At 47.1% G+C, this 72,089-nt stretch overlaps 1 protein-coding gene across 1 annotated transcript; it reads left to right on the top strand.

Annotated features, from left to right (window-relative positions):
* The first annotated feature begins 17,144 nt into the window (after positions 1-17,144).
* Positions 17,145-46,644, top strand: LOC309563270 (RRP12-like protein). Its single transcript, XM_082267675.1, has 12 exons — positions 17,145-17,313; positions 19,416-19,636; positions 22,283-22,366; positions 29,153-29,229; positions 29,309-29,414; positions 33,338-33,454; positions 33,560-33,698; positions 33,779-33,783; positions 33,948-34,048; positions 41,625-41,817; positions 43,154-43,313; positions 46,205-46,644. The coding sequence occupies exons 1-12, from the start codon at positions 17,175-17,177 to the stop codon at positions 46,339-46,341; spliced, it is 1,479 nt and encodes a 492-aa protein (XP_082123801.1). The 5' UTR covers positions 17,145-17,174; the 3' UTR covers positions 46,342-46,644.
* The last annotated feature ends 25,445 nt before the right edge of the window (positions 46,645-72,089 follow it).

Genomic DNA, 72,089 nt, shown 5'->3' with positions numbered 1-72,089 from the left:
CTATTACAAGGAATGTAAACATCCCTTGTAATAGAAATAGGCATGACAGGTCCTCTTTATTGTGAGATCTGGGGTCAAAAAGACCTCACACCTCACAACTACACTAAAAAAGAAAAGAAAAAAAAAAATTGTTGAAAGAGGAAAAAAAAAAAAGCAAAAAAAAAAGCGGCCCTGTAAACCGGTTGCTAGGCAACGTCTTTTGACGTAGCTCCGGTCCTCCAAGACCATAGAGTTGAGTGAGGGCCATCTTGCCCTCACTCGACTTCCTGTCTCTGAGGATCCGGGACCGGATAGTTTTCCCCGCTGCCGGCGGGTCCGGTAAGCTGGGAAAACGTCTGGGACGCGGCAGGAGGGGGGGGGGGGCACCTCTTCCCCTGCACCGTAAGGGTAATTCCGCGGCGAATCCGCCACTGGGACCACCCTTATCTGAAAGCCGACCGCCCGCTGTTTCAAAAAATACCGTGGTTATGGGGGCTATCTGCTGCCATAACCCCAGTATTTAGCTTTTAATGGCCGACGCATATAGTCGTTAGGCGGTCAGTAAGTGATTGCATGCATATGGCAAACAGGTGACGATGACTGATGGGGTGACAGGTGACGATGACTGATGGGGTGACAGGTGACAATGACTGATGGGGTGACAGGTGACAATGACTTATGGGGTGACAGGTGACGATGACTGATGGGGTGACAGGTGACGATGACTGATGGGGTGACAGGTGATGATGACTGATGAGGTGACAGGTGACGATGATTGATGAGGTGACAAGTGACGATGATTGATGGGGTGACAGATGACAATCACTGACGGGGTGACAGGTGACGATGATTGATGGGGTGACAGATGACGATGACTGATGGGGTGACAGGTGACAATGACTGATGAGGGTGACAGGTGACGGTGATTGATGGGGTGACAGGTGACAGGCGATGGTCACTGATGGGTGACAGGTGACGGGCAATGGTGCACGGCGGTACTGATGGCAGTCTCTGATGACCGGTGAACTTTAGGCTACGTTCACATGTGAGCGTAGCGATCGCGGGCAGAATCACTGCGATTCCGCCCGTGATCCAGAAATCATTGCAAATTGCGGGGCGCCTGTGCGTTGCCCGTGATTTGCAATAGCACCCCAAACGCTGTGCGATGTTGCTGCGATTTCCGCCTGCCGAATCGCGGTAACATCACGCAAACAACGCATGACGCCCCAAAGAAGCTCTTGTACCTTTTTTGGGCGTCATGCGTTGTTTGCGCGATGTTACCGCGATTCGGCAGGCGGAAATGGCGGCAACATTGAACAGTGTTTGGGGTGCTATTGCAAATCACGGGCAACGCACAGGCGTCCCGCAATTTGCAATGATTTCTGGATTGCGGGCAGAATCGCGGTGATTCTGCCCGCGATCGCTGCGCTCACATGTGAACGTTATGGGTGTCAATTTCTGGGCACTGATGAGGTGACTGTTGGGTGACAGGTGACATTGGGGGGGGCTGAGGACTGTGTGGGGGGACCTTTATTAGTGTGATTTTTACTTTTTACAGGGGTACAGAGCAGTAACTCACTGTTTCTAGCTCTTCTCCCCTCACACTGGAAGCTGTATGAGGGGAGAAGAGCTAGTAACACTGAGTTACTGCTCTTTGTTTACATTTTCTGATCGGCTGTGAATGGATTCACAGCCGATCACTTAGTAAACTGTCACTGTCAGTGACTGTTTACTACCGCCGGTGACAGCTGTGTTCCTACGGAACACAGTGCCACCGACATGACCGCGCTGCGCGCTCCCGATCGCGCATGCGCGGTCATCTCCCGGCCGCCTCCATTGTGATCGGCTGTGTCATTGGAACACAGCCGATCACGTGGGAAACAGCCACGCCCAGTGGCTGTTTCCCCCCTGCCGGTGACGGGGGGTGTCCCGGGGACACCCCGACACCGGCAGTGCACGGCGGCGCGCCCGCGATCGCGCGCCTGCCGTGCATTTCCTGGGTCACGTCATATGACGTCCGCCCAGGATAATAGCCGCACCGTCCCGCCGTCATATGACGGCGGGCGGGCGGTAAGTGGTTAATTGATCAAGCAGAAGCTGATTGGCTACCATACACAGCTGAACCAGATTCTTAGTGCTCCAGTTTCTTAATCTACCCCTGTGTGAGGTCAGGCAGTTGGCAAGGCGGCAAGCATCTGACTTCAGGTGACCTCTGACCCTATGAAGGGGAAGAGTCCATATTAGATCATTGACACTTTGCTACAATGTAAAGTAGTGAGTGTACAGCTTGTATAACAGTGTAAATTTGCTGTCCCCTCAAAATAACTCAACACACAGCCATTCATGTCTAAACCGCTGGCTACAAAAGTTAGTACACCCCTAAGTGAAAATGTCCAAATTGGGCCCAGTTAGCCATTTTCCTTCCCCGGTGTCATGTGACTCATTAGTGTTACAAGCTCTCAGGTGTGAATGGGGAGCGGGTGTGTTAAATTTGGTGTTATCGCTCTCAATCTCTCATATTGGTCATTGGAAGTTCAACATGGCACCTCATGGCAAAGAACTCTCTGAGGATCTGAAAAAAATTGTTGCTCTACACAAAGATGGCCTAGGCTATAAGAAAAGCTGCAGCAAGGTGGCCAAGACCATACAGCGTTTTAACTGGACAGGTTCCACTCAGAACAGGCCTCACCATGGTCAACCAAAGAGGTTGAGTGCATGTGCTCAGCATCATATCCAGAGGCTGTCTTTGGGAAATAGACGTATGAGTGCTGCCAGCATTGCTGCAGAGGTTGAAGGGGTGGGGGGGGGGTCAGCCTGTCAGTGCTCAGACCATACGCCGCACACTGCATCAAATTGGTCTGCATGGCTGTCATTTCAGAAGGAAGCCTCTTCTAAAGATGATGCACAAGAAAGCCCTCAAACAGTTTGCTGAAGACAAGCAGACTAAGGACATGGATTACTGGAACCATCTCCTGTGCTCTGATGAGACCAAGATAAACGTATTTGGTTCAGATGGTGTCAAGCGTGTGTGGTGGCAACCAGGTGAGGAGTACAAAGACAAGTGTGTCTTGCCTACTGTCAAATATATAACAAAAAGTTCAGTGCTATCAAATATGGATTATGAAGATGATATTGAGGAGAGCAGTCCACAGGTGCAAATTATGGTGAAGCATGCACAAGATATAAACATTCAGTGCTCTTCAATGTGCTGATAATCCTCCACCCAGTCTCATTAGCCTCTCACCTCACACTTAGCCCCTGTGTCACCAGACGGGCTAGTAAGACATAAACTTTCTCCAAGGATATCACCAATATAGATCAGATCAGTATTCCTCTTCATCAGAAGATAAGGCTCACGGGTAACAGATCACAGGTCCATAAAGCGGGTCACAGGTCCATAGGAAAACAAAGGTCCGGACATAGTGCATTACCGCAATAAATTACTTTATTCAGCTGAGGAAGTCCCGCGCAGTGGGACGTAACTCGTGCGAAGGGGGAGGGGCCGGTGACGTCACCCGCCATCCATTGCGGTCGAGACCGCTGTGTGTAATACAATCTGCTCATCACATGCACTTGTATAGTGTTTTACAAGGTAATTTTTATGATTTTTTGCTATGTTCAATAAAGTACAGGGTTCGTACGGTCCTTGAAAACCTGGAAAAGTTTTGAAATTTGGAGATGACACTTTCCAGGCCTGGAAAGGTCATGGAAAATTAGGATTCCACAAAGGTTTTGGAAAAGTCATGGAAATGTAACTGGGGGGGATCGGATGCTTAAAGACTTTAGTGTAATTTATTGTTTTATTCAGTAATGTTTGTGCCACATACTATTTGTCTTCTGGGTCCGCAGCAGCCGAGGAGATGATCGTGCACCAATCACAGGCAGCGGGGAGGGCCGGCCGCGGTTTGCCTGGATGTGACTGGCCAGCAGCAGCAAACCGTCCTCCAGTGACGCTTCCGCTGCCTGTGATTGGTTTGCTGCTGCTGGCCAGTCACATTCAGGCAAATCGCGGCCGGCCCTCCCCGCTGCCAGTGATTGGTGCACGATCATCTCCTTGACTGCTGCTGGCCAGTGACCGACAGTAGGGCAAACTGCGGACCCGGAAGGACACCTACTGTACCAGTCCTATACGGGAATGTTAAAAAATAAATGTAAATAAATTTAAGCATCCAATCCTGAGTCACCTTTCTGTGAGAACTCTTTTCTGCCTGTTTGTGGGACTGTTAGGTTCGGCCTAAGAGTAGTAAGCGCCACATTTTGTCCAGCTGCACCTTCATGACTGCCTGAACAGCTTTATTTCGGCAAGCAGGAGCACCACTGTTCTTTCTCCAAGAGTAAGTGCCGCATTTGTGCACCATCAGATCTGTGCCATCCATACCAGTCTGCCTGCACCTCATGACTGTGGCTTGGGCCTAAAAGATTACTGTGCTGCATTTTGTGCATCTCACTGTCTGACTGTGCCATCCATACCAGTCCGCCTGCACCTCATGACTGTAGCTTGGGCCTCTGACCACCTCCTGTATCATGTCTGCAGTCTCTGACCACCTCCTGTATCATGTCCGCAGTCTCTGACCACCTCCTGTATCATGTCCGCAGCCTCTGACCACCTCCTGTATCATGTCCGCAGCCTCTGACCACCTCCTGTATCATGTCCGCAGCCTCTGACCACCTCCTGTACCATGTCCGCAGCCTCTGACCACCATCTGTATCATGTCTGCAGTCTCTGACCACCTCCTGTATCATGTCCACAGCCTCTGACCACCTCCTGTATCATGTCCGCAGCCTCTGACCACCTCCTGTATCATGTCCGCAGCCTCTGACCACCTCCTGTATCATGTCCGCAGCCTCTGACCACCTCCTGTACCATATCCGCAGCCTCTGACCACCATCTGTATCATGTCTGCAGTCTCTGACCACCTCCTGTATCATGTCTGCGGTCTCTGACCACCTCCTGTATCATGTCTGCAGTCTCTGACCACCTCCTGTATCATGTCTGCAGCCTCTGACCACCTCCTGTATCATGTCTGCAGTCTCTGACCACCTCCTGTATCATGTCCGCTAAATGTACAGTGTGTGTCGTAAAACGTTTGACATTTCGAACATGGGAGAGGCAGCGCTGTCTAGCCACGCTAAAGGTGCAAAGCACCAGTCTGCAGCTGCGTGCTTGACAGCTTCCAATCTGATCGCTGGCTTTTTCACCCGTGCGCCTGAAGTGACACCGGCTCCCAGCTGCGGCAGCGTTGCTTCCATCTCATCCACTGTAAAACAAGGGACCATTTTGAGTCACGCTGTATCCAGAAACAAAACCCTAACTGCAGAGGTACTGTACACTACAAAGATTGTCATTTATTTTAGTAAAAATATGCTGGGTGGGACATAGATTTTCTTCTTATTTAACATGTATACATAGACATTTCATGAAACATTAGGTCATGAATATGTACGTGAAGTCATGGAAAAGTCATGGAATTGTATTGGTGAAAATGTGTATGAACCCTGAAAGTAATTTATTGCGGTAATGCACTATGTCCGGACCTTTGTTTTCCTATGGACCTGTGACCCGCTTTATGGACCTGTGATCTGTTACCTGTGAGCCTTATCTTCTGATGAAGAGGAATACTGATCTGATCTATATTGGTGATATCCTTGGAGAAAGTTTATGTCTTACTAGCCCGTCTGGTGACACAGGGGCTAAGTGTGAGGTGAGAGGCTAATGAGACTGGGTGGAGGATTACCAGCACATTGAAGAGCACTGAATGTTTATATCTTGTGCATGCTTCACCATAATTTGCACCTGTGGACTGCTCTCCTCGATATCATCTTCATAATCCATATTTGATAGCGCTGCACTTTTTGTTATATATTTGTTATTGGGACTTTTGGTTTATTGATCCTTTAGTGCATAGCAGCTTTCTATTATATTATTTTATACAGTTGCGCTGAATTTTTTATCTATTATTATTTGCCTACAGTCAAGCATGGTGGTGGGAGTGTCATGGTCTGGGGCTGCAAGAGTGCTGCCGTCACTGGGGAGCTACAGTTCATTGAGGGAACCATGAATGCCAACATGTACTGTGACATACTGAAGCAGAGCATGATCCCCTCCCTTCGGAGACTGGGCCGCAGGGCAGTATTCCAACATAACGACCCCAAACACCTCCAAGACCACCACTGCCTTGCTAAAGAAGCTGATGGTAAAGGTGATGGACTGGCCAAGCATGTCTCCAGACCTAAACCCTATTGAGCATCTGTGGGGCATCCTCAAACAGAAGGTGGAGGAGCGCAAGGTCTCTAACATCCACCAGCTCTGTGATGTCATCATGGAGGAGTGGAAGAGGACTCCAGTGGCAACCTGTGAAGCTCTGGTGAACTCCATGCCCAAGAGGGTTAAGACAGTGCTGGAAAATAATGGTGGCCACACAAAATATTGACACTTTGAGCCCAATTTGGACATTCTCACTTAGGGGTGTACTCACTTTTGTTGCCAGCGGTTTAGACATTAATAGCTGTGTGTTGAGTTATTTTGAGGGGACAGCAAATTTACACTGTTATACAAGCTGTACACTCACTACTTTACATTGTAGTAAAGTGTCATTTCTTCAGTGTTGTCACATGAAAAGATATAAATAAATATTTACAAAAATGTGAGGGGTGTACTCACTTTTGTGGGAGATACTGTACATTTTTTTGGGTTACAGCGTTGCATAACCGCGCAAATATTTAACCTAACACAGTGCTGTGTCGCAAAAAGTAGCCTGGTCATGAAAGAGGTAAATCTTCCGGAGGTGGATCAGAGGATGCTGCTTTGGAGGGGAGGGGAGGGGAGGGGAGCGGAGGACACTACAGTTGGGGGGGGCAATTGATGTAAAGGGGGAGAGGACACTATAGTGGGGGGGTGATGTAAACGAGATAGAAGAGACCATGTTGGCAAGGAGGGGGGAGGCAGAGAATGTGATAAGAAATGGACAGAGGACACTACTTCTGGGACTGGGGAGGCAGAGGACACTGCAGTGGGGGGTGATGTAAAGGGGACAGAGGACACTGCAGTGGGGGGTGATGTAAAGGGGACAGAGGACACTACAGTGGGGGGTGATGTAAAGGAGGCAGAGGACACTACAGTGGGGGGTGATGTAAAGGGGACAGAGGACACTACAGTGGGGGGTGATGTAAAGGGGACAGAGGACACTACAGTGGAGGTGATGTAAAGGGGACAGAGGACACTACAGTGGGGGTGATGTAAAGGGGACAGAGGACACTGCAGTGGGGGTGATGTAAAGGGGACAGAGGACACTGCAGTGGGGGGTACAGAACAGTACTGTGGGGTATGAGGGGGGCAGAGGACAGTGCTATGTGATCTGCACAGTCTAAAATGCCCGGGCCTTCTGATTGTTTTTGTTCCAGTCCAAGCCGGACTGGAAGTCATCCGTGGGGATTGGGGACCTTCATTCTGGGGATCAAACATGACCAAATGGTTTCTTCATAAGTTTAGTAGGGACAAATTTCTGTGGACGTAAAATAAAATCCTCCCCAATTATACTGACCCTGATATTTGACCCTTACTTGAGTCAACAAACCCTGGCACTGACCTACATCAAACCTTGATCTTGGTATTTTTTTCTTTATTTTTTATTTTTTTTTATATTTTAAACATTTTGATTCCTAATTTATGTTGGATGTGGCACAATGAGGATCTATATTCTTTACTGTTTAACCACATAACGACCGCCCGCCGCAGTTTTACTGCGGCAAGCAGCCGCTCCTGGGCAAAGTGACGTAATATTACGCCGCTCGCTTAGGAGAGTCTAGGGGGCGAGCGTGCACCGGCGTGCTCCCTCCCCCGCTCGTCAACCTGGGAGCCAGCGCATGTGACCGGCGGCTCCGATGGCCGCCGGCCACTCGCGATCTCCCACAGCTGAGAGAGAAGGACAGACGGCTGATGTAAACACAGCCGTCTCATTCTCCCTGAAGTGATTACAGAGGCTAAGTGATCCTGCTATGTAGGATCGTATGTCTCTGTGATTACTTCACAAGCCACGCCCCCTGACAATTAGAATCATGCCTCTAGGGACACATTTAACCCCTTGATCACCAGGAGTTAACTCCTTCCCTGCCAGTGTCATTTTTACAGTAACAGTGCAGATTTATAGCACTGATTACTGTAGTAATGTCACTGGTACCCCCAAAAGTGTCAAACATTTTAGTTAGGGGTCCGATCTGTCTGCCGCAATGTTGCAGTCCCGCAAAATTGCAGGTCGCCGCCATTAGTAGTAAAAGAAAAAAAAAAAAAGAAAAATGACATAAATCTTTCCCTTAGTTAGTAAACGCAATAACTTTTGCGCAAACCAATCAAAATACGCTTATTGCGATTTTTTTTTTTTCACTGGAAAATATGTAGCAAAAAACAAATTGGCCTAAAATGTTAAATTTTCATTTTTTAATTTTTTTTTTTTTGAGAATTTCATATAAAAAAAATGTTAAAATAATGTTATTTTTTCAGAATTGTCGCTCTTTTTTTGTTTATAGCGCAAAAAATAAAAATGGCAGAGGTGATCAAATACCACCAAAAGAAAGCTCTGTTTGTGGGAAAAAAAGGACATCAATTTAGTTTGGGTACAGCGTCGCACGACCGCACAATTGCCCGTTAAAGTCACGCAGTGCCGCATCGCAAAATAGGGCCTGGTCATTGAGCAGCCAAATCCTCCGGGGCTTAAGTGGTTAATCAAGGCATGGAATAGAAATGCCCATTTTATTGCTCCTGTCACTGAAGAAAAGGAATTGTCTGGATAAGATCAAAGATAAGTTACATTTTTCCTTCACAAATGGGACCGTATACCGTCTACATTCAAATATGAAGTCTTTAGAGACCACAAAGGAGTTGTATGGCCAAATAGAAGAATGGAACTACAGGTTTAACCACTTTACCACCGGAGGATTTTGCTGTCTTACGTCTGGGCCACTTTTTGCGATTCGGCGCTGTGCGAATTTAACTGACAATTGCACGGTCGTGCGACGCCATACCCAAACAAAATTTACGTCCTTTTTTTCTCACAAACAGAGCTTTCTTTTGGTGGTATTTGATCACCTGTGCGATTTTTACTTTTTGCGCTATAAACAAAAAAAGAGCGTAAATTTTGAAAAAACAACAATATTTTTCACATTTTTTTATATGAAATCCCCCCCCCCCCAAAAAAAATGTAAAAATCAAAATTTTTTTAAATTTTTGGCCAATTTGTTTTCTGCTACCTATGTTTGGTAAAAAAAATTCACAGTAAGCGTATTTTGATTGGTTTGCGCAAAAGTTATTGCGTTTACTAACAAAGGGAAAGATTTCTGTCATTTTTGGTGTTTCTTCTTTTTAACGCGTAATGGCGGCGATCTGCGATTTTTTTTGCGGGACTGCGACATTGCGGCGGACAGATCGGACCCTTGACTGACATTTTTGACACTTTTGGGGGTACCAGTGACATTACTGCAGTAATCAGTGCTATATATATGCACTGTTACTGTAAAAATGACACTGGCAGGGAATGGGTTAATTTTATTGGAGAGGGAGGGGTTAATGTATGCCTGGTGCTTACTGACGTGTGTGGGGGGAGGTGACTGTGTGACACAGGGACATATCGCAGGTTCAGCTATGCTGAACCCTGCAATCTGACCCTGCCTGTCACTTGGGAGATCCGCCCGCTTGTGTTTACACAAGCAGGCGGATCTCCACACTAGATCCCTGACGATCGGGGATGAGCAGCGGCGATCACCGCTGCTCCTCCCCTGGCCCGACTCCCGCTGTCACTGAATACAGCGGGAGCGAGCCTCCGGCGGCGCGCGCGTGCCGCCGAGAAAGAGGAGTGTCTGACGACGTAGTACTACGCCGTCAGAGGATAACAAGCCACTTTGCCGCAGTAGTACTACGGTACTCAGACGGCAAGTGGTTAATTCTTTCTTCTTCTGCTCTAATTTTTGGCTTCTCTCTCTTTATTTTTTTGTTTTAATTCTTTAGCCATTCACTCGGCTTTCTTCTCCCTCTCTCTTCCTCTTTTTACTTATATTCCCAACCTCTTCTATGTTCCTCTCTCCTCCTATCTTCCTCTTCTCCCTTCTGTTCCACTCTCCTCCTATCTTCCTCTTTCCCCTTCTGTTCCTCTCTCCTCCTATCTTCCTCTTTCCTCTTCTGTTCCTCTCTCCTCCTATCTTCCTCTTTCCTCTTCTGTTCCTCTCTCCTCCTATCTTCCTCTTTCCCCTTCTGTTCCTCTCTCCTCCTATCTTCCTCTTTCCCCTTCTGTCCCTCTCTCCTCCTGTCTTCCTCTTCTGTTCCTCTCTCCTCCTATCTTCCTCTTCTGTTCCTCTCTCCTCCTATCTTCCTCTTTCCCCTTCTGTTCCTCTCTCCTCCTATCTTCCTCTTTCCTCTTCTGTTCCTCTCTCCTCCTATCTTCCTCTTTCCCCTTCTGTTCCTCTCTCCTATCTTCCTCTTTCCCCTTCTGTTCCTCTCTCCTATCTTCCTCTTTCCCCTTCTGTTCCTCTCTCCTCCTGTCTTCCTCTTCTGTTCCTCTCTCCTCCTATCTTCCTCTTTCCCCCTTTTCTTCCTCTCTCCTCCTATCTTCCTCTTTTGTTCCTCTCTCCTCCTATCTTCCTCTTTCCCCCTTCTGTTCCTCTCTCCTCCTATCTTCCTCTTTCCCCTTCTGTTCATCTCTCCTCCTATCTTCCTCTTTCCCCCTTCTGTTCCTCTCTCCTCCTGTCTTCTTCTTTCCCTCTTCTGTTTGTCTCTCCTCCTATCTTCCTCCTTTGCTCTGTTCCCTTCTTCTCTTCTCTCTTTTTCAATATTATATGGAATATTTTTGTGTTAAAAATACAAGAAACCAATATCTCACTGGCACTTTACTGACCGATGGACGCAGCTCGAACATGGGATGAAGTATATTAGGCGTGTGCATCAGTCAGAAAAGTGTCAGTGAGCAGCAAAGCATTCACCATAGAAATATACACAATCAGTCATAACTTTATGGCCACCCACCTAATATTAAGTAGGTCCCCCTTTTGCAGCCAACACAGCCCTGACCTGTCAAGCCATGGACTCCCCTAGACCTCTGAAGGTAGGCTGTGGTATCTGGCACTGAGCTGTCAGCTCCAGCTCCAGCCACCTTGGAACAGGAAGTCTGAGAACAGCAGGAAAAAGTTTGCATTTGAGAGATGAAACAAAGGTACATTCTACTTCTATTTACACATATTGTATTTATTTTACTGCATAAAAAAAGTTTAATATCACTTTAAGGAACACCCACCTTTCCCCATGCCCACCAATCACTACCATGGTACACTTTCTTTTTTTATTTATTATCATTATCGGTGTGTTTTAGGTAGGACAAAAAAAAAAATGCAAAATGCGCATTATTGTTTCTGGGCTGCACTACAGGTACAAACATCAACTATCATACATGTGTGGTATCACTGCGATCAGCAGCAGCAGGAGAATTTATTTTGAGTTGTTCTTTGGTTTTAGGTCATGGTAGTAACAAGAAATATATAGCTAAATTTAAAAAAACACGTTTGCGATTTTGGTTCAGTTCTCCTTTGAAAATAAAAATAAAATCAGGAGATATCCATTACCATTTACCATCAAATAAAAGCCCAGTTTGTCCTGAAAATAATGCGGTATATACCACCTGGATGCACAAAGTAGTTGTGATGATATGTACAGTTTTACTAACACTTGTCAAAATTGCGCTTAGGCATTAACATTTGTTTTACCCTCCGCCGTGAAAGGGTTAATAAGATCAGTAACAGCCGGATTGGAGCCACCTGAATTGAACCGGCAGGGAGGGGATCGAGTCTCGGCTTAGACTCATTCTAATCTAAATTTCTACCTTTAATCTATTGAGCTATATAGTACAAAGCGGCCTTTCTTCAGCCAAGCTGTGAAGGAAAGCTTAAAAAATGACTGAAAAGGAGCCGAGTGCTCCACCTACTGGCTGAAAAGGAGAACACAAAACAATCTCACCCCCCTGCAAGAAATCTGTTATTCAATAATGTTTACTAAAACCTATACAAACATACGACACATTTACTTCATTCGTTTTGGTTTAAATTTTATTTGGTTTAAATTTTATTCCACCTTTGATATATACTCAGCACCTAATGTGTATAGCGCTTTCCCCCTGGGGAACTCAACGCATTTAGGTGAGGCAGATATCATGGCGATTGCGTTGGCCGGGAATCGAACCCGGCTCACCTGCTTGGAAAGCAGCTATGCTTACCACTGCACCATCAACGCAAGGTGGCATGTCTTTGGAGTGTGGGAGGAAACCGGAGTACCCGGAGGAAACCCACGCAAGCACAGGGAGAACATGCAAACTCCATGCAGATAACGTCCTGTTCTGGATTTGAACCAAGGACCCCAGTACTGCAAGGCTAACCACTAAGCCTCTGTGCTGCCCGTATGCGGCCTCTGTTATATAAGGCCGCCCCCGCTGAGCAGGGTAAATCAGTGATGTCCAATAGAGCTTAGAGATGATGCCTTCAGCTCTTCATTATTACATGGCCGGGTTCCTTGATGTTGTCCATCTTATTTCCTGCAGGAGTTCTGTCTGTGAATATGAGGAGGTTTCTTTGTCTGAAATGTTGGTCTGTGGAGCAGCAATGTGAAAAACGCTTCCTGCTCATGTCTTCTGATGGTGAAGGTCTCTTCCATTCCCCCAACCCAACCCAACCCTTGGACAACTCCTGTTGTTAGGGATGGATGAGAGAATATTCTATATACAGATATGATGGGGGGTGACCCCCAATATACAGAAAACATTGTATATATTGCTGTGAAGCAATGACGTAAAAAATGTTTGCTGTTTTTCTTCTGATGGTGAACATCTCTTTGGTGCCTCTAACCCAACTCTAGGACAGCTTCATAAAGGGCGTTACTGGCGTATTGTTGCGTCACTATCATGGTAAAAATCACTCCGCGTTTGGGGTACCATTCAGAATGGTGCCATTTTGATGGTGAACGTCTCTTTGGTACCTCTTTGGACATCTTCATAAAGGACGTCACTGGCGGAAAGAAATATCATAGGCCCCAGCAGAACAAGTCTAGGCCTTAAGCTGGGAAGACTCCTAACACCTGTGAAGACAAGAAGAATTCCTTTCTTTTCTTCAAGGCTTCAACCTACAAGGCCAGTCCTGGGCCAGGGGCCCAGTTTAGTCACAAGCATTGGTTACCTAATCTCCCAAGTCTGCAGACAGGTCCTGACAAACATCCTGAAGGGACGTCCCCACTTTCCAAATGTCTGCTGAGCTTTGTGGACACCTGGTCAGCAAATGTCTCGTATGCTCAGGTGAGAGATGTGGTGTCCAGAGGCTACAAGCTGAAGTTCCGCTCTCTGCCCCAACCCCCCCACCCCGCTTTGTGTTGACCATCCTGCCAACACGAAGCAGGGTGGGGGCAGAGAACGTGACTCCCGCTTGTTGCCCCTGAGCACCACGTCTCTTACCTGAGCATCTGAGAAACTTGCTGATCACGTGTCCATAAAGGTCAACAGACACCCCCAACTTTGGAAAGTAGGATTATCCCTTCAGGATTTTTAAGAGGACCTATCTGCAGGTTAGAGGGATTGGGTCTTCAAGGCTTATGGCAATAAAAGGTGGCACTGATGTGCACCGATAGGCAGCACTGAAAGGCAGCACTAATTGGCATAACTTATATGCACTGATAGGTGGCACTTATGGGCAATGAGAGGTGGCACTGATGGGCACAGAGTGGTATCACTGATGGGCACAGAGTGGTATCACTGATGGGCACAGAGTGGCATCACTGATGGGCACTCTTGGGGCTGCATGGTAATCAGGGCACTGATGATCAGGGTCCTGATTACCTTTACAAGTCTTCCCTGTGAGGAGATGCTGCTTATCAGCTCTCCTCACCTCACACTCTGTTAGTGTCAGAGAGGAATAGCCGATAAACAGGACTCTTTTAAAAGATGGTTAAAGGGCCGTAGCCGTGGCTCTTTGCCAAGATCGGGGTTGGGCCGTGTCCCTGGAACATATTGTGCCCGCAATCGTGCAATCGATCGAGGCTAAACTGATGTTACCTTGGCCCAGCCAATTAAATCGCTGGAGATTGATAACTGGAAGCCACTTAGCCTAAGCTGGCAGCAGCTCTGGGACACCATATTGCTGGAGCGCTATGAAAAGTATGATTCCGGTTTAAGGCTCCTGGCAGTCCTCCTTGGTCTTCTTGCGCTTCTTCACTAGCCGGAATAATTCCCGTAGGTGAAGACGGGTTTTATTACTTAGACTTTCGGCGCTGGGATCAACAGGCAGTGTTGCCCTTTGTTGACTAATGCCAGAATTCAATTGTGCAGAGCTGAGAGAGCTACTACGCCGTGCGACACTGGGATGGGTAGTAAGTGTACTCCTCTGCGACCTAATGCCGGAATTCATTGATGGGGTCATAGATTTGGTTGGTAGGATCTCATCACTCCATGGCCTAGTGTTATCCATCGATGGAATGCTGTTATCAGGTGTTGAAGGAATGACGCTGGAAGAGACACTCGGTATCGTCTTTTCTTGGACCTTGTCAGACCTTGGTGGTGAAATGTTGTCATCATTCAATGATGGGATACGGTCATTCCTTGGTAGGGTGATGTTATTATTCGTTGGTTGGTGTGATATATACCATAGGTGAGCATGGATGTTATACCTAGGAGGTGTGACTCTGGGAATGAGAAAGTCAGTCTCCTCCATAGTGCTCTCTGCATTTATAATTGGTGGAATGCTGACATCACTCAGTGGGAGAATGTCACTCTGTAGTGGCCGTTTTTTTTCGTGCCTGACCACCATATGTGGTTTGCGCTTCTTCATTTTCTGGCGTAGCCGAGCACGGAGGTTATCCCGAGGAGGTGCGACTCTGGGAATGGGAAAGTCAGTCTCCTCCATGGTGATATCCGCACTTTCATTTGTTGGTGGGATGGTGTCATCACTTGCTTGTAGAATTACATCACTCAGTGGTGGGATGGTGTCATCACTTGCTGGTAGAATGACGTCAGATGTTGGTTGGATGGTGTCATCACTTGCTGGTAGAATGACGTCACTCGGTGGTGGGGTAACGTTTCTACTTGTTGGTTGGAACAGTCGGTAGAATGGCTTGAAATATATTAGGAGCAGTACCAGCAGCATGGTAATAAGCCCCAGAAAGCATTCTGACCGTTGCTCAGTAACAATATTTATAAGCAGGGGTGGGACTGTGTTCTCAAAGGCCACCCACCCCTCGGACCAGACTGACCAGAGTCCGGCGACCAGCCATAGGTACCAGTCACCAGCATTTATAGGCAGGGGTAGAATTATGCTCTCAAAGATTGCTCCCCCGCTGTTCCAGATATCGATCAGTAGATGAATGAATGCACTCAGCTCCAGGAACATCAAATAGTGTCCTAACATTCTGGCCAGGTAATTTTGGTGCAGGATGTACTTCAGAATGAGAAAAATTATCAGGACTGCCCATCTAAACCAGGATGGAGTGCAGGTCAGGAATGAAAACCAGCTGATAGGGTCTGGAGGGTTATTTTCAATTCCTCTTACTGTTTCCTCCACTGGCTGCTCTGTCCTCTTCATGTTCTCCTCTTCCTCCTCCATGCGGGTCTCTGGGGACCCTCTGATGGCATCTTTGGGCTCCTCAATGCGGGTCTCTGGGGACCCTCTGATGACATCTCTGGGTACAGCCCATGGGTACAAAATTCTAAAAATCAGTGGAATCTCCGCTGGCTGCTTTGTTGTTTCCACAACTTCTTCCTCCTCTTCCATGCGGGTCTCTGGGGACCCTCCGATGACATTTCTGGGCTCCTCAATGGGAGTCTCTGGGGACTCTCTGATGACATCTCTGGGTACAGCCCATGGGTACAAAATTCTAAAAATCAGCGGAATCTCCGCTGGCTGCTGTGTTGTTTCCACAATCCCCTCCTCCATGTGGACCTCTGGGGATTGTATGATGGTATTTCTGTCTACTCCCCAAGGGAGAAACAGCATAAGAATGACGGTAAGGATTTTAGTCGTCATTTTCGGTTGAAAAGAATAACTGACAGGAAATGCCAATTACTATTAATGAAAGATTAGTATCTGACAAATAATACCAATCAATAAATTGACTCTGAATTCCAATAACTGGAGATAATGTGATGAAATACAATTCAATCACTCAGGAGCTCTGCAAGAGAGATGCTTCTTCTGTGCAGTCCAAGAGCCAACTGCCAAATTCTCCCTGTGCTCCTCTATTTATAGGCTGCAGACAGGTCATGTGACCACCACTGAGAAATCATAATGTTTGTGCATTCTGTGTGCTGGCTGCAGGTCATGTGACCACCACTGTGACATCATAGTGCCTGTCCATGTCTGTGCATGTAAACAACCTGCAAGCCTCTCTTTACATTCCTTTGCCTCTGCTTCAATCTAAATCTTCAAATTATATGGAATACTTTGTGTTCGATATATTCACCAACGTCAAATGTTTCCTATTGGGTGTAATATATATATTATATGAGACTTTAGGAGCAGAACGGAGTCATGGGGGCAATAAAAAAAAACGTTTACAGACCGACTGTAGTAATGCCTAATTTAAAAAAAAAAAAATATATATATATATAGATAGATAGATAGATTTATTTATTTATTTTATTTCAGGTACTTATATAGCGCTGTCAATTTACGCAGCGCATATATATATATAATGTTATAATCAGAGCAGATTATAGTTTATTATTATTAGTTGTATTATTCTATTTTAATTCATTCGTTTTATTCATAGATGATAGTTTATTTTATATTAGTATAATATTAATAAGATGTAATAATATATTTTGTTATTAGTTTATTTTATTTTCAACTTTATTAATGATATTATTATTTGTAATATTTAAAATCATATTAATTATGATTATTGTGAATATATTAATACACTTAATAACATTAATAATAATAAGAATAATATTAGTAATAATAATAGAAGTGTAATGAAATATTTCTAGGTATTCGGCCGTTAGAAGTCTCCTGTGTTGGTGTTGTGTTGAGATGTCACTTGCCTGTAATGCACTCCGGTGCCGCTAGAGGCCAGCACTTCCTATACCGTGCGATCACTGTGGCTTCCTGCCTGTGATCACCATAGAGCTCCGGTGAGGCGGAAGTGATCGGTGGATAGAGCAGATCCCGGTAGTCGGGGGGTGAAGATGGGGAAGTCGGGGAAGCTGCGCCCCGGGGTGGCCGGGAAGGTGAAGCGCTGGAAGAAGGGACACAGCAGCGACTGCAACCCCGAGGAGAGGAGACACCGGGAGGCCGCACGGAGCCGGTTCTTCACCCGAAGCTCCGGTGAGGGAGACACAATTCTATTATTATTATAGCAATTCATCATCTCCTCCCATTTCCACCATCAGGATTATTATTTTATTATTTCTTACCGGAACATTAATCATTATCTGTACACAAATCATCATTTCTATCATTTATTATTATTATTATTTCCTCCCAGATCTACAGTGAGGATTATTTTATTATTGTTACTGAAATATCAATAATCATCAGAAATCATCATTTCCCCCATTTATTATCTCCTCCCATTTATTATCTCCTCCCATTTATTATCTCCTCCCATTTATTATCTCCTCCCATTTATTATCTCCTCCCATTTATACAATGAGGATCATTATTTTATTATTTTATTTTATTGTTAATAAAACATTTTATAATCCTCATAGCAGAAATAATATTTTATAATACTTTCTATCATTTATTCTTATTTGGATCTGTGGTGCCTTTTCAGTGCGTTTAGATCCACTGTGGTGCCTTTTTGATGTGTGTGGATTAGGGATCGGTGGATTAGGGATCGGTGGATTGGGGATCGGTGGATTAGGGATCGTGGATTAGGGATCGGTGGATCAGGGATCGATGGATCTGGGATCGGTGGATTGGGGATCGGTGGATCAGGGATCGGTGGATTAGGGATCGGTGGATTAGCGCAGTGTTTCTCCATTCCGGTCCTCAGGACACTAACAGGCCAGGTTTGCAAGAAAACTGAAATACATCACAGGTGATATCATTTGCTGCTCAGTGATTGCAGTATTCTAGTCTGCATCTCCCCAAGGTAATACTTAAAATCTGGCCTGTTAGTGGGCCCTGAGGACCGGAGTTGAGAAACACTGGATTAGGGATCGGCCGATTATTGGCAAAGCTGATATATCGAGGGCCGATCTGCACTTTCCCCGATATATCGGAATCGCCCCCCCGGAGGTGACCGATATTGCCGATATTTAGGGAAAGTGCTGTACCGGAGTGATGGCTGCAGCTAGAGACATCATCCCGGTACCGACGTCCATAGCTAACGGTCAACTGTCTTATAATGACATCTGATGTGGCTGAGAAGCCGCTCGGCTGTCATTACAAGGAGCTGGAGGGGACGTCCCCCCCCCTCCCCCTCCCACCGCCTTCTATGGCTCACCCGGCTCGCCCGTCCCACCAGGAGACCCGGGCATCCTACCTTCACCGCTGCCGAAGACCCAATCAAAGCATCATTCGGCTCTGATTGGGTCTCTGTGTAAAAACCCGGAAGTGATGTCATGACCTATCACATCATCATCATCATATCATGACGTCACTTCCGGGTATTCGGTGCCAGATTAAAAAAAATAACAGCCTTCAAAACAGCCAAACTTGACGTTTTGAATGCTTTTAAGTGCAGAGGAGGAGTTTGGGGTCTTTTAGACCCCCCAGATCCCTCCACAGGAGTACCTACCAAGTGATAAAACTAAAACATTTTTTTTTTTTTTTTAAATATAAGAAAATATCAGCCAATATTGGCCGATACCAATATGCAATGGCCAAAATATCGATATTGGCAACGAAAAACTTATATCGGTCGATCACTAGTGTGGATGCACTGTGGTTTATTCCCTATGTGTTTTTAGATGCATTCTGGTGCTATTTAGATGCGCTGTGGTGCATTTTTGATGCTCTGTGATGCATTTGGATTCACTGTGGTGCTGTTTTGATGCGTTTGGATGCACCATGGTGCCTTTTTGATGCGCTGTGGTGCAGTTTGGATGTACAAAAAACACAGCAGTAGATGGCAGCAATGAGGAACTTTTTTAAGTCATTCTAACTTTCTTCATTCGGTAATATTCAGCAGAAGAATCGGCCATTGGATGAAGGTAAGTATAGAACTGGGGGAAAGTAGGAGGATGGGAAAGGGGGGTTTGGATAGGGGTGCCTCTGGAATGGGGAGGGGGGTGGGCCTTTGGAATAGGTCGGGGGGGGGGGGGGCTTTGGAATAGGTCACGAGGTGGGGGGGGGGGGGGTTGTGGGTAGGTCGGGGGAGGGGGTAAAACGGATAAATGTACATTATTGTATATCATGTGACTAATAGTCTGATCACCTGGGATACATTGATGCCATTGGTTGATGTTTCTGTTCTCCAGGGAAGAGTGAGCTGACGGTAGACGCTGTAAAGCTGCACAATGATCTGCAGGCGGGTTCCCTGTCCATACAGAAGAGGCCGGAGGAGCAGATGGAGGACGAGGAGGAAATGGTCACAGAAAGATCCAGGGCCACCTTCCTCAGCGGCCTCTCCGACTGCACCAACCTCACCTTCAGCAAAGTCCAGAGATTCTGGGAGTCCAACTCGGCCGCTCACAAGGAGGTGGGTGACGGTTCTGGAGCTCTGCAGGATAACTTCACTCCCACTTGCTGACCAGGACTTTGCTGGCGATTTTTGTTTACAAGTTTAAATTGGTCGTTTTGGCTTGAAAATTATTTATAACCCCTAAATATTATATATTTATTTTTAGCAGAGACCCTAGAGGCTCCTTTCACACGGCCGCTCCGTGTGAAAGGTCCGCTGCGGGACTTTTTTTTTTTTTTACCACGGAGCGGATGACATTTCTGTCATCCGCTCCGTGTGCCCGCATATCATCCCATCCGTTTGCGGATGATATGCGGACATAATGTATGTCTATGGCACTGCGGGTGTCAGCGGATGACACCGCTGACACCCGATTTTCCTTCCTTTCCGTGTTTTACACGGAAGAAAAAATGGGTTCTGTTCCATTTGTAAAAACGGAACAGAACTGAATGGAGGAAAATCGGGTGTCAGCGGGTGGTATTCCGCTGACACCCGCAGTGCCATTCACTTACATTATGTCCGCAAATCATCCGCAAACGGATTGGATGATTTGCGGACACACGGAGCGGCCGTGTGAAAGGAGCCAGAGAATGAAATGGCGATCGTTGCAATTTTTTATGTGAAACCGTATTTGCGCAGCAGTTTTGCAAAAACAATTTTTTAGAAAAAAATAAATAAATTTTAATGAATTCTAAAAACAAAACAAAATATAGCCCAGTTTTTTTTGTATAATGTAAACAATGTTACGCAGAGTAAAAAGATACCTAAGGCCTCTTTCACACGGAACGGACTGTATTGCGATCCTCTCCGGCACTTTTTTTTTTTTTTTACGGACACGGGTGACACTTGTGTCACCCGGTCCGTATGTCCGCATATCATCCCATCCGTTTGCGGATGATATACGGACATAATGTATGTCTATGGGATTGCGGATGACACCGCTGACATCCGATTTTGCGTCCTTTCCGTTTTTTTAAACGGAAGAAAAATAGGGTTCTGTTTCATTCCAAAAAATGGAACAGAATTTAAAGGACGGAAATCGGATGTCAGCGGTGTCATCCTCTGACATCTGCAATCCCATTGACATGCATTATGTCCGTATATCTCCTGCAATTGGATGGGGTGATATACGGACATACGGAACGCCCGTGTGACAGAGGCCTTACCTTGCTTTAAAACTGCGCACGCTGGTGGAATGGTGACAAACTGCGGTACATAAAAAATCTCCATAGACGACGCTTTAATTGCCTTTACAGATTGCCTGTTAGAGCTACAGGGGAGGTCTAGTGCTAGAATTGTTGCTCTCGCTCACACCTTTATGGTGATATCCCATGTGTGGTGCGAACACTGTTTACATATGAATGCACAACTTACGTATGCGTTCGCTTTTACGCACGAGTATGGAGGGGTGGGGGCGCTTTCAATTTTTTTTTTTTTTATATTTATTTTATTTTTACATTACTTTTATTCCTATTGCAAGGAGTGTAAACATCCCTTGTAATAGAAATAAGGGATGACAGGTCCTCTTTATGGAGAAATTTGGGGGTCAAAAAGACCTAAAATCTCTTCTTTACCTTTTTAAAAGCAAAAGATCAAAAAAAAAAAAAAAATCTTTTACTCTTATAAAAAAAAAAAACTTGTTTACTTCCAGCCTGCACAGGAAGTGAGGTCATGACTTTGCTTCGGTCCTCCAAGGCCATAGAGGCGATCAAAGCGAATCTACTCTTTGGTCACCTCTGGGACTAGCTGGCCGCACCGTCGGATCATTTCTCGGGTGAACTGGTGGAAGCGGGGAGGAGGTCTCCTTCCAACGTTTGAGGTTTCCAGAGGTTCAAAAGAGCCAGCCAACGGCTGCAAGAAAAAAAATTATATATATATAGAGCTATAAGAATGTAAGACCAGAAGAATGTTCCTTACATTGGTGGTCAGTGGGAAGAATGCTCCTTACATTGGTGATCAGTGGGAAGAATGTTCCTTACATTGGTGGTCAGTGGGAAGAATGTCCCTTACATTGGTGGTCAGTGGGAAGAATGTCCCTTACATTGGTGATCAGTGGGAAGAATGTCCCTTACATTGGTGATCAGTGGGAAGAATGTCCCTTACATTGGTGGTCAGTGGGAAGAATGTCCCTTACATTGGTGATCAGTGGGAAGAATGTCCCTTACATTGGTGGTCAGTGGGAAGAATGTCCCTTACATTGGTAAACAGTGGGAAGAATGTCCCTTACATTGGTGATCAGTGGGAAGAATGTCCCTTACATTGGTGGTCAGTGGGAAGAATGTCCCTTACATTGGTGGTCAGTGGGAAGAATGTCCCTTACATTGGTGGTCAGTGGGAAGAATACTCCTTACATTGGTGGACAGTGGGAAGAATGCTCCTTACATTGGTGGTCAGTGGGAAGAATGCTCCTTACATTGGTGGTCAGTGGGAAGAATGATCCTTACATTGGTGGTCAGTGGGAAGAATACTCCTTACATTGGTGGTCAGTGGGAAGAATGTTCCTTACATTGGTGGTCAGTGGGAAGTCGTTATCTATTGTTTCCTCCAATGCAGTGATATAATTGTTATGTGTTTTTTCTATCTGTGTGTTTTCTCAGATTCATTTGATCTATAAGACTTCTATCACTGATACAAAGTTTGGATCTCATTAATGATCTCTCTTAGATCTGTGCGGTTCTGGCGGCTGTAACTGAAGTGATCCGCTCTCAGGGAGGGAAGGAGACAGAAACAGAATACTTTGCTGCTCTGGTGAGTGATTTCTCCGCATGTTTGCCATTGTTCTCATTTGTGGAATGTGCGGCTCTATAATGGAAATCTGCAATCAGATATAAGGAATAATATTATGGACGGCAGTACTCCTGTCAGTAATATTTGTATTTTGTTGAATATTTGCATTATAGAGCCGCACATTATGAAGCATGAATACATAAACCTTTACTGTGTGCGGTTTATTTTTTAGGCTTGTGCACAATTTATTTATTTTATGTATTCTGAATAATGAAGATTTGGTTTTTGCATTTTGGACCTTTTGCTTTTAATATATTAGAGGGAAAATAAACTTCTGTGGACCTTGCAGCACTCCTGAGGTGTATTAATATCGCCTAAAGGAGTCGGGGTGCTAACAGATTTGCTGAGTCCCTCCCTTCTCTGTAGAGCTTTGTCATTAGTGGACACTTACTCTACAAACCTTTGGATTGTGTCCTATTATCACAGTCCGGTGTGTCTTCATGGGAAGTTACTGAGGTAATATTATGATGCCCCCCTGGCAGGTGATATGGGTTCAACCATGGCAAGATATCTAAGTACCAGCTGGTCTTCTCCAGAGCTCCTGGTGGTGGTAAAGTGTGGGAATCTCTAGTGATTCTGGTTTACTTTGCTGCAAACACTATTTTGCAGGCTACAGGATCTCCCCACCAAGGGCTGCTGCAGCAGAAGGTTTATGGTGTGGAGATTATTTTTAGGACGATAGACAAGTAAGTAGTTGGGTCCACATAGGGGGTCATGATAGTCAGCAAGAGAGTAGTCTGTTCCAGGCAGAGGTCATGGCAGGCAGCAGGCAAGGATAATTTGTCTGGTCCAGGCAGAGGACGTGGATGGCAGCATTCAAGAGAGTAGTCAGGTCTAGACAGAGGTTATGGCAGTGAGCATTCAAGAGAGTAGTCGGGTCCAGGCAAAAGTCATGGCTGTCAGCAAACTAGAGAGTGGTCAGGTTCAGGCAGAGGTCATGACAGGCAGCAGGCAAGAGAGTAGTCAGGTCCAAGCAGAGGTTTTGGCAGTCAGCAAGCAATAGAGTAGTTTGTTCCAGGCAGAGGTCATACCAGGCAAGAGAATAGTCAGGTCCAGGAAAAGGTCAAAGGTCGTGGCTCTCAGCAAGCGAGAGAGTGGTCAGGTTCAGGCAGAGGTCATGGCTGGCAGCAGGCAAGAGAGTGGTCAGGTCCAGGCAGAGGTGGTGGCAGTCAGCAAGCAAGAGTGGTCCTTGCAGAGGTCATAGCAGGCAAGAGAGTGATCGGGTCCGACTCCAGACAGAGTTTATGGCAGTCAGCAGGGAGGAGAGTAGTCGGGTCCATTTCAGAGTCTCAGCAGTCAAGAGAGTAGTCAGGTCCAGGCAGAAGTCATGGCTGGTAGCAGGCAAGAGAGTAGTCAGGTCCAAACAGAGGTAGTAGTAGTCAGCAGGCAAGAGAGTAGTCGGGTCTAGGCAGAGGTCATGCCAGGTAGCAGGCAAGGATAATAGTCTGGTCCTGGCAGAGGTCATGGCTGGCAGTATTCAAGAGAGTAGTCGGGTCCAGGCAAAAGTCATGGCTGTCAGCAAGCGAGAGAGTGGTCAGGTTCAGGCAGAGGTTATGATAGGCAGCAGGCAAGAGAGTAGTCGGATCCAGGCAGAGGTCATGCCAGGCAGCATTCAAGAGAGTAGTCGGGTCCAAGCAGAGGTCATGGCAGTCAGCGAGCAATAGAGTAGTTTGTTCCAGGCAGAGGTCATACCAGCCAAGAGAGTAGTCAGGTCAAGGAAAAGGTCAAAGGTCGTGGCTCTCAGTGAGCGATGGGGTGGTCAGGTTCAGGCAGAAGTCATGGCTGGCAGCAGGCAAGAGAATAGTCCAGTCAAGGCAGAGGTCATGGCTGGCAGCAGGCAAGAGATTAGTCAGGTTCAGGCAGAGGTCGTGGCAGTCAGCAAGCAAGAGTGGTCCTTGCAGAGGTCATAGCAGGCAAGAGAGTGGTCAGGTCCAAACAGAGTTTATGGCAGTCAGCAGGGAGGAGAGTAGTCAGGTCCATTTCAGAGTCATAGCAGTCAGCAGACAAGAGAGTAGTCAGGTCCAGGCAGAGGTCATGGCTGGCAGCAGGCAAGAGAGTAGTCAGGTCCAAACAGAGGTAGTAGTAGTCAGCAGGCAAGAGAATGGTGAGGTGCAGGCAGAGGATCATGGCGGTCACCAGGCAAGAGAGTAGTCAGGTCCAGGCAGAGGTCATGGCTGGCAGCAGGCAAGAGAGTAGTCAGGTCCAGGCAGAGGTCATGGCTGGCAGCAGGCAAGAGATTAGTCAGGTCCAGGCAGAGGTCATGGCTGGCAGCAGGCAAGAGATTAGTCAGGTCCAGGCAGAGGTCGTGGCAGTCAGCAAGCAAGAGTGGTCCTTGCAGACTTCATAGCAGGCAAGAGAGTAGTCAGGTCCAGGCAGAGGTCATGGCTGGCAGCAGGCAAGAGAGTAGTTGGGTCCAAACTGAGGTAGTAGTAGTCAGCAGGCAAGAGAGTGGTGAGGTGCAGGCAGAGGGTCATGGCGGTCAGCAGGCAAGAGAGTGGTGAGGTCCAGGCAGAGGTCATGACTGGCAACAAGCAAGAGTTTAGTCAGTGTTAATTTACCACAAAAGAACAGAACCAATTTATTTGCCCCTAGACATGGTATATTCAAAACAATAACATTAGCAATATAATAAAATATATCCCAAGTCATATATATGGTTAAAACGTGACAATCCTCTTCAATAATAAAATCCTTGCTGGTCACCATGTGATTCTCCACCAATCCAAAGTAGGTCAGATAAGCATGGGATTTATATCCATAACCTTGAATGATTGCCGTCTCCCCAACAGCTTGTGGTCCTCACAAAGGTACCCAACATTCAGGAAGGCCCCATAGAGTGTTATATTGTTTTTAATAATAAAAAAAAGTTAGAACCAACCAATCACGCACTCGCATTATACAAATATGTACACTGCAAATCCCTGAGCATTGCAATATGGCTGCCGTCACTGAATACGATACAGCCCCAAGCCACAGGGGATCGCTGTTCTCCTTATTTTTACAACGGCTTGCAGAGCACCAGTGGGATGACGCTCAACACTTTTTGTCGTTGCATCTTCCTCAGGAGCGTTCGCCATCACACATGGCACCTTAAATCCCAGGCCGTTACCCCTGGATGTTCCAGATTCTGGTACATTTTGTGAACCTTTGGTAATTGTATATTGTATAATGATGGAGCTAGGTATAGCAACCAGCAAGTGCCGCTACCATTGGTGAACACACGGGCGGCTCAGAAGCGAGCACACATGAGTGCCCCCAGAGCAAGCAGCTTGTTATGGGGGAACTTTGTGGAGGGAGAGGCAAGAAGCGTTGGCAGGGGACCCAAGAAGAGGAGTATCAGAGCTGCTCTGTGCAAACCCATTACACAGAGCAGGTAAGTATAACATGTTTGTTATTTTAAAAGAGAAGTATGGGATTTTTTTAAAATTTTACAATCATACTTCGCTAGGTGGATGCTGAATCTGTCCCCGCCGGCTGGAAGACAGAGCTGTGCGGTCAAACTGTCAGTCGCCGCTCTCTGCTCTACGAGCGCTGGGCTGTGGAGGGGTGGGGGCGGCCGGCTCAGGCTCTCAGCGGCTCACTAAGAGGCTGAGCCGGGTGCGGGTCCAGGCATATGGGCCGATCCCCAACTCTATTGTCACAATCTTTCCCCAGCCTTGATTGGCTCTGTGATGTCTGTGACTGAAAACGGGGGATTCAGGAGTGCAGAATGAACTGCACTCCTCTGATCCACAGGAGAAGTACAGCCAAACCGGCTTTCCCCGTACTCCTTTAACCACTTACTGACCGCCCGCTGCAGTTTCACTGCAGCAGGCTGGCTCGGTTGCGCGTAACGACGTAGCTCTACGCTGATTGCGCTTGTGGTGCTGGGGGGGGAGCGCCCCCACTAGGCAGCAGGGATGCGGATGCATGGGGCCAGTGGCACCAATTTCCGCCGGGAGAGGATGGTCTGCTGTTGCAAACACAGCTGACCGTTCTACCTGGAATGATCAGAGTGCCTGTGATCCTTCTATATAGGATCACATGTCTCTGATCATTTCACAATCTCCCCCCCCCCCCCCCCACAGTTGGAATCACTCCCCTAGGCTCACATTGAACCCTTTGATCACCCACTAGGTTAACCCCTTCCCTGCCAGTGTCATTATTACAGTGACAGTGCATTTCTTTAGCACTGATTAGTGTAGTAATGTCACTGGTCCCCCCAAAAAATGTCAGTTCGGGGTCCGATCTGTCCGCCGCAATGTCGCAGTCCCGCTAAAAATCAGAGTTTTGGCTCCAATGCCTTCCGCTGCTGTCATCCTTAATACATAGAATGCACCTTCTGCCTTTAAGATATTAATTCATAAATTCAACCCTTGGGGTAAAGCAATTCCTCAGCACGGCTCTGGAAAGCTGACCCCTCCAGGGGACACATTTTATTTTGCCTTTGATTGGTCTTCTCTTCATTTTACTAACTGATAAAGAAATAAAATGTGGAACTCCCTCCGTGGTTTGTCTGTACTCTGCAGAACACAGGAACCATTTGCAGTATATAATGTGTGTATACACCGATCAGCCATAACATTATGATCACTGACTGGTAAAGGGAATTTATTTTAGTTAGTTCTATAGGGCTGTCAATCTACACAGTGCTTTACATATACATTCACATCAGTCCGTGCCCTCAAGGAGCTTGCAATCTAAGGTCCCTAACTCGCATTCATACATGCACATAGTAAGGCCAATTTATACAGGATCCAATTCACCTATCAGAATGTCTTTGGAGTGTGGGAGGAAACCGGAGTACCCAGAGGAAACCCACGCAGGCACAGGGAGACCATGCAAACTCCAGGCAGATAGTGTTGTGGTTGGGATTCGAACCAGCGACCCTTTTGCTGCTAAGTGAAAGTGCCACCCACTACACCACTGTGCGTCCCTCTTCGCCACCACTGTGCCGCCCTCTTCGTCACCACTGTGCTGCCCTCTTCGCCACCAATGTGCCGCTCTCTTCGCCACCAATATGCCGCCCACTTCGCCACCACTGTGCCGCCCACTACACCACTGTACCATTACAATGGCATCTGAATATTTGGTAGGATATATATATATTAGGCGGCAAATGAACATGTTGTCCATGAAGTTGATGTGAACGCAGAGAAATAATGGGGATTGCAGTTTGTTGTGTATGGGGGCTGTGAAGCCCATGGTGACCCGTGTCCACAGCCATAAGCTTCTACAATGGTCACATGACCATCAGAACTGGACCAAAAAAGAGAAAAACTGAAATATCACATGGTCCTAAGTATTCAGACCCTTTGCTCAGTATTTAGTAGAAGCCCCCTTTTGATCTAATACAGCCAGGAGTCTTTTGGGGAAAGATGCAACAAGTCTTTCACGCCTGGATTTGGGGATCCTCTGCCATTCCTCCTTGCAGATCCTCTCCAGTTCTGTCAGGTTGGATGGTAAACGTTGGTGGACAGCCATTTTTAGGTCTCTCCAGAGATGCTCAATTGGGTTTAAGTCAGGGCTCTGGCTGGGCCAATCAAGAACAGTCACGGAGTTGTTGTCAAGCCACTCCTTCCTTATTTTAGCTGTGTGCTTAGGGTCATTGTCTTGTTGGAAGGTAAACCTTCGGCCCAGTCTGAGGTCCAGAGCACTCTGGAGAAGGTTTTTGTCCAGGATATCCCTGTACTTGGCCGCATTCATCTTTCCCTCGATTGCAACCAGTCGTCCTGTCCCTGCAGCTGAAAAACACCCCCACAGCATGATGCTGCCACCACCATGCTTCACTGTTGGGACTGTATTGGACAGGTGATGAGCAGTGCCTGGTTTTCTCCACACATACCGCTTAGAATTAAGGCCAAAAAGTTCTATTTTGGTCTCATCAGACCAGAGAATCTTATTTCTCACCATCTTGGAGTCCTTCAGGTGTTTTTTAGCAAACTCCATGCGGGCTTTCATGTGTCTTACACTGAGGAGAGGCTTCCGTCGGGCCACTCTGCCATAAAGCCCCGACTGGTGGAGGGCTGCAGTGATGGTTGACTTTCTACAACTTTCTCCCATCTCCTGACTGCATCTCTGGAGCTCAGCCACAGTGATCTTTGGGTTCTTCTTTACCTCTCTCACCAAGGCTCTTCTCCCCCGATAGCTCAGTTTGGCCGGACGGCCAGCTCTAGGAAGGGTTCTGGTCGTCCCAAACGTCTTCCATTTGAGGATTATGGAGGCCACTGTGCTCTTAGGAACCTTAAGTGCAGCAGAAATCTTTTTGTAACCTTGGCAGATCTGTGCCTTGCCACAATTCTGTCTCTGAGCTCTTCAGGCAGTTCCTTTGACCTCATGATTCTCATTTGCTCTGACATGCATTGTGATCTGGAAGGTCTTATATAGACAGGTGTGTGGCTTTCCTAATCAAGTCCAATCAGTATAATCAAACACAGCTGGACTCAAATGAAGGTGTAGAACCATCTCAAGGATGATCAGAAGAAATGGAAAGCACCTGAGTTAAATATATGAGTGTCACAGCAAAGGGTCTGAATACTTAGGACCATGTGATATTTCAGTTTTTCTTTTTTAATAAATCTGCAACAATGTCAACAATTCTGTGTTTTTCTGTCAGTATGGGGTGCTATGTGTACATTCATGAGGAAGAAGAATGAGCCTAAACGATTTTAGCAAATGGCTGCAATATAACAAAGAGTGAAAAATCTAAGGGGGTCTGAATACTTTCCGTACCCACTGTATATGCTACATTTTTTTTTCTCCCCATAGATGACCTCTCTGGAAGCCGTTGAGTCCGCGGAGTCGCTGTCTGCCGTTGCCTACCTGCTGAACCTGGTTCTGAAAAGGTCAGTCTGCCTGTCTGTTCCCCAGTGGTGGGCGGGGCTTTGGTCCTTCATCTTGCATTTATCTAATGATGTATTTCAGGGTTCCAGGTCCTGTGCTGATTAAGAAATTCTCGGACACATCGAAGGCCTTCATGGATATTATGTCCTCACAGGCCACCAGCGGCAGCACCTCCGCTCTTAGATGGGTAAGTCGTGTTCCTTGTATTCCCCTGTGTATAGAATTTCCTGTTTCTGGAATATTAGAGAAGCGGGGTCGTGTCACCTACATCTGATATGACATTTTATGGTCGATGCTTTTGAGATTTAGAGAGTGTCTGTATTTTAAAGTGGTTCTAAAGCAGCCGTCATTAAATGGCGGCCCGCGGACCAAGAGCGGACCGCACAGTGCTTCCGCCTCGACCGTCAGGCCACCACCTACGAGCAGGCATTGGTTTGCTGGGATCGCGGGTGTCCCAGCAACCAGTGACATCCACGCCCCTCCACTTCTGACTGCTCGCGGTGTACGCTCTCACTCCCAGCCGAGCCGCGAGTTAGGGGTGTGACGTCTCGTGCACGCCCCGCCTCCCTGCTCCTCACTGCAGCTCCCGGGTCTTTCACTCCCCGCCGGGCCGCGAGTTAGGGGCGTGACGTCTAGTGCACGCCCCGCCCCCTGCTCCTCACTGTGGCTCCCGAGTCTCTCACTCCCCGCCGGGCCGTGAGTTAGGGGCATGACGCCTCATGCACGCCCCGCCCGCTGTTCCTCACTGGGGCTCCCGGTGTACTGCGGCAAGTTGAAATAATCGGCAGTACACCGGCTCTCACTCCCAGCCGGGCCGCAAATTGGGGCGTGACATGTGCGCCCCGCCCCCTGCTGTTCGTGGCTCCTGTCTCACACTATGCAGTATGTTTCGTATTTTCTGCCCCCCGCAGCCTCCTGACTCCTGCCTCCTGCCTCAAAGGTATGTGGGGCACATTTCAAAAGGGATTGCTGATCAGAATATTTTTTAAAGTGCACACTGTTGGGCATATTTTGTTATGGGGCACATTTTGTTGTGCCCATCAGAGTTCCCTATAAGTGCTCATTAGCATGCTACACTATTTATTTTACGTTAAGGGGCATGCTGATGGCCACATTTTATGTTAGGGGGCACTCAGATGGACATATTTTATGTTAAGAGCAACGCTGATGGGCACGTTTTGTTGTGCCTATCAGAGTGCTCCTTAACATAAAATATGTCCATCTGAGTGCCCCCTAACATAAAATGTGGCCATCAGCATGCCCCTTATTTTATGTTAAGGGTCACGCTAATGGACGAACTTTATGCTAAGGGTCACGCTGATGGGCATATTTTGTTTTGTCCATCAGAGTGCCCCTAACATTAAATATGCCCATCAGCGTGACCCTTAGCATAAAATAAGGGTCACGCTGATGGGCACATTTTATGCTAAAGGTCACGCTGATGGGGAAATTTTATGCTAAGGGGTACGCTAATGGGCACATGTTACGTTAAGGGGCACGCCGATGGACATATTTATGCTGTGGGACACACTGATGGGCATATTTTAGGTTAAGGGGGCACACTTATGGGCACAATTTATGTTAAGGGGGCACACTGATGGGGACAACTGACGAAAGGGGGCACTGTGATGTGGACAACTTATGTAAAGGAGCACTGTGATGGGGACACCTGATGTAAGGGGGCACTCTGATGGGAATGCCTGACGTAAGGTGGCACTGTGATGGGGACACCTGATGTAAAGAAGCACATTGATGGGGACACCTGATGTAAGGGGGCACTCTGACGGGAATGCCTGAAGTAAAGGTTGCACTGTCATGGGGACACCTGATGTAAAGGAGTACTGTGATGGGCACAGACTTGAGATTCGGACCTCGGCCCAAAGAAAATTATAGCGACCGGACCTCCTTGAATTTTAATTCATTACCCCTGTTCTAAAGCCTAAATGTTTTTACCCTTAACTACTTCCCGCCCGCCGTCAAATGACAGTGGAGCAGGTTCAAGGGTTTCGTTCTGGGACTACGTCACATGACAGCGCCTGGGTATGGCCGCTCTCGTGTGCCCGAAGTGTGGCAATTGTGGAACACAGCGCAGCCATGATTGGTGACGCTGAGGGTGACCCCGATCTTAGTAATGGCGTGTCTCTTTACCCTTGTCATCGGCTGTGTCCAATCTCAGCCAATCACATGTAAATGCCAAAGTGCAGTTTATCGTCTCTCCTTGCCTCGCAATGACAGAGTGTGTGAAGAGGAGAGCCGATCAGCTCGCCAAAGGAGCTTCACCAAAGTATTGAGTAAAGGGTATGAATACTTATGTACATGGGATTTTTTCCTTTTTTATTTTAAATAAATTTGCAAAGATCTCAAACAAACTTCTTTCACGTTGTCATTATGGGGGAAAATTTGTAGAATTTTGAGGAAAATAATTGAATCCATTTTGGAATAAGGCTGTAACATAAGAAAATGTGGAAGAAGTGAAGCGCTGTGAATATGTTCTGGATGCGCTGTACGTCAATGGAGTACTTTAGATTTTTTTTTATGGCAATTAGGGACAGGTGGGTGGAAGAAAGGGGTGGGAGAGAGTTCTTGTTTTGCCCAGAGTTGGACTTTAAGTTTTCCCAGAGGCAGGCTATAAAGAGGATTTTCAACCTTCACGACCCCCCCTATAGATTTCTTTGTAGTCTTGTCCCCCGTTTACCGGATGCTGAGCTGGCCACACTTTAGATTCTCCCCCACACCGAGGATCCAACGTTGTCCGGCTGAGATCCTCTTCTCTGCAGCCGCTGCCGCCAGATCCCACACCGCCATGTTTATATGTGACATCGAGAAGGCTGCGCCAGCTCTTCCGGGTTCTGGTGCAGCCTACTGATGACACGCCGCTAGGCCCGCCCCCCCTCCTCTGTTTTAAGTGCAGTGACGTACTTGTTTCGTTATTTGGGGGACTAGATGTCCAAGGTTTGGGTCCATTGGCTCCATTTTGTATGCCTTTGTGGGACACGGCACCATTTTAGAGGTGTGCGCTGACTATATTTTATGAAACGCCTCGCGAGATCGCATAGCCGCCCTGGTCATGACAACGTTCACGACTAGAGTCTCAGCGTGCCTCTGGTCGCGGCACCCCATTCCAAGATGTCGTAGTGAACTGCCGGGAGTGGTGCCCCCTTAGTTCCAAGGTGTGGTGAGTAGTGTACCCCCTTCTTTTCTCTACGAAATGCTGGGGTGGACGCGGGCCCTTCCTGGGGATGTTGGGACAGGTGGGTGGAAGAAAGGGATTAGGTGAGGGTTCTTGTTTTGTCCAGAGTTGGACTTAGTTTTCCCAGAGGCAGGTTATAAAGAGAAATTTCTACCTTCCTCCACCCCCCATAATTTTCTTTCTTGTCCCCCTGCTTACCTAATGCTGAGCTGGCCACACTTTAGATTCTCCCCCACACTGAGGAGCCAGTGTTGTCCGGCTGAGATCCTCTTCTCTGCAGCCGCCAGATCCCGCACCACCATGTTTATCTGTGAAGTCAACGAGAAGGCTGCGCCAGCTTTCTACCTTCCTCCACCCCCCCATAATTTTTCTTTCTTGTACCCCCGCTTGCCTAATGCTGAGCTGGCCACACTTTAGATTCTCCCCCCACACCGAGGATCCTGCATTGTCCTGCTGAGATCCTCTTCTCTGCAGCCGTTGCCGCCGCCAGATCCCACACTGCCATGTTTATCTGTGACGTCATCAAGAAGGCTGTGCCAGCTCTTCTGGGTTCTGGCGCAGCCTACCGATGACCTACCGTGCCGCTAGGCCTGCCTCCCTCCTCTGTTAACTCGTTTCGTCGTCGGACGTCTTCCAGGGATGAATTTTCTTCTGAATGAATTTTGCACACTAACTGTTGCATAATATTGATGTGTTTTTTTTTTTTTTTTTTTGGCACAGAACTTTCTTGTATTTTTTCTGATTGTATTAATTGATAGTTTTTGCTTTTTTGCACATGTAGCACTTTTATGTATTGAGGTTGGTAGATACATACATCTGTGGGGGCGCAGATTGTAGTTGAACGGTGATATCTCTGTCCATTTTCATATACTTTGTACGTGTTCTGTAATCTCCTCATTATTACGTCTTTTTCTTTTCAGATTGTTTCATGCTTGTCAGTACTGCTTCGGAAACAGGACCTGTCTGCATGGAGTTATCCCTCCACTCTGCAGGTGTACCATGGCTTACTCAGCTTCACTGTCCATGCAAAGCCAAAAGTAAGTTATAGACAAGGAACAGCGAGAGACCTTAGAAAAGGAAACCTTCAGTGGTCTGTGGGTACAATAGTATTATCTGACCCCACCGTGTGTGATTTGTTGTAGGTGCGGAAGGCCGCTCAGCTTGGCGTTTGCTCCATCCTGAAGGGCAGCGAGTTCATGTTTGCAGACTCCGCCCCCGCTCACCATCCTGCTGCCCAGTCCACGGCAAAGTTTTGTGTCCAGGAGATTGAGAAATCGGGAGGTAAGAGTTCTGTATTGGTGGGAAGAAACAGATTGAATCATGTTTTTAAAAGTTTTTTTTTTTCTCTGGATTTTCTGTAGTTTGGGTATAGGATTGTGTATATGGAGGTTTTCTATTTATTTATTCTGTTTATCTCTGTTGAACCAGATGGATTTGTGTCTTTTTATTTTTTTTCAACCTAACTTTATAACAATGTATATTCTGGTCACAATGATGACACTTTATCTTTTTTCTGTGTTTGTTTTGCAGTCCGTTCTTACAGAGTGTGTGGGCCCTCATGTAAAAGACATTGGAAGTGTTTCTTCTGCTCCAGTATCAGGACCGGCTGGACACCTCTATAAAATGTTCAAGTGAGTCCTTATGAACCCCATTATATTTAATGCAACTATGATGAATTTCCAGCCCCAAGGTTTCACCTGCAGCAGAGTCACCAGCGTCACATGACCCTTACTGTCCTTTTTTTTTTTTTTGTGTGTGTGAATCAATCGCATATTAACCACTAGAGGGGCCCCTTTCTGTCCAGACCATTTTTTAGTGCTGTGATACATTGGGGTTGATTTACAAAAACTGGAGAGAGCAAAATCTGGCGCAGCTCTGCGTAGAGACCAACCAGCTTCCAGGTCTTCTTGTCAAAGCTTGACTGAACAAGCTGAAGTTAGAAGCTGATTGGCTACCATGCACAGCTGCACCAGATTCTGAGCGCTCCAGTTTTAGTAAATCTACCCCTTTGACTGGCAATGACTATCATGCAAAACTTTACCAAGATCATTTGTGTAATAAATAAATATATATGTGTGTGTGTGTGTGTGTGTGTATATATATATGTGTGTGTGCATCTCATAAAATTGGTGAACTGGAGGCACTGAGGACTTTCATGGTATCGTATGAACTCGCAATGAGAAAGTATTATAAAAAACCAAAGGTTTATTATATATACATGGGTAAAACATTCCCTTGAAGGGCAACACACACAAAAATTATTGTATAAAAATACATCACAAACATCCAGACATGGTCCACTGCAAGGTGGATCCACAACTAGGAAAATACAACGTACACCACCTCCTCTTAAGGATTGATTGTCGGCTGTGGTGTCTTCCCTGAAGGGGGGATCCCCAGACTAGATCCAATTGTACTCTACATGTTTCCCGGATACACTGCTTCTTCAGGATCCAATTGTACTCTACGTGTTTCCCGGATACACTGCTTCTTCAGGATCCAATTGTACTCTACGTGTTTCCCGGATACACTGCTTCTTCGGGAGACACCACAGCCAACACCCAATCCTTAAGAGGAGGTGTTGTACGTTGTATTTTCCTAGTTCTGGATCCACCTTGCAGTGGACCATGTCTGGATGTTTGTGATGTATTTTTATACAATAATTTTTTTGTGTGTTGCCCTTCAAGGGGATGTCTTTTACCCATGTGTATATATAAAAAACTTTTGTATTTTTAATAATATTTTCTCATTGTGAGTTCATACGGTACCATGAAAGTCCTCTGTGCCTCCAGTCTGCTAGTTTATTGTTGTGTCCAATTTTCAGACGAAGGTACCTAGTTAATTATTACCCCGTGCAGCACACACCATATATCTCATAGATTTAGAATATCATCTAAAAGTTAATTTATTTTGGTAATTCAATTCAAAAAGTGAAACTATATATATATGCGTTACACCCAGAGTGATATATTTCAAGCATTTCTTTATTTTTAATTTTGATGATTATTGCTTACAGCGAGTGACACCCCAGAGTTCAGTATCTCAGAAAATTAGAAAATGACATAAGACCAATGAAAAAAAATCTGATTTTTAATACAGAAGTGTTGGCTTAGTGAAAAGTCTGTCCATGTACAGTATAGAATGCACTCAATACTTGGTCTGGGTTCCTTTTGCATGAATTACTGCATCAATGCGGCGCGGCATGGAGGCGATCAGCCTGTGGCACTGCTGAGGTGTTATGGAAGCCCAGGTTGCTTTGACAGCGGCCTTCAGCTCGTCTGCATTGTTGGGTTTGGTGTCTCATCTTCCTCTTGACAATACCCCACAGATTCTCTATGGGGTTTTTGTCAAGCAAGTCTGCAGGCCAATTTAGCACAGTGATACCATGATCATGTGACCAGGTATTGGTAGATTTGGCAGTGTGGGCGGTGCCAAGTCCTGCTGGAAAATTAAATCTGCATCTCCATAAAGCTGGTCAGCAGAGGGAAGCATGAAGTGCTCTAGAATTTTCATGCTAGAGGGCTGCGCTGACTTTGGACTTGATAAAACACAGTGGTCCAACACAAGCAGATGAAATGGCTCCCCAAATCATCACTGTATTGTAAAGCCTGCCTTTACACACTGTATAGGAAATTTGTAAATTCTGTATTTCTCTTGCGTCCTCCGACAGTCGCCGCCTCCTCTAAGTCATCACAATTGGGTATTGTCCACCTATCCGTAGGACTAGCTAGGCATATAGACTTAGTCAAAAGACATTAGCATGTACACACCCACGGGGGCTGTCCCATCTGGCCAATATCCCCCCCTGCATCACCACTCCCAACTCAGTTTTAGTTTGCCTAGCATCAGGAATAGTCAGGCTTCCCTTGTGCTGGGGCTTCAGTCTCAGCCTTCCTAATCTTTTATTTGATTTTCTTTGAAAATTTAAGTTTTTTCTCTCACTTTACTAGCTGTTTATTTTGTCAGCTTTAGTGTTAGTTTATTCTTCGGATGAAGATGGATCCTGCGGTGCTGGGATTCGGACTGACCGCCCTGGTTCTCCAGGGCACAGAGGGTCAGATGGACCCCCAGCCCGCAATCGAGCGTTCAGCTATGGTTCGCCCTGGCACTAAGAACGACCCATCCCTGCTCGCTGCAGGGATGCAGCCGTGAGGTGGCTACCTCACAGGACTCGTCTGCGGTGCTGCAGCATCATGTCCCTGGCTCTCGGCACTCCCTGTCAGGAGAGGACAGAGGTTTATCCGTGCATAGAGGCTCCCCCACGCCATCGGGTACAGGTAAGTACTTTTCTGTGTGGGGCCTCTGTCTGGGGTGGCAGTCTGTGTTGCTGTGTGTCCCCATGTCTGTGCCTGTGTGACTCCCTGTGCGATCCCTGCGGGGTTCGTTTTGTGCAAATTGTATGTTTTTTTGCTGGGGGTCCCGGTCCCTGTGTCACCTTAGGTGCATGTTGGGGGTGCAGACGTGCGTGTTGTGCGGCGACCGCTGCGGGGGTATGTTCGCGCGGTCCACCATGTTTTTTACTGCACATGGATATGGCCCCTCTGGGGCGAGTGTACAGATCGTTTTGGCGCCCTCTGCCGCCATTTTGTGTGCTGTGGAACGATCGGTTCGGCCTCATGTCGGCGGCCATCTTTGTGAAGCCTCCAATGCATTTCCTATGGGCAGCCATTTTCCCTTAGGTCTGGCTTATAGCCAGCCCCTCCCAGCAGCATTTCCTTTTCCTCTCAGGCAGCAAAGGACACAGGTAGCAACGATCTGCGGGCTCTGCACTGCATCTCTCTGTCTTCTTCTGCATACTGCTTCTGGCTCAGTTTCTTTCTCCTTTTGGGGGGGTCTTCATAGCTGTGACAGTAGCGGTGGGCTGCGCACTCCGCAGCGCTATTTAAGGGGACAGTACATCATTTTTGCACTGTAATTTTTTTCTTGAGCCATGGATTCTTTGGTGGGGGGCCCCATTTCTCCTGTGGCTCCGCTGCGACCTGATTTAGCTGCTGTAGTTGCGACTTTAGTGGCAAATATGGAAATGCTGATGTCTGAACGGGCTGCGAGAAAACCGCCCAGGCTGTCTCTCTTCTGATTCAGATGGGGATATGGCTGCTGCTGCTGCATTTGCTGCTGCTGCGAGCGGGCCGCTCATCCTTAGACCCCCCCGGGGTCTGAGGGGGAGGCTGCAGTGGAGGGTGTTGACACATCCTCCCCAGGGTCACCTGCAGAATGGGCGACCATGGATGAGTTGATTATTTCGGTTAAAGAAACCTTGCATTTGGTGGATGAGCCTAATCCTCCGGGCATGGTGTCCTCCTTTGGGACGCACAGGACGCGCAAGTCTGCGCAGGTTTTCCCCTGCCCAGCTGAATTTCATTACACTGTCAATGAAATGTGGCGCACGTTAAAACGTCCATTCGTGGTGCCTAGTCGGTTCAAATTGCTTTATCCTTTTGCGCCGGCTACGGAATCGCGATGGTGTGTGCCTCCACAGGTAGATCACACTGTGGCTGTACTGAACAAGGCTACCTTGGTTCCTACTGAGGATACTCCGGTTTTCCGGGATCCCACGGACCGGCGGTTGAAGTCTCTAGCCCGCCATTCCTATACGGTGGCGGGTTCGTTATTCAAACCCGTTTTCGCGTCCGTTATGGTGGCTCAGGCGGTGGCTGATTGGATCACGGTGTTTAGAAACGACCTAGTGTCTGACGACGTGCCGCCTGCCCGACTGGACATGGTGGACCAGATCCACCAAGGAGTCATGTATTTGTGTGATGCAGCCTTAAATGAGGCCCCCTTGGTGGCTTGCCTCTCGAGTGTCGCAGTGCTTAACCGGCGACTGATATGGCTGAAGAGCTGGTCGGCCGACCAGTCCTCACGAAAAACAGTTGCTGATTTTCCCTATGCTGGCTCTCGCCTTTTTGGCGAGGCATTGGATACCCTGGTGAAAGGCGTCACGGGGGGCAAGAGCACTATGCTGCCCCAGAACACGAAGAACAAGTCCTTCCGTGGCAAGCGGGGTTCTGCGCCTAGATCCACTCAGGGGTCCTTTCGTGCCTTTCGGAACCAATCCAAGGGCAAGCCCTTCAAGGCCCAGGGCAACCAGATGAAGCCCTGGGCGGGTAAGCAGAAGACCGGCAACACCGGCTCGGCGGGACAATCCACCTCTGCCTGAAGGGGTGCCCTCACCCATTTCAGGGGTGGGGGGAAGTTTGCGCGGTTTCCTTCAACCTTGGCTGCTCCGGGTATCGGACAGGTGATTCCAGGAAATCGTTCGATCAGGTTACAAGAACTAATTCCTTTCCAGGCCGGCGGACAGATTCTTTCCCTCCAATCTTCATCTGCTTCCAGGGCGTCTGCGGGATTTGCATCAGGCGGTGCAGGACCTGCTTGCTCAGGGAGTGATTGTACCGGTACCTCACCGGGACAGGTTTCGGGGGTTTTATTTTAATCTGTTCACTGTGCCCAGGAAGGAGGGCAAAGTGCGTCCTATTCCGGACCTAAAAGCGCTGAACCGCTTCGTGCGTGTTCGAAAGTTTCAAATGGAGTCTCTCCGTTCGGTTGTGGCCTCCTTGAGTCCGGGAGAATTCCTGGCTTCGATAGATCTGAAGGATGCGTATCTGCACATCCCCATTTTCGGGGGTCATCAGCGGTACCTTCGGTTTGCTATCGCAGAGGACCACTACCAGTTTGTGGCGTTACCTTTCGGTCTCGCTTCGGCTCCAAGGGTCTTCACCAAGGTGTTGGCACCGGTTCTGAGCCTGCTATGGGCCCAGGGCATTGCGGTCCTGGGGTACCTGGACGATCTGCTTCTGAGATCAAGGGCGAGCCAGGACCTTGTGTGCGACCTGTCCATTACGGTACAGACGCTTCAGGAGTTCGGATGGACCATCAACGTTCAGAAATCGGCGTTGTCTCCATCGCTTCGCCTTCCCTATTTGGGAATGGTTCTGGACTCTGCTCAGGCAAAGGTGTTCTTGCCAGAGGACAAGCTCCGGACTTTGCGGCACAAACTCAGGTCCCTCAGGGACAATCCGTCCTCGTCACTCAGGACCTGCATGCGGGGCCTGGGGTTGATGGTGTCGGCCTTCGAGGTGATTCCCTTTGCCCAGTTCCACACGCGGGCTCTCCAGGCGGAGATCCTGGCCAGGTGGGACAGACTTCCTCAGTCCTTGGATCTGGAGGTGTCCTTGAGTCGCCAGACCAGATTGGCTCTTCTGTGGTGGATCCAGTCCCCGGCGGTGGCGGAAGGCAAGTCCTTCCCTCCGTTAGTGTGGACGGTGGTTACCACGGACGCCAGCCTGTCGGGCTGGGGTGGAGTCCTGGGCAACCTGTCTGCCCAGGGCACTTGGTCGGAGGAGGAATCCTCCCTCCCGATAAATGTGCTGGAACTAAGAGCATTGGCCTCGGAACCGCACATGGTGATTCTGGTGGCACCGGACTGGCCTCGCCGGTCCTGGTACGCCGACGTTGTTCACCTGGCAGTGGCACCTTCGTGGCGCCTGCCTCTGCGGGAAGATCTTATGTCTCAAGGTCCGATCTTCCACCCTGCTTTACGGTCGCTGGCTTTAACGGCTTGGCTGTTAAGACCCAGGTCTTGAAGGACAAGGGTCTACCTTCTGAGGTTATTCCTAGCCTGATCAAGGCTAGGAAATCTTCCTCTGGTAAGATTTATTACCGTACCTGGAAGGCCTACTTCACCTGGTGTGAGTCCAGGGGGTTTTCCCCTCGTTCTTACTCGGTGTCGAGGATCTTGGCTTTCCTCCAGTCTGGAGTGGATCAGCGCCTGGCGCTGGCCACAATAAAGGGCCAGGTGTCAGCTCTGGCGGTCCTTTTTCAACGCCCTGTGGCGTCTCATTACTTGGTGCGCACCTTCATTCAAGGTGTGCGACATTTGGCTCCTCCTAGAAAGGAGCCTTTACCTCCATGGGACTTGAATTTGGTCCTGTCTGCTTTGCAGCGTGCTCCCTTTGAGAATATCAGGGAGATATCGTTGTCTCTGCTGTCGAAAAAGGTTGCTTTTCTTGTGGCGATCACTTCGGCTCGTAGAGTATCGGAACTGGCGGCGTTGTCTTGCCCGTTCCCCTTACTTGATAATTCACAGGGATAAGGTGGTTTTGCGACCACCCCCATCCTTCCTTCCCAAGGTGATCTCTGATTATCACCTTAATGAGGACATTGTCCTGCCTTCGCTTTGTACGAAGCCTAAGCATCCGAAGGAGATTGCCTTGCATTCCTTGGATGTTGTTAGGGCGATCAGGGTTTACCTGAAGTCTACGGAATCCTTTCGGAAGACTGATTCCCTCTTTGTCCTTCCTGAGGGACCTCGGAAGGGCATGGCTGCGTCTGCAGCAACTATTGCCAAATGGATCAGACAGACCATTGAGCAGGCTTACGCCTTGAAGGAACGGGTTCCGCCCTTCCCTGTTAAGGCGCACTCTACCAGGTCTTAAATTACTTCCTGGGCCTATTGGCATCGGGCCTCGGTGGCCCAGGTGTGCAAGGCGGCGACTTGGTCGTCGGTGCACACTTTTTCAATGTTCTACAAAGTAGACGTTCTGGCATCAGCTGATGCTTCCTTTGGCCGCAAAGTTCTTAGTGCGGCTGTGCCATGATGGACCCTTTGTTTTTTCCTGGGTCCCTGGCTGTTGGCATTTGCTTTCCTGGGCTGTTGCTCCCGTTGAGCATTGTTTGTTGCTGTTGCCCAGTTGGTTCTTACTGTGCATGTAAGATTCCTTTCTCTGATGTGGGTACTGCGTTACCTTTTCTACGGTTGCGTCTCCCACCCCTCATGTCTATACTGCTTTGGGACATCCCAATAGTGATGACTTAGAGGTGGCGGCGACTGTCGGAGGACATAAGAGAAAACTGAATTTTTGTAAAATCTTACCTGTAAAATTCCTTTCTCTGAGTCCTCCGACAGTCGCCGCCCCCGCCCCTCTTTTGGGGTTTCTTCTTGTACACTTACTGCTATGCTACCAAACTGAGTTGGGAGTGTCACTGCAGGGGGGGGGGGGTATTGACTAGTGGGACTACCCCCATGGGTGTGTATATGCAAATGTCTTTGTTATTTTGACTAAGTCTTATGCCTAGCTACTCCTACGGAGCGGAAGTCAATACCCGATAGTGATGACTTAGAGGTGGCGGCGACTGTCGGAGTACTCAGAGAAAGGAATTTTACAGGTAAGATTTTACAAAAATTCTGTTTTTTTCCTCATGTAGGCTTGTCGGGGGGCTTCTGTCTCACAGCCTGGACTATTGCTTTGTGCTGGAGGATGAAGATGGTATTTGTGGCTATGCTGTGGGCACTGTGGATGTCACTCCGTATCTCAACAAGTGCAAACATTCCTGGATCCCCTTCATGCAGGAAAAATACAGCAAACCCAAGACGGATAAGGAGTTGTCGGCAGCAGAGGTACCAGATTGCTATTGTTTTGCTTTTCTTTTTTTTTTTTTTGCCCCCAGCCTGTCTACATGATCAGTGGTGTTAAACTGCTGTCTGCACTTCAGACTTAGTGATTCTAAGTCCTGGTTGACACACATGCGATGCGGGAACCCTGCGAATCCACTGCGGGTTTCCGAATCGCACTCCACTGCGGTTTCCCGCATCGCACTCCACTCGCAGGCAGTTCACACTGCCATATGCGAATCCCTGGGGGTGTCAATACAAAGTTAATGACATCTCCCCGGATTAGTTCGCATATCGCAGTGCGAACTGTCAGTTCGGACATGGATCGGATTGCATCGGTGAACACCCATACGATCCGATTCTGGTGCGAACCCAAAAAAGGGTCCTGTGCAAGTTGGGTCCGAATGTGATGCGTATTCAGCCATACAATCTGTATGGCTGAATTTTCATTGCACAGACATCACATGTGATTTGCAGAGCAGTGCGCTCCGAATCACATGCGATGTCTGTCATCACATCTATGAACTGGCTCTAAAGGTTGTAATTTAACCACTTAACCTGCAGGAGAGTTTACCCCCCTCTTGACCAGGGAATTTTTTTTTCCCGAAGCGAGCTAATTGTTTACCAGGTTTATTTCTCCATTCAGAATTTTCAGTGAGACGAGGTGAAACTTCCTCCTAATGTCTAAATCGAGGAGAGTTTTGAAATCTTCCCTCTTTTTGCGTAAGAGCCTCAAGGTGCATTTTATGCATTGATCGTGGGTCTTCTCAAGGTCCGCAACCTGTTGCAGCTTTTCTTTAAAAAGTTGACCATGTGCTTTTTTTTTTCTCTTCCTTGCGCCAAGTTCAGTAATTTTTCCCCTCATTGTGACCCTATGGTCCTCCCATTGGAGAGACGGAGTAATTTCATGGATGGTCCTCAGGGAAGCTCAGGGTTTAGGAGCGGCCGCTCTCAGTAGCGATGAGGCATGAGAGAAATCCCCATCTATAGGTGGCTTCGTTAGTGACCCCGCCTCGGTTCCCCTTGTCTGATCCCCCCTCGGTTCTCATTGTCTGGGTGACCCCCCTCGGTTCCCCTTGTTTGGATGACCCCCCCCCTCGGTTCCCCTTGTTTTGGTCACTGTGATCCCCTTATCTTTTGGCCTGGTGTTCCCCCTTTCTCCTTATTTCCTGTCTTGGTTACCCCCATTGTTCTTATTTCCTTTTTTCATGATCCGTAGTTTTGTTTGCAAATACCGTACTTAATCTGGTTGCAAGATTGCATCTGTATCTGCTAGTTCTGATTGATTTGTGATTTGTTTGAGAAACCATTGTGACTTAACCATCCTTTTTTATTCTTCTAGAAAATCATGCTGAGTTTTCATGAAGAGCAGGAAATCTTACCGGACACATTCCTTGCTAACTTTCCCTCATTAATAAAAGTGGATATTCACAAGAAGGTGACGGATCCCAGCGTAGCCAAAGGGATGAGGGCGTGCCTCCTGTCTTCTCTGAAAGCCAATGGTAAGTCCAGATAGTTTTTTTTTTTATTGGCTGACAACACTTTTGCTGCACTGAAATCCCAAGCGACGTTGTCAGCCCCGCCCAGTAAGTTCCCAGTTTTACAAAAAGTGTGTGTTAGGAGAACTGGATCCAAATGGGAAAAGCAAATTTAAACGAGTGAGGCAGCTCTGTTATGTGGGGTACCCCTGAGGCTCCCCAGTAAAATGTAAAAAGATGAGAGCCACTGGTTAGTGCGAGTCCAGTAAAAGTTTAATCGTAATAAAAAGTCAGAAGGCAAAGCCAGCGCTTTTCTGGGGTTTAAAATTCTTTCTTCATCAGGGTCTGGCTGCAATAGAGACTTATAATGGATGCACAATTGGAAATCAATGCAAGTTATAAAGGCTGCAGTGTGATCTCCAGCTGACGATTCTTCTCTGGAGATCGCAGAACACCCCTCGCTATCCTTGTCCCCAGAACATAAGGGCCGGTGTTCTGTAATCCATGGATAACGGGGCAGGGCTGATAAAGCTGTTTGGGGTTTTCAGTGCAGCAGAGGCGGAGCGTGAATGTGAGAATAAAATAGGAAAATATGTGTATTGCAGAAATAGACTGCATGTTTCCTTTTATTTTACCCATTTGCTTTAAACTTCCTTCAGAAGGGAGATGACACCTATCCTGCATGAAGGTTCCTTTTCTTGTTGCAAACAAGATATGAAGAGGCGACAACTCGGACATCCATGTTCAAGTCTTTTTTTTGCTACATAGCAGTGACATTAAAAAGCAGCTTACGCATTTCGTCATGTTAGGGCTAAAGTGATTGTTAGGCCACTCAATTACATTCTTACAATCAGCTCTGCTGTAGTAAATGTTCTCAGTCTATGTGTTTTTTTTTTTTTTTATTCCAATGTGTACCTAATTTCATAGTGCTCAGATCGGTGCTCACGTGACCGGCCGCCTCTCTCCTTCTGACAGCTAAGTGGGCGTGGCTGGGAAACCCCTGCTGATGTCAGCCAAGAGGAGGAGAGACATGGCCGGTCACGTGAGCACCGATCGGTGCTATGAAATGAGGTACACCGCAGCATTTTTTTTAAAAAACGCATACACTGGGACATTGTTTACTAGAACAGAGCGGATTGTAAGAATGTCATTGTGGTTTGATAGCAGCAGGAGGGGAGCAGATCGGCACTCACACTGCTGACAGGCGGGGAGGGCAGGGGGGAGAGGACAGAGGACAGTAGAGAGCTGCAGATGACAGAGGCACTTAAACTGACCACGGTGTCGGGGATCAGCAGCCATGATAAACCATGGTCAGTTTACAGAGGGGAGGGCAGAATCGGGCAATATCATCCAGGTTTTTTAGGTTATACAGGGGGCCAAATTACAGGGAACATGATAATTTTTTTTTTATTAGGGTAACCTGTGCTTTAAGGCTGTTTGCTGAAATGCTTAAGCTGCTTCTTAGCCACTTGCCATCTGCAATACGTATTTCTCTTACGTCCTCTGACAGTCGCCGCCCACTCATACAGTCTTTACTCATGGGTATTGACCTATTATCCACAGGAGCAAGCTAGGCATAAGATTTGTTAAAACACAAAACACTTTGCATAGACACACCTATAGGGGCTGTAACAGAAGAGGAGGATCCAGGCCACTCTGTGCAAAACCAGCTGCACAAAGCAGGTAAGTATAACATGTTTGTTTGTTTTTTTTTTTTTTAAAACAAGACTTAGCAAACACTTTAAGTGCCGGTTCACACTTGTGCGATGCGGGAACGCTGCGAATATGCAGCGTGTTCCCGCATCGCATCCGCACATCTGGCAGTTCACACTGCCATATGCGATACGCAGGGGGTGTCAAATGTTAACGACACCCCCAGTTTGATCGCATATCGCAGTGCGATCTGGCAGTTCGCACAGAATTTGATCGCACAAGTGTGAACCACTGTGCGATCCGATTCTGATGCGGCTGAAAAAAATGCCCCATGTGCGTGTTTGGTGCGGATACTGTGCGAATTCAGCCATGCAAAGTGTATGGCTGAACTCGCATCCGCACATGAGATCGCATGTAATGAAGGAGCAGTGCGCTCCGAATTACATGCGATCTCGCAAGCCGCACAAGTGTGAACCGGAACTAAGGCTGTTTGCCAAAATGCATAATCTGCTGTTTAACGTCACAGCTATGTAGCAAATAAAGACTTGAAAATGGATGTCCAAATTGCCGACTGCTCATATCTTGTTTGCATTCTGTATTAAGAGCTTGGAGGACACTTGGAGCCAGAGCAGCGAATAATCCGATTCCTTGTTTGGACATTTGTTTCCTGAAGCGAACCCTGCACCCGTTTCCTTTACTTTTTGTTATTGCATCTGCCTTAGGCTGAGTGCAGGCAGCATATAGAGGTGGGTGCAGCAGCTGCACATCAAAATCTGACACACGGCAGGAGTGGGTGCACGGATCCAAACTCAGGTGATGTGTGTTCGGACCCGTGCAGCCGCTCCTACCTGCATGGCAGATTTTGGCGATTCGGCTGTGTCCGTGCAGCCGCTGCGTCTGCATATACCTCTATGGGCTGCTCAGGGGCAGGTGCAATAGCAAAGGGCGCGTGCACGCAGCACGGGTGTCATCGCCCATCTGAACACACACTACATGTTGTTGTCACAGGTCTTCCTACCCCCTGCGTTTATGCCACCACCATAGCAATTCGACAGTGTAGAGAGGTAACCACTGGTCCAAAAAGCTTTATTTAAAATCCAGGTGTACAGACAAGCACAGATCAATGAGAAGGGAATAACATTGACTCATTTCATGGAAATTGCTTATTCATAATCACTGTAGCAATTTCCAGGCAGAAAAATTAAAAAAAAAAAAAATGTACCCGTGCCTAATGCGTTTTTTCTTTCACCCTCTGGTCTCAGGATCCCGCGGTGCTTTTTGCAAAGTCCGACCAGACGACAAAAGAATCCTGGACTTTTACAGCAAGCTCGGCTGCTTTGGAATTGCCAAAATGGAAGGATTTCCTAAAGATATTCTTATTCTTGGAAGAAGCCTTTAAATTGTTTTTTCTGCAAAAAAAAAAAACACTTGTCCGGATTTGTTCACAGATTTTGTCAAACATGGAAGATTCCAAGATTCGCTCAGCCGGATCTTTGAACAACTCTTATGCATAACTACAACATGATTCAGTTCTTTAATACTAAGAAAAAGCAAAAAAAAAAAAAAAGTTTTTAAATTGTCTAAAGTCTTCTCCATGATGCTCTTTGTTCCTTTGCATGGGGGGAGTTCTGTGCTCCTAGGTGTGATATTGAAGGATCCGCGTCGGGTTTCTTTTTCTGCGTCGTTATGAATTACGTATTTGACGGACTTCTCATTTAATAATTGTTTTGATTTAACCACTTTACCACCGGAGGATTTTGCTGTCTTCCGTCCAGGCCACTTTTTGCGATTCGGCGCTGTGCAACTTTAACTGACAATTGCGCGGTCGTGCGACGCCGTACCCAAACAAAATTTACGTCCTTTTTTTCCCACAAACAGAGCTTTCTTTTGGTGGTATTTGATCACCTGTGCGATTTTTACTTTTTGCGCTATAAACAAGAAAAGAGCGTTTATTTTGAAAAAATAACAATATTTTTCACATTTTTTATATGAAATTCCCCCCCAAAAAAATGTAAAAATCTAATTTTTTTAAAATTTTTGGCCAATTTGTTTTATGCTACCTATGTTTAGTAAAAAAAATCGCAATAAGCGTATTTTGATTGGTTTACGCAAAAGTTATTGCGTTTACTAACTAAGGGAAAGATTTCTGTAATTTTTGGTGTTTTTTTTTAACGCCTAATGGCGGTGATCTGCGATTTTTTTTTTGCGGGACTGCGACATTACGGCGGACAGATCGGACCCTTGACTGACATTTTTGACACTTTTGGGGGTACCAGTGACATTACTGCAGTAATCAGTGCTATATATATGCACTGTTACTGTAAAAATGACACTGGCAGGGATGGGGTTAATTTTATTGGAGAGGGAGGGGTTAATGTATGCCTGGTGCTTACTGACGTGTGGGGGGGGGAGGTGACTGTGTGACAGAAGGACAGATCGGATGTCCAGCTATGCTGAACACTCCGATCTGTCAGTCCCTGTCACTATGGAGATCCGCCCGCTGTGTTTACACACAGCGGGCGGATCTCCAGACTCGATCCCCGACGATCGGGGCAGAGCAGCGGCAATCGCCGCCGCTCCTCCCCTGGCCCGACTCCCGCTGTGAATGAACACAGCGGGAGTGAGCCTCCGGCGGCGCGCGAGCGCCGCCCATAAGGGGCGGAGTCCAGCGACGTAGGTCTACGTCGCTGGATGGGATCGCGGCACTTTGCCGCAGTAGCCTCCATGTGAGCGGGGCTAAAGTGGTTAAAGAGCTCCTAAAACATGCGTCATTTGTGCACAAAAGCACCGTGATCTGTTTTTTTTTCCAAAGAGGGAACCCCAATTCCCCTCCCCCAGGGAAGATGAACGATGTAGCACATCTCAAGGCGAATAGTAGGGTTGCATAGAATCTGATGGAGGAATTCTAAAAAGCTCCAAAGTAATGATTCTGTAAATGTAACTGTAGGATAATCTTTGTACATACAGACTGTTTACCATTGTGTTTTTTTTTTTTGTATATTATGTTCAGGTTTCTTTTTGCAAGCTTTGATCAAGCATGCTTCATTTTAAAAATAACGGTTAAAAAAAAAGTGCTTTAAACCTGCCTTTTCCTGTTCAGTTTACACTTCTCATTGTGGTATAGTTATCAATACGGCGCTCTGTGCATTTCATATGTGGCATTTTTTTTTCATGTTGCCCCATAAGCTTTATAGGCGCTTTAAGGGAAATTCCACTTTTGTTTAAAAAAATAAAATAAAAAAAATAAAGTGTTTGCAGGAGAGACCACAAGGGGGGGCTGCTTTGCAAAGATACATAGTTTCCTATTTGCACTTCCCAGTGTTCAGAATTTATAATACTTAAAGAAGTCCTCTCATGAGCAATGAAAAGTCTGTTTCTGGGCTCATAGATTCATATTGAGATACCTGAAGACATGTTAAGACTGTCTAGTAAATCCTTTGATTTTTCTCTTCCATTACTGTTTGGCAGCTCCTCCCCTGACAGAATCCCAATTTGTGGGCTTTGCTGTTGATGCCAACAGTTTACTTCTCCTGCATGACTTATTGACTTCATACTTATTGTGGAGCTCAGACCAAGATGGGTTATTTCTGCCTGCTCTGCTGTGACGCCCCCCCAGAACACACCCCCACTCTGCTTTGACACGCCCCTCTCCATGTTGACAGCACTTTTGTTGTTGTCGAGCTCAGACCAAGGTGAGTTAATTCGGCCCCCTCTGCTGTGACACATTCACTCCATGTTTGACAGCACGTTTATTGTAGATCTCAGACTGAGTGGACTTGCTTTCATCACCTCCACTGTGACACCCCCCCCCCCCCCACTTCTGTGACACGCCCCCTCCATGTTTGAAAGCATGTTTGTTCGGAGCTCAGAGTGAGCGCACTTCCTTCCATCACCTCCACTGTGACACGCCTCCGCTGCTCTTCTGTGAAGTCTCCTCCTTGTTTGACCGCATGTTTATTGTGGAGCTCAGACTGTGATTGCTGTTACACGCCTTCTCCATGTTTGAGAGCATGTTTGGGATCTCAAGACTGAGCAGACTTTCCTTCATGCCCTCCATTGTGACACGTCCCCTCCATGTTGACAGCATGTTTGTTGCAAAGCTCAGACTGAGCGCACTTGCTTCCGTCACCTCCACTGACACTCCTCCTCCATGTTTTATCGTGGAGTGCAGACTGAGCAGACTTGATCACCTCCACTGTGACACGCCCCTGCTCAGCTGTGACACACCCCCTCCATGTTTATTGACCGCATGTTTATTGTGGAGCTTACTGAGATGACTTGCTTCCATCACCTCCAGTGTGACATGCTCCCCCCCCTTACTGTGATACTCCCCCCTCCCTGTGCATGCGTTGTGGCTGCAATGGCCTTGGACAGGCGTCCGGTGCTGAAACCGCTATCAATTACCTCTCATCAATTCTTCTTCAAAACAGCATGGTCGAATAACTGTAGTGGTTGGGGGGGGTAGGTAGGTGCGTGCTGTCAACCATGTTAGCCCTAATCCACAAACATAAAAACAGGACAAAGTGCTGATAGCTGAGCTCCAGAAGCAGGGATTAAAGCAACTCCAACTAATGCAGATCTGTATTCATTAAATTTATGAAATGTATTTTTTTAAATTAAATCAGTGTAAGTACCTGAATTTGCCCATCTTTTTTTTTTTTTTTTTTTTTTTCTTAGTAGTTTTCCAAAGAGCAAGTGTTGACACTTTATTCTATGCATCTATATAGCACAACAGAGTGGGGTCAATAGAAGATGGAATAATCCTAAAGCCAGATAGGAGTCCCGTCCAGGATTATTATAGAGCAAACACTTAGAAAATATTAACATAAGTACCTTGATTTTACCTGTATTACAGATCAGCAATGTCCAGGTGGAGGGCTGGGAAAAGCTGCAGCATATCACATGCTCTGGTGACAACGGTTCAGCTTTTTCATGCACCCCCAACCACCACCCCACCTGTGGTTCATGGAATGAAATAAAATTGAACAGTCGATGGCTTGCTTAACTTGGTGACTTTGCCACTAGATCATTTAAACACAAATCATCCCATAGGATTATATGTGCATTAAATGTATGCATGCTATTAACCTGTGAAAGCCTCCTCCATGTAGACATCCAAAAGGCCTCAATCTACTGCTGGGTGCCGCCATCTTGGATGTGAGTTCAGGAGACTGAGCTGTCACCCAAGTGACATTCTATAGCAACGGTTCTGAACCTGCCAGACACAAGGAACCAGCTGCACAGAAGTAAACCCCTCCACAGATGGCCTGTCACCTTGGGGGGAGGGGCGGGCTGTGTTGGGGATGCAGCTTGCCACCTCGTTGTGTTTATGTAGGGGGGGGGGGGCAGCACTTGGGTCTCACCAGTGCACTAGGAGATCCTATTCCTGACCCGGCTCTCTTACCTCCTCTTCTTGTTCTTCCTGACCACAGAGAGGGAGGGTAGTAGTGGTGCTAAGAGAAGGGTTGCGGGTGTCCTTTGGTGGTTGGTGGGTGTCAGTGCAGGTTGTGCTCATTTGCTCTACCCGCTGCCAACCCCCGCCATGCCCCAGCTCCCAGCAGGCCACGGACCGGCAACAGTCCGCAGCCCTGGGATTTGGGGACCCCTGCTCTATAGTATTCCCCTTCGCTGCTCTCTGGCAGCTACATAAAAGGTTATCTAGGGAGGTGGGGGCTGTTGGACACACCCAGATTGGGAGAGGGCTCTGCTAGTGAAATTACTTTTCCTTTTTTGAAGTAGATTCCTTCCCAGTATATTTTTAGAATCTACTTGAGAGCCAGTGACCCGGTCACCAGGTGCTACATTAAACCCCAAGCTTGGGTAAAAGAAACCGTCCTCAGCAGGATTCACCTCCTTTCCTGGACTGTCACCTGTTCAGGGGTCGGTCCTCTTAACCCAGCTTCATTCAACCCACTTCCTTTTAGCCCAGAGGGCATCAAGGGCTTGCCTTGGACTCACAAGAAAACGTTTAAAAAAAGTTATAAAAAAATAAGCAGAAGGAATCTAAACCCAGAGGTTGGTCTTTAATTTCCAAAGGAACGAACAGAGGGCTGAGTAGGGAAACCCCCAGCAGCCTAACTTTGCTCATTAATGCTGATCCCCCCCCTTCTTTTTAACCCCTGATTGCCTGGTTTTGGGTAGTAAACATTTACGTTATTCATCCACCTAGCGGTTTCCACATTGCCCTACTGAGATCCGCTGCTTCTTCAGTGACGTCATCATGAAGCTGCCGGATCTTCTGGGGTCAGCTGATGCCCTGCCTAACCCCGCCCCCATCTCCTTTTTCAATGAAGGACTATGCCTTCTGGGATGTATGACGTCCATATTCCATAAAGCACAGCGGGCAAAGTGCACGTCATTCACCTAGGCACGGAGGGAGGGCACAGAGAATTTTCATTAAATAAAGCAAACTCCAGAAATACCTGATTTGCACAGCTGAGGGAAGGAGGGTGGAGATAGGCTACTAAACAAACAATGGGACATTTTCTACTCCCACTGGCCAGAGTCTGGCCCCTATACAGTCTGAAGAACCGTAAGCTGGCCCTTTGCTCTAGAACGTTTGGAGACCCCTGCTATAGAAGATTTGCCTTTAACATAAACTGGTCACCAACCTGGGTTAACTTGGATCCTGCATAGGATGGAAGAATGCATATTGGAGCTTATCGTGAATCCGGGCGGTCTGTTGATGCAGGCAGCTAAAACATACAGGTTTCCTGAAAAAGCTGAGCTTTAAAAGTGAGGCCACCGACCACCTAGGGGAGCAATAGGGAGACTAGAATTGGCTGGGGCCAGTTGTATCTGTAAGACTAGACATCCAGAGCAAACTTCCCTCCCCTCCCCTGAGAAGAGAGGGTGGCCGAGACAAGCCTCTACGCAGCTACATAGAGAGACACAGGATCTGGCAGGGGAGTTCTGTCCTCTCTGCTGCCAACTGCTGAGACGGGAGGGTGGCAGAGACGAACCTTTCTGCAGCTGCATTGAGACACAGGATCTGCCAGAGGAGTTCTGTCCTTCTCTTGTGACCCCGTCATTGGTATCGGTGGGAGGAGTTGTGTCCCATCACTGGTATTGGTGGGAGGAGTTGTGTCCTATCAGTGGGAGGAGTTGTGCCCCTTTGTTGTCAGTGGGAGGAATAGGACCCCATCGTTGGTGTCAGTGGGGGGAAATGTGCCCCATCATTGGCGCCAGTGGGGGGGAATTGTGCCCCATCATTGGTGTCGGGGGGGGGGGGGGAATTGTGCCCCGTCGCTGGTGTCAGTGGGGGGGGGGTGGTATCCGTAGATGAAATAGTGCCCCAGGGGTCAGACAAAAGCAAGCAATAGGCAGCAGTTTGGAGATCACTGGGCTGATGGGTTGGTGTGTATTGTGTGTACAGTGTGGGGTGCCAGAGTAATCGGCAATGCACGGATATTGCACTTTGTAGTGGACACATCTAGGTGTTAATCCAGCCGGTACATCGAGTCCCAACAATTTTTAGGCTTTGGTGACAAATCGTAGATGAGATCTCGCTATTCGCTCTTCGTTGTTCACACCACGCCCCATCCCATTCATAAATATCAGACTGTGGGATGTAGCTGGCAAATGCCCCTCAAAGTTCTTTTTGCTCCATATAGCAAGAAGAGTGCTGTGATTGGAGGAAAGCCAGGCATGTGACTTTGGTCACTTGACCAGATCTCCTCCCAGTTTTGCTGCCATACCGCTGTGCTTTAAATGAGCCCCTTAGTTTGGCATGCCGAAGGGTTAATTTATGAAGTTTATTTTTAAAAGTCGAATACTTTCCCTGAGAACAATGCAGATCTTTTTTCGTAACGCACTTTTTTTTGGAGTGAGCGCTTAAATTTCGTCCTTCTCCAGCCGTTTCAGCGATCGCCTTTTTTTGATGTTTCAATATTAAATGCAGCACAGCAGAGCAGCCAATCCAGTGAGGAGAGACTGCAGTCCTCGGTAACTATCCTGTCTGTCTCTATGGCCAGGTTCCACTATACAATACAATTCTGATGTTCATATATGTTGCACACCTTTTATAGAATGTTAAGATTTTGTTTTATAATAAAACTGGTAAAAAAAAAAAAAAATCAGTTTTGTCTTTATTTGCACTTTTATTTATACTTCTTTTTTTTTTATTTTTTATTCAGAATTTCCACTATGTGGCCAAAAGGTTGTAAACACCCGAACATTACACCCAGGGCTTTTTTTCTCAGAGTAGTTGCAGTAATTACCCCCCCAGTCCCCCCTTGTCTCTGCCCCCTACCCACCTCTGAGCACCGTCCTTTGGCTCCACCCCCTACCCACCTTCCAGTACTACCCCTAATGTTTTGTGGTGCTAAATAATTTTTATGGGATTTGTTCTTATCTAGTAACAAGAAAAACAGTAAAATAGATCCCCTGGAGCCAGCAACAATAAATCTCCCAGCAACAATAGACCCCACCCCATAGATCCATCACACACCAATAAACTCCCTTACCAACAATGGACCTCACCCTAGCAACAATAGATGCCTCACAAAACAAAAGACCCCCCATACATAGCAACAATGGACCACCCACAACAAAATGGCACCCCAACAACAAAAGATGCACCCCCACCAACATTAGACCCCCCAAGCAAACAACAGATCACCCAGCAGCCCGCAACAATAGACCCCCTCCTTCAACAGTAGATCCCTCTCAAAAAACATAAACCCTCCCAGCAATAATAGATCCATCACACAAAATCGGATCCCCACCAGTGACAATAGATCGCCCAGCAACCAGCATCAATAGACCTTCCAGCACACCCCACACCCCTTGCAATTACATATATTCAGTGCTGGAACTGCGTTCCCCCATATCCCCCCAAAAAAAACCCTGTTCACACCTATATGAGCATTTTGAACATCCCATTCTCAATCCATGGCCATCAATATGGAGATAGATGCCCCCCCCCCCCCCCACTAAGGGGGTTATTCACCAAACCTGGAGAGTGCAAAATCTGGTGCATCTCTGCATAGAAACCATTCATCTTCCAGGTTTTATTGCCAAAGCTTAATTGATCAAGCAGAAGCCGATTGGCTACCATGCACAGCTGCACCAGATTCTTAGTGCTCCAGTTTCTTAATCTACCCCTGTGTGAGGTCAGGCAGTTGGCAAGGTGGCAATCATCTGACTTCAGGTGACCTCTGACCCTATTATTGAAGGGGAAGAGTCCATATTAGATCATTGACACTTTGCTACAATGTAAAGTAGTGAGTGTACAGCTTGTATAACAGTGTAAATTTGCTGTCCCCTCAAAATAACTCAACACACAGCCATTAATGTCTAAACCGCTGGCAACAAAAGTGAGTACACCCCTAAGTGACAATGTCCAAATTGTCCCAATTAGCCATTTTCCCTCCCCTGTGTCACATGACTCATTAGAGTTACAAGGTCTCATGTGTGAATGGGGAGCAGGTGTGTTCAATTTGGTGTTATCGCTCTCACTCTCTCATATTGGTCACTGGAAGTTCAACATGGCCCCTCATGGCAAAGAACTCTGAGGATCTGAAAAAAAATTGTTGCTCTACATAAAGATGGCCTAGGCTATAAGAAGAGCTGCAGCAAGGTGGCCAAGACCATACAGTGTTTTAACTGGACAGGTTCCACTCAGAACAGGCCTCACCATGGTCGACCAAAGAAGTTGAGTGCACGTGCTCAGCATCATATCCAGAGGTTTTCATTGGGAAATAGACGTATGAGTGCTGCCAGCATTGCTGCAGAGGTTGAAGGGGTGGGGGGTCAGCCTGTCAGTGCTCAGACCATACGCCGCACACTGCATCAAATTGTTCTGCATGGCTGTCGTCCCACAAGAAAGCCTCTTCTAAAGATGATGCACAAGAAAGCCCACAAACAGTTTGCTGAAGACAAGCAGACTAAGGACATGGATTACTGGAACCATCTCCTGTGCTCTGATGAGACCAAGATAAACTTATTTGGTTCAGATGGTGTGAAGCGTGTGTGGTGGCAACCAGGTGAGGAGTACAAAGACAAGTGTGTCTTGCCTACAGTCAAGCATGGTGGTGGGAGTGTCATGGTCTGGGGCTGCATGAGTGCTGCCACTGGGGAGCTACAGTTTATTGAGGGAACCATGAATGCCAACATGTACTGTGACATACTGAAGCAGAGCATGATCCCCTCCCTTCAGAGACTGGGGGGCAGGGCAGTATTCCAACATAACGACCCCAAACACACCTCCAAGACAACCACTGCCTTGCTAAAGAAGCTGAGGGTAAAGGTGATGGACTGGCCAAGCATGTCTCCAGACCTAAACCCTATTGAGCATCTGTGGGGCATCCTCAAACAGAAGGTGGAGGAGCGCAAGGTCTCTAACATCCACCAGCTCTGTGATGTCATCATGGAGGAGGGGAAGAGGACTCCAGTGGCAACCTGTGAAGCTCTGGTGACCTCCATGCCCAAGAGGGTTAAGGCAGTGCTGGAAAATAATGGTGGCCACACAAAATATTGACACTTTGAGCCCAATTTGGACATTCTCACTTAGGGGTGTACTCACTTTTGTTGCCAGCTGTTTAGACATTAATGGCTGTGTGTTGAGTTATTTTGAGGGGACAGAAAATTTACACTGTTATACAAGCTGTACACTCACTACTTTACATTGTAGCAAAGTGTCATTTCTTCAGTGTTGTCACATGAAAAGATATAAATAAATTATTTACAAAAATGTGAGGGGTGTACTCACTTTTGTGGGAGATACTGTACATTTTTTTGGGTTACAGCGTTGCATAACCGCGCAAATATTTAACCTAACACAGTGCTGTGTCGCAAAAAGTAGCCTGGTCATGAAAAAGGTAAATCTTCCGGAGGTGGGTCAGAGGATGCTGCTTTGGGGGGGAGGGGAGCGGAGGACAAGGAGGGGGGAGGCAGAGGCAAGGAGGGGGGAGGCAGAGATTGTGATAAGAAATGGACAGAGGACACTACTTCTGGGACTGGGAAGGCAGAGGACACTACAGTGGGGGGTGATGTAAAGGGGACAGAGGACACTGCAGTGGGGGGTGATGTAAAGGGGACAGAGGACACTACAGTGGGGAGTGATGTAAAGGGGACAGAGGACACTGCAGTGGGGGAGTGATGTAAAGGGGACAGAGGACACTGCAGTGGGGGTGATGTAAAGGGGACAGAGGACACTACAGTGGGGGTGATGTAAAGGGGACAGAGGACACTGCAGTGGGGGGGTGATGTAAAGGGGACAGAGGCCACTACAGTGGGAGTGATGTAAAGGGGACAGAGGACACTGCAGTGGGGGTGATGTAAAGGGGACAGAGGACACTGCAGTGGGGGTGATGTAAAGGGGGCAGAGGACACTACAGTGGGGGTGATGTAAGGGGACAGAGGACACTACAGTGGGGGTGATGTAAAGGGGACAGAGGACACTGCAGTGGGGGTGATGTAAAGGGGGCAGAGGACACTGCAGTGGGGGTGATGTAAAGGGGACAGAGGACACTGCAGTGGGGGTGATGTAAAGGGGACAGAGGACACTGCAGTGGGGGTGATGTAAAGGGGACAGAGGACACTGCAGTGGGGGTGATGTAAAGGGGACAGAGGACACTACAGTGGGGGGTGATGTAAAGGGGACAGAGGACACTGCAGTGGGGGGGTACAGAACAGTACTGTGGGGTATGAGGGGGGCAGAGGACACTGCTATGTGATCTGCACAGTCTAAAATGCCCAGGCCTTCTAATTATTTTTGTTCCAGTCCAAGCCTGACTGGAAGTCATCCGTGGGGGATTGGGGACCTTCATTCTGGGGATCAAACATGACCAAATGGTTTCTTCATAAGTTTAGTAGGGACAAATTTCTGTGGATGTAAAATAAAATCCTCCCCAATTATACTGACCCTGATATTTGACCCTTACTTGAGCCAACTACAAACCCTGGCACTGACCTACATCAAACCTTGATCTTGGTATTTTTTTCTTTATTTTTTTTTATATTTTAAACATTTTGATTCCTAATTTATGTTGGATGTGGCACAATGAGGATCTATATTCTTTACTGTTTAACCACATAACGACCGCCCGCCGCAGTTTTACTGCGGCAAGCAGCCGCTCCTGGGCAAAGTGACGTAATATTACGCCGCTCGCTCAGGAGAGTCTAGGGGGCGAGCGTGCACCGGCGTGCTCCCGCCTCCGCTCGTCAACCTGGGAGCCAGCGCATGTGACCGACGGCTCCGATGGCCGCCGGCCACTCGCGATCTCCCGCAGCTGAGAGAGAAGGACAGACGGCTGATGTAAACACAGCCGTCTCATTCTCCCTGAAGTGATTACAGAGGCTAAGTGATCCTGCTATGTAGGATCGTATGTCTCTGTGATTACTTCACAAGCCACGCCCCCTGACAATTAGAATCACACCCCTAGAGACACATTTAACCCCTTGATCACCAGGAGTTAACTCCTTCCCTGCCAGTGTCATTTTTACAGTAACAGTGCAGATTTATAGCACTGATTACTGTAGTAATGTCACTGGTACCTCCAAAAGTGTCAAAAATTTCAGTTAGGGGTCCGATCTGTCTGCCGCAATGTTGCAGTCCCGCAAAATTGCAGGTCGCCACCATTAGTAGTAAAAGAAAAAAAAAAAAAGAAAAATGACATAAATCTTTCCCTTAGTTAGTAAACGCAATAACTTTTGCACAAACCAATCAAAATACGCTTATTGCGATTTTTTTTTTTTTTACCTGAAAATATGTAGCAAAAAACAAATTGGCCTAAAATGTTAAATTTTGATTTTAACATTTTTTTTTTTGAGAATTTCATATAAAAAAAATGTTAAAATATTGTTATTTTTTTAGAATTGTCGCTCTTTTTTTGTTTATAGCGCAAAAAATAGAAATGGCAGAGGTGATCAAATACCACCAAAAGAAAGCTCTGTTTGTGGGAAAAAAAGGACATCAATTTAGTTTGGGTACAGCGTCGCACGACCGCACAATTGCCCGTTAAAGTCACGCAGTGCCGCATCGCAAAATAGGGCCTGGTCATTGAGCAGCCAAATCCTCCGGGGCTTAAGTGGTTAATCAAGGCATGGAATAGAAATGCCCATTTTATTGCTCCTGTCACTGAAGAAAAGGAATTGTCTGGATAAGATCAAAGATAAGTTACATTTCTCTATCGCTCATTGACAGACGTAGTCTTCTTGATTCTCAAGAGCTGGGTTATGTTGTCTCCGCAGGAGTAGGACTAGGCAGAATGACAAAAACGTTCTGGCTCCACCCTAGGGGCAGTCCCTGAGGGTATATCCTCCCTCTCTCTGCTACAGGGAATCAGTTTTTTTCTGTCTAGTCAGGAGTAAGGACCTAAGTTCCTTGCTGGGATCTTTTGGTCCTGGCAAGACTTTTTTTCTTTAAGAAAAAAACATTTTTTAGGTAGTTTTCTCCAGTGTTTTTTTCCTGTGAGATCTTCAAGCAAAAATGCCGGACTGGGCGACACTTGTGGTCACCCCAGCCGGCCTACGAGCGCGCGCAGACCATGGCATTGCGCTTGGTCGGCCGCGACATATTCAAGTAAGTATGCGGGGCCGGGCGACGGGCTGGATGTTGAGATCCAGTGGTCACCCCGGTTTCTGCCTACGAGCGCGTGCAGACCAGAGCTCCGCGATGGGTCGGCCGCGACGGAGTCCCAGTGAAGGGACTGACTTTGCGAGTTAAAAGTCTCGCTTGGACGCCGGGTACCAGAGAGTCGAGGCGTCCACAAACCCCCACCCCGGTGGAGAGGGTATTGTGAAGAGAGGGTGCCTGTCGGTTCGGTATGGTGAGTAAACGTTCCCTTTTTTCTTTCCTCGTTATGAGGCAGTATATATTATGGGCCCCTCCATACATGGTCAGTATATATCTGATACTTACAAGTCCCCCTTGTAAATACAGTATGTGTTTGTGGGAAGTGGACTTGGTTTGAGAGCTAACACTCTACCCAGCAGACTAGCATTACAGCAGACATAGGAGGTATAATCCTACCTTATTTGTAGTGTATCTCCTGTAGATCTATCAATCGCCACTCAGCAGAGATGCAGGTGGATGTGCTGGGAAAAACGTTTTCGGCGGTCCGCCGCCATTTTGCCGTAGACCAGGTGCATGCATGTCCTCAGGTCACGCCGGCCGCCATGTTTTTGGAGTCTAATGTCTCCTATATGGGGGCGGCCATGTTTCATGAGCCCAGCTACCTCGTGGAGAGCTGGGAACGCCGGAAGGCGTACACAGGGGGCGGAGCCACGTCCTTCTACCCGGGAAAAAGCAACAGCTCCTTCCAGTCTGTAAAGACAGACGCTGACTGTAGTTGGTTGGAAACTTCACTGCATCGGTTGGTGAGCCTTGGGGGTCCCTCTCTCTCTCTGTGGGATCGAGAAGCAGGTACTCTGAGGGGCGCTATTGCGTTAGGGGGAGACACATAAAAAAAAAAAAATATAACTTTAAAAAAAAAAAAAAAAAAGAGGTATTTTTTATTTAAAAAAAAAAGTTTTTTTGTGTTTTCTGGCAAAGGTGTCCTGAATGATCATGGACCCTGCCACTCATGTATCTCCTCCGGATCCCCTCGAGGGGTCTGCAGGATCCTCCAGCACCCCACTGACGATTAATAAAGCCACGGTTATTCCTTTAGAAGACGCTCCGTCTTTTAAAGATCCAGTGGATCGCAAGATAGAAGCTATGTCTCGCACCATGTTTTCCTTGATTGGATCAGCTTTCAGACCTATAATAGCTATTGGTCTGTTTTCGCAGGCTGTAACTGAATGGACCTAGTGGTTACGCCGGGACTTAGATGAGGTCCCTCAGGCGGTATCAGATTTGTTGGAACAAATGATACAGGGGTTACAGTTTGTGTGTGATGCGGCGTTAGACGCCACTCCATTATTGGCGCGAGCATCAGTCTCAGCAGTGGTTCTCAGGCGTACACTGTGGCTAAAAGGTTGGTTAGCCGACCAAGGTTCCAAAAAAGCATTGGCTAATATCCCCTTTTCAGGAGAGCGTCTATTTGGAGCCAACTTAGATGAGATCATTAAGGATCTCACGGGTGGAAAGAGCACCTTTTTACCGCAAAATTTTAAAGGTAGAGGAACTCGTCAAAGACGAGGGCCTTCTTTTTCTGCTCACAAGAGGTTTTTTCATCCCGCGGGTGAAAAAACTAAGTCCTCCATAGCTCCTGCAGGAGGCGTCAGGGGTCGTTGGTCGGGCAAGCAAAAGCCCGCCCCCTCCAGACCTGAAGATAAACCGTCCAAAGCCTGAAGGTGCGCCCCCACCCATAACTGGGGTGGGGGGACGTCTTCGCCGGGTCCCGGATCCATGGCTTTCCAGAATCCCGGACAAATGGGTCTGCGAAGTCATAAGGTCAGGGTACAAGATCGAGTTTCGATCTCTCCCACCGGCGCGATTCTTCCCTTCCAATATCCGACTATCCTCAGATCGTTTAGAAGATCTGCGGAGAGCAGTCACAGATTTACTACAACAAGGAGTGGTAGTCCACGTTCCTTGGACAGAACGGTTTCAAGGGTTTTATTCAAACCTATTTACAATAAGAGGGCAAAGTGCATCCAATTCTGGACTTAAGGGCACTCAATTCTTTTGTCTTCATAAGAAGATTCAGAATGGAGTCCATTCGCACGGTAGCAGCTTTTCTGCATCCAGGGGATGTCCTAGCGTCCATAGACATCTAGGACGCATATCTTCACATTCCCATTTTCGCAGGACATCAGCGGTTTCTACGTTTTTCCGTAGACGAGAACCACTATCAGTTTGTGGCGTTACCGTTCGGTCTCGCCACGGCTCAGCGGGTCTTCACGAAGGTGTTGGCCCCAATGTTGGCACTTCTGCGCCAAAGAGGCATATCGATTCTTGGTTACCTAGACGATCTTCTGCTTCATGCAGAGTCTCCTCAGACCTTGCTACAAGACGTAGAAATTACTATGATTTCTTTACAGGAATTCGGGTGGCTGGTGAACCAGCAAAAGTCATTTCTGGTTCCCACCCAGAGGCTCGAATATCTGGGTCTAATTCTAGGCACAGTCAGGACAAGAGTTTTTCTTCCGGTAGGGAAACTCCGAAAGATTCAATCAGCAGTCCACCAACAGCTGGTCTTCCCTTCGGACTTGCATGAGGGGTCTGGGGTTGATGGTGGCTTCCTTCGAAGCAGTCCCATTTGCCCAGTCCCATACCCGAATTCTTCAGCAAGAGATTCCTCTCAGATGGAATCGGAATCCGGAATCCCTGGACAATCAGATCCGATTGAGCAAACAGACCAGAGAGTCTCTGGTCTGGTGGCTTCGGTCTCCGATGCTCAGCCAGGGAAAGTCATTTCTGCCAATATATTGGACGACAGTGACCACGGATGCCAGTCTATCCGGATGGGGAGGAATTCTCGGTCAGTTATCTGTCCAGGGACTTTGGTCCCCGGAAGAATCCAGGTTACCGATAAATGTATTGGAACTGAGAGCGATCAGACTTTGTCTGATTCACTGGACCGAGCAGCTCCAGGGCAGCCCGGTTCGGATCCAGTCGGACAACGCCACGGCCGTGGCTTATGTCAATCACCAGGGGGGCACCAAGAGTGTCCGAGCGCCCAAAGAAGTGGCTTGCATTCTTCGCTGGGCGGAACGATTTGTTCCAGCAATCTCTGCGGTGTTCATTCCGGGGGTGGAAAATTGGCAGGCAGATTATCTCAGCCGTCAGACTCTGGATCAGGGGGAATGGTCCCTCCATCCAGACGTTTTCCACCAGTTGTGCCTACGATGGGGCACCCCGGATATGGATCTGTTGGCATCTCGATTCAACAGGAAAGTTCAGAGATTCGTGGCTCGCTCCCGCGATCCTCTAGCAGAAACCGCAGACGCACTGATCGCCCCGTGGGGGCAATACCAGCTAATGTATGCCTTCCCTCCTCTTGGGTTACTGCCAAGACTTCTTCGCAGGATAGAGGAGGAAGGAATTCCAGTAATCCTGGCAGCTCCGGATTGGCCTCGTCGAGCTTGTTATGCCGACTTGGTCAGACTGATGGCGGACGTCCCGTGGAGACTTCCTCTCAGGAAGGATCTACTGTCTCAGGGACCGATCTTCCATCCTGCTTTACGATCGCTGGTTTTTAACGGCCTGGTTATTGAGACCCAGGTGCTGAAGGACAAGGGATTGTCAGCTTCAGTTATTCCTACTCTAGTTAAAACAAGGAAAGCGACTTCCAGAAAGATTATCATCATACATGGAAGTCTTATATTGTGTGATGTGAATCCTTTGGGTTCCATCTACATCTTTATTCGGTAGTCCGAATATTGGCTTTCTGCAACAGGGAGTTGAGCAGAAGCTGGCCTTGAGTGTTATCAAGGGTCTGGTTTCAGCATTTGCTATCTTCTTTCAGAAGCTTTTGTCTACTCATTCCTTGGTGCGGAATTTCATCCAGGGGGTGCGACACCTGGCTCTGCCAGTGCACGCGCCGTTACCATCCTGGGATCTTAATTTGGTGCTGTCGTTCTTCAGACACCTCCCTTTGAAAATATCAGGGAGATTCCCTTGCTTACTTTATCCCAGAAGGTGGTCTTCTTGGTGGCTATCACTTCTGCACGCAGGGTGTCAGAACTGGCTGCATTATCCTGTTGTTCCCCAGATCTGGTGGTTCATAGGGATAAGGTTGTTCTTCATCCGAATCCATCCTTCCTTCTAAGGTGGTTTCAAAGTTTCATTGATTAAGGACAGTGTATTGTCCTTCCTATGTCCTTAGCCCAATCATCCTCGAGAATTTGCATGGCATTCCTTGGATGTAGTTCGGGCGATCAGGATATACTTGAATACTACGGATTCAATTTGTAAGACGGATTCACTGTTTGTGATCACGGATGGCCCTAAGAAGGGGTTGCCGGTTCTGCTGCGACCATCTTTAGATGGATCAGACAGACGGTGGTATAGGCTTATTTTATCTAAGGGTCGGGATCCCCCGTTCCCTGTTAAGGCGCATTCTACTCGGGCGCTTAGAGTTTCCTGGACCTTCCGCCATCAGGCGTCAGTGGTTCAGGTTTTCAAGGCGACTGTTTAGTAGTCGGTTCATACCTTTACAATATTGTATAAGGTTTATGTGATGGCATCGTCAGATGCCTCTTCTGGCTGCAAGGTTCCTGCAGGCCACTGTTTGAGGAGACTGTTGGTCTACCTCGAGGATTTGTGGGGTAGGTCTCATCTGTTTACTCGATGAGTCCTTTGATACTTCTGGTTGGCTCCGGTTGGGCCTTCTAGATTGGATTTTGATTCTGTCAATCCCACCCCTCATTTTGTGGCACTGCTTCTGGATGTCCCAGCTCTTGAGAATCAAGAAGACTACGTCTGTCAATGAGCGATAGAGAAAAATGGATTTTTGTAAGATCTTACCGTAAAATCCTTTTCTCTTAAGCTCATTGACAGACGTAGTACCCGCCCCTCTATCATTGAGTTGGGTTGGGTTAAATTCTCTGTACTGCTTTAAAACAGAACTGATTCCCTGTAGCAGAGAGAGGGAGGATATACCCTCAGGGACTGCCCCTAGGGTGGAGCCAGAACGTTTTGTCTTTCTGCCTAGTCCTACTCCTGCGGAGACAACATAACCCAGCTCTTGAGAATCAAGAAGACTACGTCTGTCAATGAGCTTAAGAGAAAAGGATTTTACGGTAAGATCTTACAAAAATCCATTTTTTTCCTTCACAAATGGGACCGTATACCGTCTACCTTCAAATATGAAGTCTTTAGAGACCACAAAGGAGTTGTATGGCCAAATAGAAGAATGGAACTCCAGGTTTAACCACTTTACCACCAGAGGATTTTGCTGTCTTACGTCTGGGCCACTTTTTGCGATTCGGCGCTGTGCGACAATTGCGCGGTTGTGCGACGCCATATCCAAACAAAATTTTCGTCCTTTTTTTTCCACGAACAGAGCTTTCTTTTGGTGGTATTTGATCACCTGTGTGATTTTTACTTTTTGCGCTATAAACAAAAAAAGAGCGTAAATTTTGAAAAAACAACAATATTTTTCACTTTTTTTTTATATGAAATTCCCCCCCAAAAAAATGTAAAAATCAACATTTTGTTAAATTTTTGGCCAATTTGTTTTCTGCTACCTATGTTTGGTAAAAAAATTCACAATAAGCGTATTGATTGGTTTGCGCAAAAGTTATTGCGTTTACTAACAAAGGGAAAGATTTCTGTAATTTTTGGTGGGTTTTTTTTAACGCGTAATGGCGGCGATCTGCGATTTTTTTTGCGGGACTGCGACATTGTGGCGGACAGATCGGAACCTTGACTGACACTTTTGGGGGTACCAGTGACATTACTGCAGTAATCAGTGCTATATATATGCACTGTTACTGTAAAAATGACACTGGCAGGGAAGGGGTTAATTTTATTGGAGAGGGAGGGGTTAATGTATGCCTGGTGCTTACTGACGTGTGTGGGGGGAGGTGACTGTGTGACACAAGGACAGATCCAGGGTTCAGCTATGCTGAGCCCTGCAATCTGACCCTGCCTGTCACTTGGGAGATCCGCCCGCTTGTGTTTACACAAGCAGGCGGATCTCCACACTAGATCCCCGACGATCGGGGATGAGCAGCAGGGATCACCGCTGCTCCTCCCCTGGCCCGACTCCCGCTGTCACTGAATACAGCGGGAGCAAGCCTCCGGCGGCGCGCGCGTGCCGCCGGGAAAGGGGAGTGTCTGACGACGTAGTACTACGCCGTCAGAGGATAACAAGCCACTTTGCCGCAGTAGTACTACGGTACTCAGACGGCAAGTGGTTAATTCTTTCTCCTTCTGCTCTAATTTTTGGCTTCTCTCTCTTTATTTTTTTGTTTTAATTCTTTAGCCATTCGCTCGGCTTTCTTCTCCCTCTCTCTTCCTCTTTTTGCTTATATTCCCAACCTCTTCTATGTTCCTCTCTCCTCCTATCTTCCTCTTTCCTCTTCTGTTCCTCTCTCCTCCTATCTTCCTCTTTCCTCTTCTGTTCCTCTCTCCTCCTATCTTCCTCTTTCCCCTTATGTTCCACTCTCCTCCTATCTTCCTCTTTCCCCTTCTGTTCCTCTCTCCTCCTATCTTCCTCTTTCCCCTTTCTGTTCCTCTCTCCTCCTATCTTCCTCTTTCCCCTTCTGTTCCTCTCTCCTCCTATCTTCCTCTTTCCTCTTCTGTTCCTCTCTCCTCCTATCTTCCTCTTCTGTTCCTCTCTCGTCCTATCTTCCTCTTTCCCCTTCTGTTCCTCTCTCCTCCTATCTTCCTCTTTCCTCTTCTGTTCCTCTCTCCTCCTATCTTCCTCTTTCCCCTTCTGTTCCTCTCTCCTCCTATCTTCCTCTTTCCTCTTCTGTTCCTCTCTCCTCCTATCTTCCTCTTCTGTTCCTCTCTCCTCCTATCTTCCTCTTTCCCCTTCTGTTCCTCTCTCCTCCTATCTTCCTCTTTCCTCTTCTGTTCCTCTCTCCTCCTGTCTTCCTCTTCTGTTCCTCTCTCCTCCTATCTTCCTCTTTTGTTCCTCTCTCCTCCTATCTTCCTCTTTCCCCTTTCTGTTCCTCTCTCCTCCTATCTTCCTCTTTCCTCTTCTGTTCCTCTCTCCTCCTATCTTCCTCTTCTGTTCCTCTCTCCTCCTATCTTCCTCTTTCCCCTTCTGTTCCTCTCTCCTCCTATCTTCCTCTTTCCTCTTCTGTTCCTCTCTCCTCCTGTCTTCCTCTTCTGTTCCTCTCTCCTCCTATCTTCCTCTTTTGTTCCTCTCTCCTCCTATCTTCCTCTTTCCCCTTCTGTTCCTTTCTCCTCCTATCTTCCTCTTCTGTTCCTCTCTCCTCCTATCTTCCTCTTTCCCTCTTCTGTTTGTCTCTCCTCCTATCTTCCTCCTTTGCTCTGTTCCCTTCTTCTCCTCTCTCTTTTTCAATATTATATGGAATATTTTTGTGTTAAAAATACAAGAAACCAATATCTCACTGGCACTTTACTGGCCGATGGACGCAGCTCGAACATGGGATGAAGTATATTAGGTGTGTGCATCAGTCAGAAAAGTGTCAGTGAGCAGCAAAGCATTCACCATAGAAATATACACAATCAGTCATAACTTTATGGCCACCCACCTAATATTAAGTAGGTCCCCCTTTTGCAGCCAACACAGCCCTGACCTGTCAAGCCATGGACTCCCCTAGACCTCTGAAGGTAGGCTGTGGTATCTGGCACTGAGCTGTCAGCTCCAGCTCCAGCCACCTTGGAACAGGAAGTCTGAAAACAGCAGGAAAAAGTTTGCATTTGAGAGATGAAACAAAGGTACATTCTACTTCTATTTACACATATTGTATTTATTTTACTGCATAAAAAAAGTTTAATATCACTTTAAGCGACACCCACCTTTCCCCATGCCCACCAATCACTACCATGGTATACTTTCTTTTTTTATTTATTATCATTATCGGTGAGTTTTAGGTAGGACAAAAAAAAATGCAAAATGCGCATTATTGTTTCTGGGCTGCACTACAGGTACAAACATCAACTATCATACATGTGTGGTATCACTGCGATCAGCAGCAGCAGGAGAATTTATTTTGAGTTGTTCTTTGGTTTTAGGTCATGGTAGTAACAAGAAATATATAGCTAAATTTAAAAAAACACGTTTGCGATTTAGGTTCAGTTCTCCTTTGAAAATAAAAATAAAATCAGGAGCTATCCATTACCATTTACCATCAAATAAAAGCTCAGTTTGTCCTGAAAATAATGCGGTATATACCACCTGGATGCACAAAGTAGTTGTGATGATATGTACAGTTTTACTAACACTTGTCAAAATTGTGCTTAGGCATTAACATTTGTTTTACCCTCCGCCATGAAAGGGTTAATAAGATCAGTAACAGCCGGATTGGAGCAACCTGAATGGAACCGGCAGGGAGGGGATGGAGTCTCGGCTCAGACTCATTCAAATCTAAATTTCTACCTTTAATCTATTGAGCTATATAGTACATAGCGGGCCTTTCTTCAGCCAAGCTGTGAAGGAAAGCTTAGAAAATGCCTGAAAAGGAGCCGAGTGCTCCACCTACTGGCTGAAAAGGAGAACACAAAACAATCTCACCCCCCTGCAAGAAATCGATTATTCAATAATGTTTACTAAAACCTATACAAGCATACGACACATTTGCTAAATTTTTAGTTTTGGTTTAAATTTTATTTGGTTTAAATTTTATTCCACCTTTGATATATACTCAACACCTAATGTGTATAGCGCTTTCCCCCTGGGGAACTCAACGCACTTAGGTGAGGCAGATATCATGGCGATTGCGTTGGCCGGGAATCGAACCCGGCTCAGCTGTCAGCTGCTTGAAAAGCAGCTATTCTTACCACTGCACCATCAACGCAAGGTGGCATGTCTTTGGAGTGTGGGAGGAAACCGGAGTACCCGGAGGAAACCCACGCAAGCACAGGGAGAACATGCAAACTCCATGCAGATAACGTCCTGTTCTGGATTTGAACCAAGGACCCCAGTACTGCAAGGCTAACCACTAAGCCTCTGTGCTGCCCGTATGCGGCCTCTGTTATATAAGGCCGCCCCCGCTGAGCAGGGTAAATCAGTGATGTCCAATAGAGCTTAGAGATGATGCCTTCAGCTCTACATTATTACGTGGCCGGGTTCCTTGATGTTGTCCATCTTATTTCCTGCAGGAGTTCTGTCTGTGAACATGAGGAGGTTTCTTTGTCTGAAATGTTGGTCTGTGGAGCAGCAATGTGAAAAACGCTTCCTGCGCATGTCTTCTGATGGTGAAGGTCTCTTCCATTCCCCCAACTCAATCCAACCCTTGGACAACTCCTGTTGTTAGGGATGGATGAGAGAATATTCTATATACAGTTATGATGGGGGGTGACCCACAATATACAGAGAACATTGTATATATTGCTGTCAAGCAATGACGTAAAAAATGTTTGCTGTTTTCTTCTGATGGTGAACATCTCTTTGGTGCCTCTAACCCAACTCTAGGACAGCTTCATAAAGAACGTTACTGGCGTATTGTCGCGTCACTATCATGGTAAAAATCACTCCGCGTTTGGGGTGCCATTCAGAATGGTGTCATTTTGATGGTGAACGTCTCTTTGGTACCTCTTTAGATATCTTCATAAAGGACGTCACTGGCGGAAAGAAATATCATAGGCCCCAGCAGAACAAGCCTAGGCCTTAAGCTGGGAAGACTCCTAACACCTGTGAAGACAAGAAGAATTCCTTTCTTTTCTTCAAGGCTTCAACCTACAAGGCCAGTCCTGGGCCAGGGGCCCAGTTTAGTCACAAGCATTGGTTACCTAATCTCCCAAGCCTGCAGACAGGTCCTGACAAACATCCTGAAGGGACGTCCCCACTTTCCAAATGTCTGCTGAGCTTTGTGGACACCTGGTCAGCAAATGTCTCGTATGCTCAGGTGAGAGATGTGGTGTCCAGAGGCTACAAGCTGATGTTCCGCTCTCTGCCCCAACCCCCCCACCCCGCTTTGTGTTGACCATTCTGCCAACACGAAGCCGGGTGGGGGCAGAGAACGTGACTCCCGCTTGTAGCCCCTGAGCACCACGTCTCTTACCTGAGCATCTGAGAAACTTGCTGATCACGTGTCCATAAAGGTCAACAGACACCCCCAACTTTGGAAAGTAGGATTATCCCTTCAGGATTTTTAAGAGGACCTGTCTGCAGGTTAGAGGGATTGGGTCTTCAAGGCTTATGGCAATAAAAGGTGGCACTGATGTGCACCGATAGGCAGCACTGAAAGGCAGCACTAATTGGCATAACTTATATGCACTGATAGGTGGCACTTATGGGCAATGATAGGTGGCACTGATGGTCACAGACTGGTGTCACTGATGGGCACAGAGTGGCATCACTGATGGGCACTCTTGGGGCTGCATGGTAATCAGGGCACTGATGATCAGGGCCCTGATTACCTTTACAAGTCTTCCCTGTGAGGAGATGCTGCTTATCAGCTCTCCTCACCTCACACTCTGTTAGTGTGAGAGAGGAATAGCCGATAAACAGGACTCTTTTAAAAGATGGTTAAAGGGCCGTAGCCGTGGCTCTTTGCCAAGATCGGGGTTGGGCCGTGTCCCTGGAACATATTGTGCCCGCAATCGTGCAATCGATCGAGGCTAAACTGAAGTTACCTTGGCCCAGCCAATTATATCGCTGGAGATTGGTAACTGGAAGCCACTTAGCCTAAGCTGGCAGCAGCTCTGGGACACCATAGTGCTGGAGCGCTATGAAAAGTATGATTCCGGTTTAAGGCTCCTGGCAGTCCTCCTTGGTCTTCTTGCGCTTCTTCAGTAGCCGGAATAATTCCCGTAGGTGAAGACGGGTTTTATTACTTAGACTTTCGGCGCTGGGATCAACAGGCAGTGTTGCCCTTTGTTGACTAATGCCAGAATTCAATTGTGCAGAGCTGAGAGAGCTACTACGCCGTGCGACACTGGGATGGGTAGTAAGTGTACTCCTCTGCGACCTAATGCCGGAATTCATTGATGGGGTCATAGATTTGGTTGGTAGGATCTCATCACTCCATGGCCTAGTGTTATCCATAGATGGAATGCTGTTATCAGGTGTTGAAGGAATGACGCTGGAAGAGACACTGGGTATCGTCTTTTCTTGGACCTTGTCAGACCTTGGTGGTGAAATGTTGTCATCACTCAATGATGGGATATGGTCATTCCTTGGTTGGGTAATGTTATTATTCGTTGGTTGGTGTAATATATACCATAGGTGAGCATGGATGTTATACCTAGGAGGTGCGACTCTGGGAATGAGAAAGTCAGTCTCCTCCATTGTGCTCTCTGCATTTATAATTGGTGGAATGCTGACATCACTCAGTGGGAGAATGTCACTCTGTAGTGGCCGGTTTTTTTCGTGCCTGACCACCATATGTGGTTTTCGCTTCTTCATTTTCTGGCGTAGCCGAGCACGGAGGTAATCCCGAGGAGGTGCGACTCTGGGAATGGGAAAGTCAGTCTCCTCCATGGTGATATCCGCACTTTCATTTGTTGGTTCGATGGTGTCATCACTTGCTGGTAGAATGACATCAGATGTTAGTGGGATGGTGTCATCACTTGCTGGTAGAATGACGTCACTCGGTGGTGGGGTAACGTTTCTACTTGTTGGTTGGAACAGTCGGTAGAATGGCTTGAAATATATTAGGAGCAGTACCAGCAGCATGGTAATAAGCCCCAGAAAGCATTCTGACCGATGCTCAGCAACAATATTTATAAGCAGGGGTGGGACTGTGTTCTCTAAGACCACCCACCCCTCGGACCAGACTGACCAGAGTCCGGCGACCAGCCATAGGTACCAATCCCTAGCATTTGTAAGCTGGGGTAGAAGTATGGTCTCATAGATTGTCCCCTCGCTGTTCCAGATATCGATCAGTAGATAAATTAATGCACTCAGCTCCAGGAACATCAAATAGTATCCTAACATTCTGGCCAGGTAATTTTGGTGCAGGATGTACTTCAGAATGAGAATACCTATCTGGACTGCCCACCTAAACCAATATGGACTGCAGGTCAGGAATGAAAACCAGCTGACGGGTTCTGGAGGGTCATTTTCAATTCCTCTTACTGTTTCCTCCACTGGCTGCTCTGTCCTCTTCATGTTTCCATCCTCCTCCTCCATGCGGGTCTCTGGGGACCCTCTGATGACATTTCTGGGCTCCTCCATGCGAGTCTCTGAGGACCCTCTTATGACATCTCTGGGTACAGCCCATGGGTACAAAATTCTAAAAATCAGCGGAATCTCCACTGGCTGCTGTGTTGTTTCCACAACTTCTTCCTCCTCTTCCATGCGGGTCTCTGGGGACCCTCCAATGACATTTCTGGGCTCCTCAATGGGAGTCTCTGGGGACCCTCTGATGACATCTCTGGGTACAGCCCATGGGTACAAAATTCTAAAAATCAGCGGAATCTCCGCTAGCTTCTGTGTTGTTTCCACAGCTTCTTCCTCCTCTTCCATGCGGGTCTCTGGGGACCCTCCGATGACATTTCTGGACTCCTCCATGCGAGTCTCTGGGGACTCTCTGATGACATCTCTGGGTACAGCCCATGGGTACAAAATTCTAAAAATCAGCGGAATCTCCGCTGGCTGCTGTGTTGTTTCCACAATCCCCTCCTCCATGTGGACCTCTGGGGATTGTATGATGGTATTTCTGTCTACTCCCCAAGGGAGAAACAGCATAAGAATGACGGTAAGGATTTTAGTCGTCATTTTCGGTTGAAAAGAATAACTGACAGGAAATGCCAATTACTATTAATGAAAGATTAGTATCTGACAAATAATACCAATCAATAAATTGACTCTGAATTCCAATTACTGGAAATAATGTGATGAAATACAATTCAATCACTCAGGAGCTCTGCAAGAGAGATGCTTCTTCTGTGCAGTCCAAGAGCCAACTGCCAAATTCTCCCTGTGCTCCTCTATTTATAGGCTGCAGACAGGTCATGTGACCACCACTGAGAAATCATAATGTTTGTGCATTCTGTGTGCTGGCTGCAGGTCATGTGACCACCACTGAGAAATCATAGAGCCTGTGCATGTAAACAGCCCGCAGCCTCTCATTGGTTTGTCCTGCAGCTGCTTCAATCTGATTGGCTGTTCCGTATTTTGACTGGCTGTTTGGGAGCAGATGTGGAAAGGATGGTATTATATAACATGGAATACTGGGTATATGTTCACCAAAGTGGAATGTTTCCTATTGGGTGTAATATATATTATAGGAGAGTTTAGGAGCAGAATGGAGTCATGGGGGCAATAAAAACCCTTTACAGACCGAGAAAATTAAATGGCCGCATCAGACAGAATTTATATATATATTATTATAGCGGATCATATTTTATAATTATTAATTTTATTATTACATATTACTTTATATATTTTCCTGATTGTTATTCATACATGATATTATATTTTATATTAGTATAATATTAATAAAATGTAATAATATGTTTTATTATTAGTTTATTTATTTAGATGTAATACTAATTGTAATATTATTTCCAATAATAATTATTGTAAATATTAATACAAGTAATAATAACAATGATAATTATAACAATATCAATAGAAGTATAATGAAATGTTTCTCTGTATTCGGTGAGTAGAAGTCTCCTCTGTATTTCTTCTGGTGACATTTCATTGACTGCACTTATCTCCGGTGCCA

The sequence above is a fragment of the Pelophylax lessonae genome, assembly GCF_965119305.1.
Source record: "Pelophylax lessonae genome assembly, chromosome: 9".
In the NCBI taxonomy this organism is placed as follows: Eukaryota; Metazoa; Chordata; class Amphibia; order Anura; family Ranidae; genus Pelophylax; species Pelophylax lessonae.
The sequence above is the reverse complement of the archived record's forward strand: the minus strand, read 5'-3'. Positions and strand labels throughout refer to the sequence as shown.

What these genes read in the sequence shown, in the direction of transcription:
- LOC309563270 (XM_082267675.1), top strand. Translation starts at nt 17,175, where the DNA reads ATGGGGAAGTCGGGGAAGCTGCGCCCCGGGGTGGCCGGGAAGGTGAAG. An exon ending in ACTCGGCCGCTCACAAGGAG is followed by an intron (nt 19,637 to 22,282) that starts GTGGGTGACGGT and finishes GATCTCTCTTAG; the next exon opens with ATCTGTGCGGTTCTGGCGGC. An exon ending in CACCTCTATAAAATGTTCAA is followed by an intron (nt 34,049 to 41,624) that starts GTGAGTCCTTAT and finishes TTCCTCATGTAG; the next exon opens with GCTTGTCGGGGGGCTTCTGT.